The sequence below is a fragment of the Magallana gigas genome, chromosome 5 (genome assembly GCF_963853765.1).
Source record: "Magallana gigas chromosome 5, xbMagGiga1.1, whole genome shotgun sequence".
In the NCBI taxonomy this organism is placed as follows: domain Eukaryota; kingdom Metazoa; phylum Mollusca; class Bivalvia; order Ostreida; family Ostreidae; genus Magallana; species Magallana gigas.
This window is the reverse complement of record NC_088857.1, coordinates 7,435,301-7,495,292: the sequence shown is the minus strand read 5'-3', so window position 1 is coordinate 7,495,292 and position 59,992 is coordinate 7,435,301. Positions and strand designations below refer to the sequence as shown.

Here is a 59,992-nt window from a genome sequence, read left to right as displayed (position 1 = left end):
GGAACTTTTCATTTCTGAGTTGAAGAAAATGTCCTAAATATCATGTTGGAATGATAAAATTTTATCGTCTTCAACGGGATTCGAACCCTTGACCTACTAGTTTGAAGAGACCCCACTAACCCACTGCGCTACGTTGCATAATGTCAATGAAGGGAAAGAAACTATTTAAAAAATTATACTTGATTTTATTGTTTATTTCGATAAATAATACGACACAACGTGAAGATGTCACATACCACATTACATGTAAGTAATGAATTTTCCAATTATGAAATTCAATCTATTCATTTAACAAAATTTTCAAAAGAGCGGTCCCCACACAATTCGCCTTAGTTTAAATCTGCCAGTACCGGAATTTCATGCTTCCAGATTTACTTTTTTGCGTACTGTGTCATCAAAAAGTGGTGTATAGAGCCACCTGAATGGTATGACCTGATGTATAGAATCGGTTTGTAGAAAGAAAAACTTCAGAATATCTAATGCCGTGTGTTCTATGGAATAGGTTTTGATATTTATCACGTTTGATCTGTCAGTATACTAGTTGTTATAAGGCTTCTCCCTGGGCTTACATTTAAATGTACAGATTAGTATTTTTGGTTTGGATATTTTTTGTTCGCCTTTTTTGACAATCTAACACGAGAGGCTAGACTTTGTCTTGAGTCCGTTTTAAAGCTACCATTATCTTGACATGCATCTTAATATTCACAGGACATACACGTATATAGTTTCTAATCATGTGTGTGTCTGTGACGATTCAATCGAATATTAATAGTTGATTTCAAGACATCGACCGCAGAAGAATTTCTAACATGAACAACCCATATAAGAAATGGATGGTAGTTTTGTCCGTTTTGTTTCATTGTACTGGTTTTGGAGAAGCAAGTTGTATAGGGCTCGATTCGTTAATGCAGCGAGCGAAGTCGTCGTGCGTAGTTGCTCACCTTACAGGTGAGTGTATCGACCCAGACGAAAACGACGAATTCGACGAATTTCTGAATCTTCGAAATATCTCGCGAACCTTAAGCGAAGATATTGGGGTTTTTGTCGGATATATTGGAATTTCAGAAAAATGGGCAGATGAGACACCCATTAACAACGGGGAACTAGACGTAGGGGATGTGGTGTTGTTCAAGAAAACGAAGAAAGAAACGGATTTTCTTGATCCGTCACCGCAAGCGACACATCTTGACCCCATAGTTTACAAACGGAAAGAAGGACATAAATCCCTGATAGATTTTGTGAATATTGAATGCGAAATATATATTACAGAAAATGGGTCGTTGTCTGAACAAGGTGTACACCGTGAGGAGATTCTCAGAGAAAGGTTTCATGTGAAAAATATTTCAAATGTTAAATTCAAAGACGCATTCCATTCGAACTGTTTTACGGAGGGTGAGTTTTGTGAAGTTAATAGAAACAATATATACCAAGATGAAGAGAAACTACCGGAATGCGAAAAATTAGAAAGTCTTCCGTCTAAAGACGAATTTTTTCACAAGTTTGTTAAAAAATCAAAGCCTGTTATTTTTAAGAGTATTTTAAGAGATTGGCCAGCTTTTACAAAATGGTCTAATGCATACTTAAGGGAAACATTTGGTCAGAAACATATTCGGTTTCAGATGTCACCAAATGGGGACTATGAAGGAGTAGAACCTCTAAGCCTGTGGGAAAATGCAATTCGGGACGAGTTGGTGAACACAGATAATTTACCGTTTCCTGATTTAGTTTTAGTACGACCAGCTCCAGTAAATGGAACTTTTTCAATATTTCTTGATATTATTGAGGGATTATCAAAGGGGACACTGACCAACTTCTCAGCTTATTTTCAATACTCATCCATACCTGAATATCTGCCAGAACTGGAGAAAGATTTACGGGAGGATTTGCTTTTCCCTGGTCTGTTAATCAACAGACAGGAACTGAATATTTGGTTGAGTGATGGGCACACTCGAGGAAAGCTTCATTTTGATGATTACGAAAATTTTCTGTGCCAGGTAGAAAATTGACGATCGGATTCATTGATTGTTTTAATAAATAAAATTCAGGTGGTATACAAAGATATTTAACTTTGTGTCACAATCATAATATGTTAACAATATATGAATTAGATTCTAAGTTTGGTACAACCCCTTATACTGCGTAAATAAATCACATTTCTTTTATTCTTCAGATAAGTGGCAAAAAAGAAGTAATAATGTTCGACCCAAATAACAACCATCAGTTGTATGAAGGTCACCTCCAGGAGGCTACCTTGAACTTAAATTGGACAACCAAATCATTCCACAGACGACATGTCAATAATGTGACTAATGCAGTAATGTCGCCGGTAAACATGGTCAAACCTGATTTTTCCGTAAGTACATTGAATTGCCATGGAAGTTCAAAAAGTAAACTGGATTTGCTTGTTTTAAACGCTTTGAATTGTATTCACGTCTTAATTACAGCGGTTCCCACTGTTTGGGGAAACCTACCCCCTAAATTGTACCTTGGAAGAGGGTGATGTCCTGTACATGCCATCTTTCTGGTGGCACGAAGTCCAGTCATTTCCAAACGTAACAGCAAGGAGAAATCTGGCTGTCAACTTTTGGTAAACAATGAATTTGTTAAATACAAGTACTTTTTCATAAGTATTATCTCTCACCATACATGTATTTCCTTTGTGATAAATATTGGTTTATCATATAAATTAGGTATGAGCCATTTTTTTCGAAAGATCACCCATGTCCTGAATGCCCACTGGATGTGAATCCTAAATACAGACATCTTTTGTGATAAACAGACGTTGAACTGCTTTTAATTACTGATATCAACGTTCAAAAGAATCCTGTGGCCTGCGTGTTCATCATACATTTGAGGTGATCGTCCGGATATACACGTGTTGACTGTGCCTTGATTACAATGTATCTAATAACATTGTGCAATTATTTACTTTTTCAATGTGAATGGGGGAATAGAAATTAATATTCACTATGCATGGTAGACGATAGATTTATAATATGAACTGTATTTAAGGAGGCCGACTTTAGTTTGCATTGCGCATGTTTTTGCGCATTCTAATATAATACAGTTGATTTATACTTCTTATGATTTTTTTTTCGATATCATTTATAAAATTGAACACAATAAACAAAATACAGGTAAAGATATTTAGATTGTTAAAGGAAATTTTCATTTTTAACACGATTTTTACGTTGTGCGGTAGGGGAACATGACCATTGCGCTTTTATGACGTTATGATAAAATGAAGCTTTGTAGGAGTACGTTATAAGAAATAACATTAAAGAAAAAGTGAAAATTGTACGCTGTTGAAATTTTATATACAGAATGATGCAATCCTCGAGGACATTTTCCTCATTTTTGGAATGAATCCATTATACCAATCATCATTCGTGATGATCCAAATCTACAGCAAAATTTGGTGCATTTTAATATTTTGAGTTGGCCCCCACTAAAAACCAGACGGTAGAATTTTGTGTTTTTTACATATAAGGTAGGAAATTATATTACTAATCATATATAACAATATGAGAAAAAAAGCTAATGAGTATTTTTTAAAACTGCCTTGATGTGCGGAAAATGACAGTTTCAGATATATTCCTATAGTAAATGTACCTCTATTTTGAGATGGTCCCTAAAAAGAACCAGACGGTCGATTTTCATGAACCTTCGCAAATAAACTAGAGCTAGTTTAAATTACATATGGTTAAAAAATAAAAGAGTTTTGCTACTGTAGTAAAACCCAAATCGGCCTCCTTAAGCGCTATTTGCAAGTTATAACAGAGGTTTTACATATTTACTCACATTTTTAGGAAGACAACTATTGTATGGTCCTCGGGTCTGGTAATTTCTCTCGATGCATTCATTTGATATTTGTATTGGCAAAAAGCATTTGTTTGTAATTCTCACCCATTTAAACAGGGGGCATTTACAAAAGACCTTGTGTTGTTTTATTTAACTCCTGATGTAATCAACTATACTATGGGAAGGAATCGATCTCCAGCATATGGTTGCATTTCATTTGAAAGTTTAAAGGTTGTCATTTAATTTTCAATTGCAAACTTAAGAGTCGATTCATTAGGATTTTCGGTCAAGAAATGATTCAAGATTTCAAGATAAAACCATCAAGTACCACTACTATTATATGTAGTCTTGCGTGCGTTTTTTATTTAACTTGTGCTGTTGATGCGCTCTCGGGATGTTTCAAACTGGACTTTCTGCTAAGAAGGGCGAGATCTACATGTGTGGTAGCCTACGTTACCGACGATTGTCAGATTTCAGAGCAAACCATTGGATATATATCATTTCAAAACTTGAGGAATTTATCGTTGAACCACGAACTAGGGATCCTTGTTGGCTTTGTTGATATAAAAGACTCATGGCCGGATAAGACAATGCTCACTGCAACAAATGGCACCGTCAAAAATGGAGATGTCTTGTTGTTTGAAAAAATCCAGAAGGACTATATCGACTTGGAAGCTACTATTCCCGAGAGCCTCGATCCCGATGTTCTTGGAAACACCCAGACATTAGAAGATCTAATTGAGCTGGTAAACAGTGGATGTAACACCTATTTCACTGCTACTGGGTCGCTCTCACGACAAGGTCTCCATCGGGAAGAAATTCTCAGGTCAATGTTTCATGTGAAAAACATTTCCAATGTGCAATCTAAAGACGTATTTCTTCAAAAATGCTTCCAGGATGATCAATTCTGTTATGCAGATGGTAAATCGCAAACACGTGCGAATATTCCTAAACTTCCGGAATGTGAGAAAATAGACCTTCCATCAAAAACTGATTTCTTCAATAATTATTTGAAAAAATCCAAACCTGTAATTTTTAAAAATGTTTTGCAAAACTGGCCAGCGTTTACAAAATGGTCTAATGAATACCTTAGAGAAAAGTATGGAGAAAAGATAGTAAAATTTCAATTAACACCGCACGGAGAATTTGAGAGAATTGAACACAGAAATGAATGGGGAAACCAGAATCAGATTAAATTACCGAAGTTTCTGACTGACAAGATGCCTTTTCCAGATTTAGTAATGGCGAGACCTGCTGCTAAAGTTGGAAATTTTTCGTTCTTCCTGGACATCTTAGAAGGAGTTTCTAACGGGTCTATTTCTAATCTTTCCGTCTACTTTGAATATGCATCCATTCCAGAATTTTTACCGGAACTTGAGGAAGACATTCGCGAAGACACGCTTTTAGGAGATATTTCTAAGAGGGACCAGTTGAATATTTGGCTTGGCGATGGGCAAACTGTTGGGAAAATGCATTTTGATGGGAGCGATAATTTTCTCTGTCAGGTTTGAAAATATTTAATTATCATTGCAAAAAATCCATTAAAAAAACAAGTTTCCTTAGCATAGGAATCAATTATGAGAAAGGTTGATTTTATATATACGAGGTTTTAGATTTGTGGTTAAGACATATTTGTAACGAATATCTTTTAAATAAATGAAAAGTTAAAAACTTTTACTAATATATTGTTTAATATAATATAACTTTGAATGTCAGTGTACAAAATCAAAAACAGCTTACAAACGCGTTTCAACGATATAGTGCAATCTACAAACATTTTAAGCATTGTTTCACGTACTTCGATTTAACGGCCGTAGACCATCCGATAAAATTTCATTAGATATTTCGCATATACGTATACTTGGTGTACTAGATTATACTTATGTTAAAGTTATTGCTCTCTTTTGAATAAATTTTTGTTATGATTTATGAATGAAAAATATGCAGATGCGTGGAAAGAAGCAGGTCATATTGATAGATCCACACAGTAACCATCAGCTCTATGAGGGCCATATCCAAGAGGCTACCATGTCCTACAATTTCTCGTCTCACTCATTTGAAAGAAAACACATATTGGACGAAACGGTATACGTTTGGACACCATTCGACATTTCTAATCCCGATTATTCTGTAAGTCTCTCTCTTCATATTGACAATTCGTTCATGCGTTATTTCAATTTTAAGAATGAGTGAAATGCTTATAAGTTGTCTTGGTTACTCTCAGAGTTGAAAAGATTATTTTACCGTATGTGAATTTAAAGTACAAAAAAAATATGTTTAGTAATCATTCTTTGTACATTAAAGGGGTAATTAAGCAAAATCATGATTAAAATATGCTAAATAATTTCTCTATAATGGATTCAGGTCAATAAACTTGTGTCTGTTTTTTAATTCTTTGAAAGAGATTCCCGCTCTTTGGTGAGACCTATCCTATGAACTGTACAGTAGAAGAGGGGGAAGTTCTTTTTATTCCTTCTTTTTGGTGGCACGAGGTGAAATCTTTTCCCAACGTGACGGAAGGACGAAATCTGGCCATAAACTTCTGGTATGTTTGCATTTTACTGTTTGTTTTATATATACAGATAATTGGGATTGAAGGTTAGATAAAAAGTTGCATAATTTTGTAAAACCTTATGTGTATTGAAGTGAACAACTAAAATTATCTGTTACAAAAACATATATTTTGCTTTAGAATTAAAAATACTTGCTATCATAATATATTATATAAAAAAAACATTTATAAAAGAATCAGTGAAAATATTCATGTAGTGTTTTTCTTACTTTTTCATTTGATGAGGTATGAACCATTCTTTGAACGAAACTACCCTTGCCCAGAGTGTCAGCTAGACATCAATCCAACATACAGAGACATGCTGTGAGGAATGCTTTAAGTTGGAAAAATATGGTGTGGGAAAAAACATACAGCTTCAGAGGTCACAGGTCACATGGCAACATCAATGCAAAAGGATATAATTTGTGCCAGAGCAAATTTCTTTAATTTCAACATAAAAAGATAAATAAATCTTTACCAACACAACTTTGACGTCATTTTGGTTTTATCATTTGCACATGATTTAAAGAAGTATATATTATCATATTCAAAATTCAAAAAATGTACATATCATGATGACATCATAGTTTAAATTATGCATTAAATAGTTTTCAGTTCTGGTAAAAGAAAAAAAATAATAGTTACAAATTTTATTGAAACAAGATGTCAGTTAATGAAACCTCTTTTCCTTAAAGGAAAAATTATCGTCCTTTTTTTCAAATATTTAAAGCTGTTGAGTCTATCGTTCAGAAATATTCTACATTGTATTTAATTCTACGGTCGTACGACAATGAATACTTTAGTGTGACGTTTATATAAGCACTATCTTGATTTGTATCAGAGGACTAGCATGGTTTTGTATACAGGTAAAGTTTGAGATAAAGAATGTTCACGTGAAAGAAAAGCTATTGATAATTCTATTATTAATTTTGATAAAATGTACTTATTATTGGACAAGCAATTTGTATTTGCCTGTGTAGGCGAGTGTATCGTGTATAATTGGCTACATTACAAATGATTCAACAGGTACCTGCATCATCATGATAAATTTAAATGGCATTATGATATACTAGCGGAAAAAAGAAACTGTGCATTATTTAATACACGAAAAAACATTTAAAAATTACAATGAACAAATTTAATTTTTTGTAATACTGTTAACACATGTATTCGTAACAACATCTCATAACACATTAATGTCAACGTCGAATAACGTTAATTTCAGCACACTCGAAATTCACTTTTATTTGAAATTGAATTAACAAAATTAATAACGCGTGTGACCACCATTTGCGTTCACGAATGCTTGACAGTCTCATTGATGCCACTAAAGTGTTCAGAAATGCTTGAGGGATGTTGTTCCAGATGTTGGTTAAAGCCTGGCCTTAATCAGCCAATGTCACTGGCTGATTTGGTAAACGGCGTAAACGTCTTTCCATTTCATCCCAGACGTGCTCAATCGGCGACAAATCGGGGGAAACAGGGAGGGGTCCTTCCACGTGCTGATATATCACCCCACCACATAACGCTACCTCCACAAATTGTCGACGTTGCACAACACAAGCGTCCTGGTAACGCTCTCCAACGCGACGATACACCCTACAACGGCCGTCACTGCTATCCAAATGAAATCTGGATTCATCATTGAACAGAATATTGGCCCAGTCCTGTATTCTGAATCGCAGATTTCGTGTGTCCTACGCTAGTCTGGCGATACGATGACGTTGAAGCAGTACTGGGCGCACCGCTAGACGTCTATGTCTGATGTTTTGCTCGCGCAGACGATTACGCACAGTTCTGGGAATAATTGGCCGAAGCCCTGGAATGCTACGGACAGTCAAACTTGCTGTCTGGAAACGATTTCTCAGATGCACAAGTCTAATGTGGTTGTTCTGTTGACGTGACGTCACACGAGGTCGCACAGAACGCGGTCGATCCTGAGTGTTGTCAGATTGTTGAAAACGTCTCCATAATGACTGGATGGTGTTCCGATGAACTCCAAAGTGTCTTGCTACAGTATTTTGTGCCATTCCAGCTTGCAGCATCCCAACAGCACGATTACGTTGGTTTTCGTTGTGTCGTGGTATGACATAGGAGTAAATTTTGTTGAAACTAAAGTGATTTCCTTAACAAAAAAAGTTTAAACAAATCCTTTACAGTTCTTATTCCAAACAATGTTGGCCAGAAAAACTCGTGTGTACAAATTCTTCAATAAACAACAGGTGCTCACTAACCAGGAAAAAGTCCGTGCACCCGGACAGTTACCATCCGATATTTTCAAAAACATTACCATTATCGATTGTTTAAATTTTATAAATACAAACAATAGATATAGAAAAATTATATTAAATTTTATAATGCACAGTTTCTTTTTTTCGCTAATATATAACGCTAGGCAATCTAGTACCTAAACACTTTTCTACTTTTAAAAAGTGTTACAATATAGATCTTTAAGGCAGTGGGTTTCTATCGTTTATTTGCAATAGCTGTTATAACGTTACAAAAAACCTTGCAACAAACATTTACGGTATAATCAATGGTGCAAAAGTAGAAAAGTGCACTAATGTGAGTACTCTGTCCGTATACTTGGGAAAGGATGCATGTCACAACGCCACATCATCTATCCGTGTTTCCTCGCTGTGCTTCACTCTTCTCTCTTTAGTCTGTATGCTGTTCTTTCTCTAAAACTTTGCAGATATTCATCGCGCTAAGCTTTCCAAAAGGCATCGAAATGTTTCCGTCCTTTCTTTCATGTTCGCAATAACTTAATAGACATTAAATGAAGGAGTACAATGAGGGACATTTAAATTTATGGGCAATTCTGATAACAATTTTATCAATTTGATTTTACACGAGTTCCTCAGGTAGAGATAAAATATTTTTTTTAAAGTTTTTGAGTTTGATAAGATATCGGAAATCCAGTCGTTTAAGTGCAAGTTATCAGGAAGTCCTGTTTTTATTTTCGTGCCAAACTTTTATGCGTTATTTTAGTATTCCCTAAATCATGAAGATCGCAACACAGTTGTTCATATTTTGTAAGTCAGATTTCTCTCTCTCTCTCTCTCTCTCTCTCTCTCTCTCTCTCTCTCTCTCTCTCTCTCTCTCTCTCTCTCTCTCTCACACACACACACACACACACACACAGTTACTTCTCTATGATCCGTTTTCAGATATCCTTATATGTTTCAATGGTTTACCAGTAACTTACCTCAGAAAAATAAGTTCAGGCAATGGGAAAGTGTACGTGTTCGAAGACAATCCAGTCACCTGGTCCATGGCAGATACAAGCTGTAAAAACGCCGGAGGAACTTTAGCGATGATACATTCATATGATGAGCATCTCTTTATCAAGTCTGTTCTAGGTAAATTAACGGTTGTCTCGTTGCATGCAGCATTTAAGCCAGTCTCGTTTAACATGAAATCCTGGGTCCCTTACCTCTGTTTGAGTCTATTGACAGTATTTATATGGTATGTTGTGTCTATCCCATTTCTCCATTTTGAAAAAAAAATACGATACTTTGAATGCATCGAAATGTTTTGAATGATAACACAGTCAAGTAAAATCATTATTTCTCTAAGGTATCACGTATCAAAATAGCGTAAATGGACTTGAACACGATTTGAGCTAAAAATTAGAAATTTTATTTTTCCATTTTTAATGTTTTAAATGGTTAATATGGGTATCATTAATGCTTTGTCTAAATTTGAAAGTCATATATTGAGTTATAAGCAAGATACAGAGTTTTAAATTCTTTGTTTTGTAAACAAAGTCTGTGCCTTGTTATTGTTTACACATGTGTTTTATTGGTATAGGTTTCAACCAAATGTTGCTTCTTTTATTGATAATATATTTCATAAGCACATTGAATCATTTTTCTTGTTTGCCACGAGTCATTTTGTCAAAGAAATGGTAATCCCTTACTATACATAATTTGTAAACAAATACAGTCAAACTTCGTTATCTCGAACTAGATGGGACTGTTTAAAACATCGTGATATCCGAGTATTCGAGATATCGAGGGTACGATACTTAAAGAATAGGTGATTGGGCCTTAAAAATCACTTCGATATACTAACTAGTATCCATTGTATTCGAGATATCAGTGTTTGAGATATCGACGTTCAACTGTATAAGACTCGTGCTTTGTTTACATAACAATGAACTCTTACCTCTCAAACTCTCTTATATAACTTAACTTCTAATATTCAAATGTTGGTCATTCAAAATGCGCATGTAAACCATTTTGAACATTAAAAATTGAAAATAAAATTTTGATTTAAAATCGTGTCCAAGTCCCTTTAAAAACAAAGTGAAAATGTTTGTTACAGTCTTACATTATATTCGGTGTAATAATCCCAAATACATTCAGGAATATGATATGAATTCTCACTTCGAAATACAGGCACGTAGAATCGTTTGTGAAAGGGGGAGGGGGACAGACTCATCCAAAAAATCTTGACAAGCAAAAAAAGAATAAAATAAAAGAGAAAAAAACAGGCAACTTCCGAAATCATGAAAATCCTCATCCGTGTGTGTGGGGGTGGGGGGGGGGGGCGTAGAACACCTTTAATTTTAATTTCATGCATTGATTATCCACTTGGTCTCAAAAAAGTGGGGGAAGGGGGGTGGCAACTCCTTGATGATTCTCTTTTTATATGTAAATTTAAGAAAAATCTTTGCTGCGACAAAAAGTGGAAAGGGGGCAGGCCGACAGCCCCCCCCCCCCCCCCCCGCCTGAAAAATCATATCTATTTCAAGTACATGTATGTGTGAAAGGGACGCTTGTTTGAATGTTTAATTGATGTTTGTGCAAGTGTACGTGTTAAAGCATTTAAAACGGCACATTACGTGAAACTATCATTGATGTATAGAATGAAATTTCTCTAACTTATAGACAATTTTCCGATGAATATCCAGAGTTATAAAATCGGAGGTCGTAAAGATAACAAAGGCCATTGGAAATGGAATGACGGTCGGCCTGTCCGTCACGAATATTGGGGGCCGGGTAAGTAAAAAAAAAACCTGACAGTCATGTACTTATACATTCTGGTCATTATTATGTATGATAGTTAAAACGATGTTTGACAATTGAGCATTTGCAATATTTCTTAATAGTTTTATTATACGTTCATGTTAAATACTGAAATCTGATTAGTTTAGACGCAGCTGATAATCTGTTCTATTACCATCAGCGTTAGCAACACACTTGGCAACGGTTAACATAACAAATTGTTACATGCGTGTAAAAATGCGCGTACGGTTCGCCGTAGAATTCACGTCATTTCTATGTAAAAGCAGTGAAATTTTCTCTAAAATTAAGACATTCAGTATAATAAAATAAATAGTGCATGTTAGGGAGGGTAACGTTGAATTTGACAACCCTCGAAAACCATTGTCAACCTCCGCTTCGCATCGGTTGACAATGGTTTAATTTTCTCGGGGTGACAATTTCGACTGTTACCCTCCCAAACAGGCACTATTTATATAATGTCGACTTTTATAATACATGGAGAAGATAAATTAAATATCGTATTTAAGCATCAGCTGAGTTATACAAAAAAGTATGATTTGTTACTTTTGTGAATAAATATTTGCAATTTAAAATATACCCAGTATTATATCCGTCATTGTTGTAGATGAACCAAATAATGCTGGACAAAAAGAAAACTGTTTAGAGTACCACCTTACGAATTCTGGATATGTATTGAATGATATTACATGTACGAATATTGAAGGATATATTTGTCAGTGTAGGTACCTATTTTTAGTTATATCGTTTTAATTGACATTAGGCAAAAAAAAGTTTCTGGTTATGGTGCATCTAACAATTGTTTTTGAGATATAGCCTATAGTTTGAGTAATTTAACATTACACTGTATACAGCGGGTGAATTTAAGACTGCGCTAATTCACTGCTGTTTTATTATTTTTCAAACACAAATGGTTGGATAAAAATCCAATACCTATATTTTCCTATATATGAAATTAGTTGGTTATTTTAGCTGCAGGTCTGAAGCTCCCGGTCTGAAAAATTTGGATGGACGATCCGAAACTAGTCTAAAACTAGCGCAAATTTTTGTGCACACTATATTGCAGATTTTTACTATGGGAGGCACGGTATAGTTCCCAGGTCGTCTATCCGAATTTTTTCAGACCAGAAGCTACAGACCTGCAGCTAAGTTTTTAAAATGTGTAAATGTTTTAAACAGTCAACAATTGATTAAACAATTTTATTCATTTTTTCATACACAGAAGAGTTCTGCGTTGTTATGAATTTCTTGACTGTTGATATTCTGTTGCATGTTTTGTCAAAATGCAGTTATACATGTACATATGCATGAGAGAACTCAATGGCAAAATGAAGTACCTTATATATTTCTTTGTATTGATAGTTGACGCCTGTATATATGAAAACCCGCAATGTACAAACGATGGAAAGTGTGTGCGCCGGAGACTGATAGAAGATTGCATCTGTACTCTGGAACAACGCAACCAATTCAGATGTAACATGGGTTAGTGACATGTAATTGTAATTTCACGTGTTGTCATTATACATTGTTCAAATCAAATGCTGATATAGATTCGTGGTTGTTTTGCTAGCAAGACCGCATTTTAATGCAAAGTAAAACTAACACAATTTAGCACAATCATTTTCGTAGGTTGTTAAATTCAAATATATATTGGCATTCATAAACCTTAAATTCCTAATACTTCTAGTTTACGTCTAACTTATAATTATCTATGTTAAAATAACATATGAAGCTACCATGGAAAGAATGGAAACAGAAAACTGACTTTCCAGTAACCCTATATGAAACAAGTGCAAATAATAAAATTTTATTACGCAAAATAGCTTTAATCGTAGGATTATTCATCAGTAGCATGTGCTTTACATGTGATTTTGTATACACATCATGCAAAACCGACATGCTCTTAGCCATGAACTCTTCCAAGAATTAACAATAACGTTATTTTTTTTTATATTCCGAAACGGAAATAAATGTCCATAGATAATCGGCGGTGTGATTTTTGATCTCTTTTGTCAGATTGCAGTCCCATCCATCTTCTCTTTGCCATGGACACATCGCTAAGTTTGGACAACAACACTGAGAAACTCGTTGATTACACGAGCAGATCAATAGAGAGATTGCTCCTGAAAGGTGCTGGATTCCGGATTGCGTTCTTGTCATATAACTATGAATCAACCGAACATTTGAGACTTGGACAATATCAAACAGTAGAAACCATCAAAGAGGCTCTCCAAAACATTTCAATCGAAAGTACAATTAGTCCTACATTTACGGGAAAAGCTTTGAAACGGGGAATTCAGGTATATTGTTATGCTGTGCCTAGTGGTATAGTATTTACTAAACAATATTGATTATTTAATACTCTTTTCGACAACTCTATTCACTAAAAACCATATTGAAAGATGTATATCTTGTATTGGCTTATATATTAAACACAAGTGCTTTTATCTATCAGATTTTATCTGACAGCGACACATACAAATTCATTGTTTTGATGTCCGATGGCTTGTCAACTGATCGAAAGGATGCTATTGTTGAGGCGAAATTGTTCACGATGTCTCCGTATCATATCATTATCTGCATTGGAGTCGGCGCGAGAGTTGATCATCTGGAACTGATCCAGATAGCATCCAGGGATGATTCCGGGATATACGGGCCACTGGTGTTTCCCTCCTCTACACAGGACTCGATCAATATGATTGCAAAATTAACTATGCGCAAAGACTGTGCAAGTAAGGTCGTGATACAAATAAATATAAGATACTTTCTTGCAATGAATAATAAACAATACCTTGAAATTTGTTAAATCAGATACACATGTTAATACTAGTACTGCACTATTATAACTGAATTGAAAAGTTTCAATCATCATTTTCAGACTGATATTTGTTCTCTTTCAGATTGCAATATTTTATATGCATCAGATGTAATAATAAGACAATACCGTATCCAAAATTATTTTCCAATATTCCATTAACGTCGCCACAGAAATTTCAAAACGGTATTTACATACACATAAAGACGTACGACTTGGTCGATTGTCGTTTGATCAGAATGAGTTTTCTTATTACAGCCAAGACGTGGGATTTCTCTCCCTTATACAAAAGATCAGTCATGAGATAAATTCGTCGATGGACATAGATATTTTATTGTCACAAGCAAGGTCTCAGTTTTTGTTTACCCCTTCACGGAGAAATAAAGTAGTTGTTCTCATTTCGGAGGGACACTGGTCAAATGTGAGTAGAGTAAGGTATGAAGTTCAGGAGCTAGGAAGACAGAACGTTACCGTAATGATTGTGACAATTTCAGAAAACTACGACTTTACACATATGTATGAAGTGATTCAAGATCCTTTCTATGTTTTTTTAATCAATGATATAGAACGATGGTCGTTGATTGACATTATAGTGTCTCAGACATTCAAAGTGCATTGTGATTACTTATGAAAGTAAAGGCAAGGTATATTATGTTTATTTATAATACTTGAAATATTTAAAATTTAAATGAACTTTCGAGCACTTAATTACAAAAAGTCATTGTACGTAAAATAAAAATACAGTCTGCATGGTTTTATTTTTCTTTCATTGAAAACATGGCTATTGTCTGAGGCGTTTCTTTTCCTGATTCTACAACCTCAACATCTATCTCTTTTTCTTTTTCCGTCTCGTCCGGATCTTTCTGTGAAATAATGAATGCTGGAATTGTAATGAGAAAGGAAATAGCCGCTAGCAATGCGTCCACACTCTTTAAGGTCAGACGCATGTTTTCAATGTCATACAGTTGACACGCTCCTTTGGATCCGCACACAGTTTTCCACGTTAAACACGTGTTATCAAACAATTTTCCATAAACAATAGGCGCTGGTAGAAACACTGTAAGTAAAATCCAATCAATTTAATCTAATTGTCTTTCAAAAACAGATGATAATTCACTTAAATATATGGATTAGGTAGCTTAGACAAATTGATTTTCTCTTAGTAGCCACCGTTTTATTATCCGACCTACCAATTAGAGACAAAAGAAAAGAATGAAGCCCCATTCCAATTGATCTGTCTTGTTCATCCAAAGACCTGCAATAGGTTAACTTTAAAATGAGGATATTAAATGAAATAGAAAAGTCTCTTAAACTCAAGACTTTAAGAGCTAAGTACAAATGAGCTTTTTTTTTACCCCAAAGCACGTTCATCGTGGCCGTCTTTTTAACATTTCAAAAACACTCGTCATTTGCTGTAATATCAATAAGTTTTCACGTATTTGTAATACGGTTGATAGATAATCATAATTAATTATTCCTTTTACATACCTAAGTAGAACTGTGAACATAGGAACAATTCTTAGTGTGGATCCCAGTATGTTGATCGTGGAGACTATCAGGTAGGGAATCAGAAACTGGCACCCGGAATCACAGATACCCGGGGATAGGATCCCCTCGCTGGCACGACAGTCAGAAAAGACCTAGAAAAAAAACCCCATCAAACATCTGTATCTTCTTAATGACAGTAAAGTATGACACCCCCTTAATGGCCCTTAATAATATAACGTAGATAATTAAATTAAAATGCAATACTTTTTTTATTAAACTTAATGGATTGGTTTATATCTACAGGCGCTATTTTCAATTATGTAAAGAGTTCATATTTCTCTTCCTATCGTTAACATAAGTTAGCTAGAGATACGACTTTGAGACAGTAAGATGTCTGAGTATTCTCCTTTATATGTACATGTACGTACGTTGTCTGTAACATTGGTACAGCCCGCATGACAAGGTGAGTAGAAGGTGGATCCGCCTGCGGAACAAACCGTCAGAAAGTCCGACTGGTCACAGTTACAGGCGCCTTGTGTGGCATTCTGGGAGCTAGTAGTAACAAGTAAAGATATAAGAAACTTTAAATGGTTGAGACTAGTATAAAAATACAGCCGACAAGTTTCTATTCTTGATATTATTTTAAACAAATTAAGGGCCAATTTTGATATTTCAATATTTTTACTTTAGCATGGAATTAGGCTCAAACAAAAATAGACTATTAGCCAATCAGAGGAAATTCGGACTAAATTTTGCAGATGTTGTTTTCCTTTTAAACATGTTTACTCAGGGTTTGAGTTCTCAAATTCGGATTGTTATAAAGTTCAATACTTGTACTAAACACAAAAAGTATTTATAAAATGAATTATTATTGACCTAAAATTCGATATTTTTACTTTATCATGGAATTAGGCTCAAACAAAAATAGACTATTAGCCAATCAGAGGAAATTCGGACTAAATTTTGCAGATGTTGTTTTCCTTTTAAACATATTTGGCAATACTCTAATATGAAAAGTTAAGATTTTATATTTTAGTCTACATATTGTGTATAATTTTGCATATTTTCTGTTGGTTTTACCCCACTTAATTATTAATTCAATTGAATAACACGAATTGTAAAAATATTTAAAAATCCTTAAAAACGATAAAGGACACCATATCTCAAAATTTTTATCATTTTATTAATATAAATATTATGCTGATAAATTTTATGCCAACAGAATAAGGTCAATATAAGAAAGTTAATACTATTAATTTTTTTGTATTATCATCATTTAATTTGTTGCAAAATTGGATCAAAAATGGGTAGGAATTTAAAAACTGAAAGGGAAATTCGGACTAGAATAATTTAAAAAAAAATTTCCCTGAAATCTTAATGCTTTGTATCTATCTAGTGTCCCTTCCATTCATAAACTGTATTTCATTCTTTAAAGTGTTTATTTTTTGTAATGTTTTACAATTAAAAAAATCTCAATCGTAGTGTAACATTTTATGGGATTTTTCTTGATTTTTCAAAAAATGTTCAATGGCCAATAACACAAAAAGTAGGTCATTGACCTACTTTTTGAAAGTGAAAAAATAACACAACAATCAAAGGTCTTTTACATACAATAGATGGTTTTTCATTATCATCAGTGGATGTTTTATCATTCTGAGTAAACGTCATCCTTAAGACATGGGAAAAGGATTAAATATAAATAGACTTTCATAATTTTAAACAACGTAGTTTGAAATTTATTTTTTCAACGCCAAAAAATAAAAAAAATTTAATTCAACCTCTAAACTAAGTTAGAATTTTTTTATGATTTCAATTGACATTAAATGTGTCAATATTTAAGTGATGGATAAAATTATAAGTAAGGTGTTGTAACCTTTCAGTAATTGTGTGGTTTTCACATCCCAAGAAGATGGTCACAAACTGGCATACTGTGGATAAACCACACAAAATAAGAATCATCTTCATGCACTTCTTTCTCCCAAGTCGGAGGCGGGACACCAGAAAACCACCTAGAAATGTTCCTAAAGTTCCGGTTACCAAGAGCTGAACACCTAAACAATTTAAGAAATAGTTCCTTAAATGAAAAAAATGTATATGAATATATGAATTGTCATTTATTCTTCATTCTGATAACTACTAGTATAATTTTTTAAGTTGGGTGGGGGGGGGGGCATCAAATACAATTAAAAGTTCATAATGGTTAGATATAAAATTTTAAAATACTTGCCCAGAATTGAATTAGCTTTCCATGGCGGAAGGTTAAAGATAGATTCGATGTACTTTGGTCCAAATGAGCTTAACCCGATGGTCCCAAATAAAGTAAAAGAATTCGCCGCAACTATTATGCAGTATACTTTGCATTTCAACAATCTTTTGAAGACAGTTGGAAACTCTGAAGGAATAAGAAAACTGAATGACAATGAGAATATAATGAGGTAGAGTCGCGGAATATGATGTTAAGGACGGCGGACCCAATTCATTTCTACAATAGATTTTTTCTTCATTTTTTTATATAATGATAATCAGTTAATGGGGAGTGAAAATCTATCAAAATAAATAAATGATCATTAAATTCCTTTTATTTACTGGGGCGTTGCAAAATTTGGGTACGGAAATCCTCAGATATAATAGAAAGTAATGGGACATTTCTGGGGTGTGGTATAAAAACTGATATATTAAAAATTCTGCAATAGATTTTTTACTGTCATTATTTTTTTTATATTAATAAGTCAGTTAGCTAACCGATGAACAGAAAAAAATGAAGGTCATTGACCTTAATTTTTTTAGGGGCTGTGTCAAAATTCATTGCATGGTTTATTTTTCTTCAGAAATATCATTGAAAAAAGGATATGATTAATTATTGCCTGGCGTTACATTAACTGCTTTATATATAATATTGTTAGGTTAAGGTATAAATTCAATATAAACCAGATTATTAGACATTAAACTGCCTTTGGGCGGTTTAGGATTTATAGGCAGTGGAAATATAACTGACTTGTTGCAAACAGAGGAAATTCGGACGAATTATTTTTTCTTAAGTTTTCTCCACTAGAAATATTTTCGCACCACAAATAATGTTTAGTAGAGTGAAAATTTTATTATTTTCTTATATTCATATGACTTTAATTACGACAGTTATAATCATATCATATAGGCAGATTTCTGCGCAGAGGTGCAAAAATTCGAATTGGGTCCGTCGTCCTTACGAGAAAAACAATGTTACTAAGATTTCCAAGTACCATGCATTTGTTCGTTTTTTTAAATAGCCTGTTTAACTATATGATACTGATATTTTGTTTGTGTTTCAAATTGTTTTTGCAGAAAGTTTTCAATCTATATCGTACTAATAGTTAACAAAACGCATATATAAATCGAAAATCTAAGAATGTGCTAAGAAAATGCTAAAGGTAGTCGATCATTAGTATTAAAAATAATTTTTAGTGATATAAAAAAGGTAAAAAAAAAAAAAAGTCAAAACAAAAACAAAAAATCAACCGGAATGTTGTAATAATTAAAATAAACTTTGGCGTATATTTCCTATATTTGTAAGAGAACCGTCCGATATTTGACTGCTTAGTATATTTGTAACATTTGCAGGTGCGATTTTATATTATCTGTCGAAAAAATGATGTTAATTTAGAAATATAAAAAAGAAAATAATTAAAAGACCCGATTTTTGGAGGAACTTTCCTCTTATGCAAAACTCAAAATCATGGCATTTCGGATATTTAAAGACATCAGATTTATTCAGAGCATAATTAAAAGGTTTCATTCACTCGGTTGAGCGTTAAAATATCGACACGTTTTTTTTTCTCAATTTTATGTCTTGAATGAGATGAGCATTAAATAAGCACTCTTCTATACCCTTTAGCAGTTCTAAAACTGTGGTTTCATTGGCAGAACTCGACTGTGCTTCACCAGGAGCATCCCCAGTAGTTTCGGACTCATCATCACTCTTTGAATTGGGTATGGTCCGCGGGAAAAAGAAAACCAACAGAGACACAACCAGAGCCATTGTCCCAAACATGAGAAAGCCAAGCCACCAGGCGCCAATCCAGCGGGGGTCCTTAGGGGTCATTGTGGTTGCTTCAAAATCAAAGAAACACTATACATACGTGTAGAAACTTCTATCAGGTTGCAACATTTGATTGTACATGTTTATCTCAAACAACTGTTGGAATGTCTAATATTTTTTGAACAAGTGCAAAAATGGCATTGTCAAATTACATCTTATGTTTTTGTATTTCTTACGTTTTAAATTAACCGGAATTTTTCCAAATTGTCCTCCAAGAATAAGAGCCATAAATGGTCCAAAAATCCCGAACGAAGTTGAAATTGCTGAAATATTAAATAACTCAAACTGTAGGATAAATATCGAAAAACCAACCATCAAACGCATTAACCATAAGTGTATATGCGCTAAGAATCCTTCAAAATATTTTGATTTGAAAGATCTCTCTCTCTCTCTCTCTCTCTCTCTCTCTCTCTCTCTCTCTCTCTCTCTCTCTCTCTCTCACTCTCTCTCTCTCTCTCTCTGATTTTCAGTGACAGTTTTCTCATATAGTTAAAAAGTACCTAAGTACAAGCCTGTTTTGGATTTGTCAGATGAACTGTCAAGGTACACTGTTCCTAGAGAGGACCTAGGGGACTTAGCGACACCTTGGATGACGTAGCACAATGTAATATACAACACAACCCATTTAGAATGTGATACGTATTGATGAGGCTTTGTTTCGTCACAGCTGGGACCCACTGTGACGTTGTCCTGTTGGCAAAGGTAGTTTTCTTTGCTACTGTTGATGATAGTCTTCGACGTCTCAAATGTTGATCGCCCATCGAATACAAAATGAGGAAGACTGCAGAGAAGCCCCGATAATCCGAACAGTAAGCCACACACCGCCAGCACCCGTGGAATGTGGACTCTACAACAGTCAGAGAATTATCAGAAGAACCATTTACATGGACATGAACAACATCACATCAGGTACACACACAGTTTATATAGAAAATAGGATTACCTATGGCCCAAGTAACTGACAAAGAGAACGGACAGCAGGAAACCGATGTCGTTTCCGGCAAGAATTATACCAGTGTCCGTACTAGATATGTCGAACTGTTTCTCAATGGTTGTGATTTGAGAAGACAGGTAAAATGACAACGAATTTGTTATTAGGGTCTGAGACCCGAAGATAAAGGAAAATGGTAAAAGATGAGCACAACACTGAAGACATTGTGGGCGCCATGGTCCGATTCCACATAACGTCTCCTTCTCCTCTGGTTGGGTTACTGTATCTTTAGTCTCTCCTTCCGTTCCCATCCTTTTTATATCAAAATTTATTCTCCACAAATCAAGTCCTGAAAAAAGAGTTTAAAAATACTAAACTTTATTTACTTTACAGCGATGTTATTACGCACTTTGAAAATTACGCACTTTGAAAAATGTTTTAAGGTGCTTTAACTTTGGGACCAAGGCATTTTTTTCAAAGCGCGTTGATATCGTCAATATTAACGCACTTTAAAAAATAAATTGTTCAAGGTTTAGTCGAAATGATATAAAATTTTAGATCCAATAAATAATTGTTTTAACGTTGTGCAGCTTAATGGAATAGATTTTAAAAAGAACACACTGCATTCTCAGCTAACTTGATAAACATATTATTGATTAGATATTTTTTTCCCTTTTCTCATAAGCTTATGTAGTTTGACAATTTACATAATACATACAGAACAACTCGGGAGATTTGAATTATCCAAATATGACATAAACTGCATCGCTTAGCACACAGCGACAAACAACCTTATATTAAGATCTATCGTTCGCACGGATGTTGGCACACAAGGGTTCATTAATAAGTGAAGAAACTGAAGTACCCGGAAAACAGAAATTGTATACGTAAATACTGTCATTGACCTCCGTGTATTGTATGACGAATGTTTTTGTACATTTCGAGGCTGATGCCTTGAGGCGTGAGAAACACGCCCGTCTTGATTATAATACATCCTAGGCGATATCATGAAATTTTAGACATAATTACAGAGTTATTTAAAATAAACATTTTCTTTATTTTAAAGATCTTTTTTATTTATTTATTACTTTCAACATGCAAATGATGCCAATTGAAATTCGACAGAAGCCAGTTAATAAAAGTTTATGCGCACACTCGTCAAGCTACAATCAAGTTTTTTTCATTACGCGAGCATTTGCTATGCACCTGAGAAAAGTAAAATGTTGCGTAACAAAACACGTGCAACACAATGCCTATAATTTTATATACAAAACAGTATATACATGTATAACAATACAAGTCATGTAATCTAATCAATGGAATTCAGAAATTACTTCATGATGATATAATATTTGGTGTCAGATGTTCAATAATTTCAATTTTTGTAAATAGCGCGGTTACTGTTATGTTATTGTATAATTATAATTCACTGTTTTATTGATCTCGCATACATTTGTCGGATCTAAAATATAAAAGATAAGAAAGTCCTTTCTTTACATCATGTGTTTTAATTCATGTAAAGGAAAATGAAGAAGTCAAAAATAGAGCAGTGGTTAGTTTATGTATCATTGATGCCTTGAGGCACATTTCCTGGGTCAAAAGATAGGCTATCGAAGGAAAAAAATAATTTTATAACAGGTAAATACTGAGATCATAACTATGCCGTGTATGGATTAATAAAAAGCTATATTACCAGAAAAAAGCTATATTACCCAAAAAAAAATAAATAAGAAAGCCTATCTCACCAAGGAATTATATGTCAATTTTGTTTATCAAGCTATGAACTACTCACGTGCATCAAGTTACGTCCAGTACAGCCAAAATATCACAAGCTTCATGTCGCCCTGTCGCAGTGCCATCAAGTAAATGTATCACATGTAATAACTCATGCGTCTCTTCTGCCAAACGAATGTGTAAGGGTCAAAGGTCAACGGCTATGCCCTGGGAATCTACTGTGTTATTGTCGATGAATTGTTTTTAATGAGTATAACTGTTCTTCTTTGTATGTGGTTTGTTTTGTTTGACTGATTTTAATTTTCGAGGAGATGTTCTCTGGGTGTTCCTCTTTTCTTAAAATTCGTTGGTATACCAACAGTATAATAAATCTAAACAGAGTTTAGAATTAATATCAAAAATACACAATAAATCGTATCCTAATAATGGATCTGAAATAGCCTAACACTGCACATCATGAATACAATTGCAGTTCATAACGAAACATGTAAGCATTTTGTTGACAAATCTCTTTTAAATTTAATAGCATTGGTTGAGTAATGTATGCAACTGTCGATTAAAGCTTTTGTATTGTTCATTGATAAGATCTTTCCTATATTTTTAATGCATGTATGTACGTGACTGTGTATTCTCATGATTTTATTTCTAAAGTCTGTCCCAAGATATTTATGCTGCACATTTGGACGATTTTTTTTATAAAAATACACTTACCTGTGAAAGAAGTGCAATTGAAATAGTTGAAAGGGATATTTTCCAAGATAATTTCATTGACACATTATCATCTTTCACTCGGAAAAATTCACAGGAACGAAAACAGATTCCTTACGGAGATTTATAATGGGGAATGTTTACATCTTTTCTCCATTCGGAATACACTTGGAATACATCGCGCAATATTTCAACGTTATCATCCGGGCTTGCTGCAATGCAAAATCTCCGTAGACATCACATTTTTTAGCATTGTATTGAAACCTGATAAGCTAACAGGGGCGTTTTGACTGAGAAATCTTGGAAATTTTTCATACTTTTGAATGAACATCGTTTGAATCCTGAGGTATTTATAAATTTCAAACAATTAAGCCAAACATGAATCCAAAATATCTTGGGACAGAGTATACAAAGTATGCAGAATTATAATTATGGATCATATCAAACTTTATGCAAGACTTGCAATGCATGATGACGTTACTTCATTATTCCATCAAAAATACATTTTATACAAACAATAGTACAATGAATAAAAGGCAAATATCAATTATATTAATCATCAAGATGGTCATTAACAGATTCATTTACTAAAAATAATTTTTCATATCTCATAATCAAAGATGATAACAGCTATTAATATTATTTCAAGGAGGCTGGAAGGTCAACAAATCATCTGATTTAAACATGACGTCATTATTTTGACTATAATTTTTTTTAAGTAACTTTCAGTAAAGAAAAAATTCTAAATGTTTAAACTTTAAAATTTGAGCTTTTTCTCATTTTTTATACAGAGCTCTTCCTCATATGGAGGTAAATTAAGTCAAAAGTTGGTCACGGCCATCCAGCCCTCTTAATTTTCAATAGATGATAATCGAAAGACAGACAAGCGAGAAAAATAATGCAATTCTGGTGCTAAACATCAATGATTCAAGTGTCACTATCCGAATCTTTAATAAATTTTTGTTAAAATGATATACTAGCTGTCTTCTTGTGATGACAATATTATTTCAATAAAATGCATACATATAAAATATTAAGAATCTTAAAATATATCTTTTTAAAAAAATCTTAAATCAATATATCATTATAAAACCGTATCTTATTGTTATAAAAGACCGTAATAACGAGATAATTAACTTGTAAAAACGAGATGTTTTCTCGTAATTACGAGATGAAAATATTTTTTATATGGCCCTATTTGTCTTTCGTATATTATAGTATTTTATAGATAACAATTAAATATTTATTTATGTGTCTGTCACATATAAAAAATGGGAATGGGGCAGTGATGGATTTAAAACGAATTCATCAATATTCATGAAATCGAGCAGAGCATCGATCCAGCAGAAAAATACTTAAAAATAAGAAGACTTCCCAAACCTGTTTTTCAAGACAAATTAAACTATCTTTAAATTTCATCTTAAATAGACCGAGCACAATAGAACATTCAATCTGTCAGTCACTAATATCAAGGTTGGTTTTTCATGAACCTCGCTTTTGCCATTCTGACAATTTTCAATGTATGACGAGAAGCACGAGGAAAATCAAAGGCGACAAGCAAGGCGATGACAATGCCCAGAGTCAGCACCCCCACACTGCTCCCGATGCCCTGGGCTGACGGCCGGGAGTCGGGCACGCTAATCAGACTCCTCTTGTATTTGTTGGTTTGTTTTGCCTCTACTGTTAACTCGGACTTCATCTTCTCTATCTTCTGTTGAAGTTCTTGAGGGGTGTACGTAACATTGTTCACACAGGGACAATAACACACGGAGGTTGACGATGATAATAATGCTGAAAAGTAATCAAGTTCAAGTTCTTTATTCCAAGAGACAAACAAAGGACTATATATGATATGGGCCTAAAATGAACATCATCATTTTAATGTAATTCTTTGTTTTCTTTGTACAGATATATATGTGATGTTTTTACATAAAGTTCATTTTGATTTAACTGCCCACAATTTAGAAATATGACATCGTGAAGATAACCTTTTCCCGCCATTTTTGCATTTTTAGCATAAACAGCTTGTTTTCAGGCAAATTTTCTTTCAGGAAACATAGAGCGCATACTTGCTCAAACAAAATATTTTAACCAGAGATGTATATAGCCAAAGCTAAAAAGTGACCAAAAAATTTTCTTGTTCAAGTATGCGCTCTATATTTCCCATTCATAAAAAGATAAGAAAAATGTCAATTTTTGACTGATTTTGATTGAATTATAGAAATAGCGTCACTTCTGACGTCATATACTGCCAGTGAGTGCAAATAAATCAAATAAATAGATGAAAAATATATTTTATATCAACTCTTCTTAAAGTTAACACATTATTGTACCCGAAGCACTTAAAAAATGGCGAATTATGGGGGCCAAATTTAACTCATATCAAACATAGTTCTTTGTGATTTTTATGTAGACAGGAATTTTATGTACAGATGTAAAAATTCCAACAAAGACCTAAATATCAATAAGGAATCATTTTCTCTGTTAATGATTTGTTTACGTTATATGTATATGTTGTACATTATGTATATCGTTGTTTTTAGTGTCGAGGAACGGCTTTTTGAAATATGTCGTAGGAATAATTGATCGTATCATATCAGATATGAATGATTATTTCTAAGATAGGCATTAATAGGTTTCCTTGAAAAGAATGCTTTTCAATACATTCCATCGAATTCATCGATTATTTTTATTACAATATTTTGACAGCGCACGGTCATGGTGTAATAGGTCCAATTACTGTTTTACTTCCGGTTTGTCAGAGTTACTGCATAAGAGAGATGATTGAAATTAACTCTAAAAACGTAAAATAAAAATTGTTCGGTCATTTCTTAGAGAAAAAATATAATACTTATCGAAGAACAAGTCATAACATCGGAACTATATATATACAACAACGTATACATACACGACATTACAGGCGATGAATGGATGGAGCCGGTCACTGTCTGAAGATGAGGGGTACTGAGTGTGGCGGTGCTAGATGGGGAGGGTGGGGTTGTACTGGGGAATAATGTTGTGAGGGTGGGTTCAGCTGACGTGGTCACCGACTCAGAGGAAGCATAGAGGGCGGTGGGCGTGGTCAGAACTGTACTGTGTGACGTCACACTGCAGGCATCTCTGGGAGGAATCGTTGAGGCAATAGATGTATATTGAATCCAATCGATTACACCTGTAAAAATGTCAGATCCTTGTAAGTATATATAGATCTTTGAATTATTATCAGACGTTTTTACGATCTCTTTTAAACAAATATTAGCTTTAGAGCATATGTAAGTTGATTATTGGCATTTCTAGACATGGAGTAATTAATTGTTCTTAAATTGAACATGACAAAGAGCTGGTCCGATTTCTTTTGTACAATCAAACAAAGATGAATTCGACTTCTGAAGCTATTTTAGTCTCTAGAACTCTTGAAGGTTAATACTTTCTTGGTACATTTGATCATGACAAATATACAACCACTGACAAAACATCAGTATATTCTAGAGAGAAAAGTTTTTTTTTCGAATGTGGTGTTTTTATACGTTTACCGGTATATAACTTTAATTGATTTTCTTACAATGTACATTTACCGGTATACGTGTATCAGTTTAAGAGATTTTCATACATTTTCCGGTATATCAGTTTATGCGATTTTCATACATTTAACCGTATATCAATATAAGTGATTAAAAGGGCATGGTCACGGTTTTGGGTATAATTTATCGTTTACAATGTTTTAGTGAGGCATTTCTAATGATCAACCAAAATTTTAGTGTCAGTCGTGGTGTTAAAAGAGACACAGATCACAATTCTTTGTCCTGTAAACAAAGCTTTGTTTGCGTTTTGAATGTTGAAGTAAAAAGTCCAGCTTTGGGCACGAAATGAATGTGATAAACGTTAGGAACTGTTTATTTATGCTGAAAACGAATTAGAACAGATAGAAATCAGCTTGAAAAAGTATTATTACCGGTATATTGAACTAATGTAAAAAAAAAAATAATAGGGCACAAGCCTCGTTCATCTGACAGAAAATTGTGAGCTCTGTATCTTACTTAAAACTTTACAATTGTCACTCAATTTTTGGCTGATCATTAAAAATGCATTTCTAAAGCATTATAAACACTAAAAATAGAAAAATGAAATTTGACCAAAATCGTGACCATGTCCCTTTAGGAGCTTATATTAGGACCACGCATAAATAAATCTGTTTCTTAAAATATGTACAAGTAATGAGAGAAATTTCTAAGTACTCTGGTCTAGAATTAAACTGATCAATATCACGTGTAATGCTTACTGTCAAGGTATAAATCGTCACGAGCGGCTAGAGCTTGTGGGGGGTTTACACTGACGAGGATTTCACAGCTACCCCCGTGCATTACACCTGCACAGGAACTATCTTCATGACATATTTTAGCACAAGAAAACAGGTCTACAGTATGGTGTAATGAAACTGATACTGAAAATGAACTTTTGACTACATCGTTCGTCTCAGGGAAGAAACACTGGACTGGATCTGAAAATAACAACAAATGATATTGGTTAAGGTGGCATGGGACACCTCCATATTGTGACGTACTTCCTTTTAAAATAACTGTCATAAAATCAACCATAGTCTTATAAATGTTTTCAAAATGAAAACTGTTACCAAACAGCGTAGCGCAATCGGTTAGAGCGTTAAGTACTAATCTGTAAGCCATGAGTTCGCTTCCATTTTGGTGTTTTTACAACTTTAACCTTTCCAACAATTTTTTTATTTTAATTTTCATACATTGTAAAATTTGAAAATTCTTAAAGGTGTTGTTTAGTCAGGGTTTGAGTTCTCAAATTCGGATTCTAAAAAAAAGTTCAATGTCATGAGTAAAGTTTGTTCTTTACACAAAAAGTATTTATGAAATGAATTATCATTGACGAAACGTTCGTATTTACTGTATTATGGAATAAGGCTCAAACAAAAATAGACTAGCTTTAAGCCAATCAGAGGAAATTCGGACTAATTTTGCAGATTTTATTTTCCGCTAAAACATATTTGGCAGTACTCTAATATTAAAAGTTCAGATTTTATATTTTAATCTATATAATTTTGCATATTTTCTGTTGGTTTTACCTCATTTTTCATTAAAATAATCGTATGGCACGAATTACAAAAATATTGAAAAATTCTTCAAAACGATTTAAAACATGTACCATATCTCAAAATTTTGATCATTGACCTCATATAAATTGTATGCCAACAGAAAAAGATCAATAAAAGTTGTTTAATACTATATTTTTTTTTAAACTTTTTTTTTTTTACATCCTTAACCGGTAAAAGTATTCTGATTATAATGTACTTTTATCCACCTAATATCGCAGGTGTCCCATACCATGTCAACTTGGTGATATTTATAATGTCTTAAAAACACAGAAAATCTATAAAATCGTCTGATAACAACCTGCTTCTATGTTTTCGCAAATATAAGGAAGTGAAGAATAGCAATTCACTGCGGAGTAGTAGGTGGATGATGGGTGGAACATGACACACCCTTCTTTCTGATCCTCTGAAGAACTCTGCCAGGGATTAAAGTCTGAGTAGGACGTCAGCTGGCCACAGTCCGGCCAGAAATGATGTAAATCTCCGCCTTGAGAAGTGGCATGAAGTCCGATCCAAACAGGGTCTCTACGAACACAGACTGCCATATTTGTATTTGGTAAGATGTGCAGAAATCCCGTGAGTCGAATAAGGGGAATAAGGAACCATTCTTTGAGTATTATGAGGTGATCAAATATGGTCGGGGTGATCAAATTCAGTATCAATATCATAATAGATTTGATCATGTCTAATTGTATCTGAAATCCTCATAATACTAGTATTCAAAGAATGTACCGGTTATCACAAACAAAGACAACGGAAAATGTAAAATACCTGTATACATAAAATTATAAATGTTATTTCATTTCCAAGACCACTTAAAAATTAGAAGCAAAAAACTACTCACAATGAGGAGCCCAAGACTTTATTAATTTTGGAGTCCACAATAGAATGTATTTTAGTATGTTCTGCCAAATCATCTAATTTCAGCAGGGTTTGATTCTTGCCTTTGCATACGTTGTAAGCCTCGCTCCAAGACAAAGGATGAAAGTGGACGTGGTACCGACAATCCTCGTGTTTGTCTATTCAATGAAATGAGGTCTTTGAGGTTAATAAGGTAGTCACGATTTCAGCAAGGAAATTTTCTTTTTCATCTCTACAGTGCAATACTAAAACATATGATACATACATAGAAACGGACTCGTTTTGTCTTTATGGATTAAATATCGATGACATAGTTTTCAAAAATTATTAGGTAGTTAAAACCAAAGAAAATAATTTAAGTCAATACGTACTTATTTTTTTTAATGCGTCTTCAATATAAAGTACATTTAATGCAACCCTCGTATATTAAAGTTCTCAGAAAGCATAATTGGAAGTCAAAACTTAGTAAAAGCCAATGAGTTTGAAAGGTTGATTAAATCACCTTATTAAAAAACATTGCTATATTTTCATTTTAAAATGCCGTCTCTAATTTAGTGTGTTTACTCACAGTCAACAATGGCTACTCCCCCAGCATGGCAGACATGGATCGTTATCACTATCAGCGCAGTGACGGCAGGCATACACAGCAGTCTCATCTACATGATAGTTATACAGCATTAGGTCTATATCATCTACACGAAAGTCATACAGCATTAGGTCTAATCATCTACGCGACAGTTATATATACAGCATTAGGTCTACATCATCTACACGACAGTTATACAGCATTAGGTCTATATCGTCTACACGACAGTTATACAGCATTAGGTCTACATCATCTACACGACAGTCATACAGCATTAGGTCTATATCATCTACACGACAGTCATACAGCATTAGGTCTACACCATCTACACGACAGTCATACAGCATTAGGTGTATATCATCTACACGAAAGTCATACAGCATTAGGTCTATATCATCTACACGAAAGTCATACAGCATTAGGTCTATATCATCTACACGACAGTTATACAGCATTAGGTCTGCATCATCTACACGACAGTTATACAGCATTAGGTCTACATCATCTACACGACAGTTATACAGCATTAGGTCTGCATCATCTATACGACAATTATACAGCATTAGGTCTACATCATCTACACGACAGTTATACAGCATAAGGTCTACATCATCTACACGACAGTTATACAGCGTTAGGTCTGTATCATCTTCACGACAGTTATACAGCATCAGGTCTACATCATCTACACGACAATTATACAGCATTAGGTCTACATCATCTACACGACAATTATACAGCATTAGGTCTACATCATCTACACGACTGTTATACAGCATTAGGTCTACATCTCCCTTTGAGGCGTTAAAATTATGTTTCTTTATTTATATAAATGTAATATAATTGTGCTTGAAACAGGTTTTTATAAACAAACAATCCGGTGGTACATAATAAAGTTTTAACGGCATGACAGACCATTTGGTCTGATATTATCCTCAGTAATATAATTATATTGAATTAGTATACTTCTGTTACAATGTTTCTTATATTAAGTTCAGAAGGTAAAATGTCTAATTTAACATATATGCTTAAAGTTTGTTCCTAGAAACAACGTTCAACTTTTTTAACATGATAGTTTCTTTGATGTCACGGATGAAAGCCCCCAACTCACCAAATTTACAGTTATCAAAGCGTGAAAATTACAGAAAAAATTATATTTAAAAGATGACAATATAAAACTCGATTCTCATCTCTACGTCAAGCTGTCTAACTGCCACCCTCCCCATACCTTTAGAGGTGTTCCTTAAGGATAAACTACCAATTGACGAATCTGAGCTTGAAGAACAGATCATGTGCAAAATATTGAAATCTCAGCTGAGTGCTCGAGGCTTTAAAGCCCATACAGTGCAATTTGCAAAATTGATGAGATACAAAAAAAGACATGCCAACTTGCACGTGGGCTGATCGGACTGACCTCCAAGAAGTTATAGTTACCGTGGTAACCGTCACATATATGGGGAATCAGCTGTTCCTTCTGTGTGTCACTCTGGTCAACAATGAAGATAATTTAGTATTTTTAAAAATCTTTTTCTTGGATATTTCAACACATGATTTAAAGATAGATGTAAATATTCAAAGTAAAATGCGTTCTGTGATGTTTCATGCGAGCTATGCAGTTAGCTAACTTTGCAGAAAAAAAAACAATTTTAGCTGTTCACACTAACATGAAACCCTATCTTTAGATATTTTTTCAATTTTTTTATTTTTTTAATCATTTTCATCCTCGTGTTTATTCAGTTTCTTAATTTTCTCTAGTACTATTCTCTCTCATTGCTCTTGTTTGAAACGATAATTGTAGTCTTATAGTGCGAAGCATACATGTACATTTTGCCTCAACTGCAAAAGAGGTCATGTGGTCATGTTCAGCAAAACTCTATCCCCGGAGTATAAATTGTGCTATCCAGCCCTCAGAATGCTGACACTGAAATTTTGATGCCCATTTGTGACTGGCTGACTTTTACTTTACTGTAGAGTTCCACGTCAATGGCGTTAACAATTGAAATTGAGCCCCATACTGGGATCATCAATTAATTTTTTATAAAACTTAACATTGAACATATTGATTTTCCCCGTGTAATACAAATCAGCAATGTATTTATCATAACAAGACAGGTATAGTTTATCATCCCAGATTACTGTTTTCATCATCAAATGTATGTTGATTTTCTTAATAAATACACAGAAACTGTTAGAGGAGAAGAACTTCAATCTACATATGGCAAAAAGATTTCCTCTTTCCGCGTTCATTCTTTATACCGAAACGAAAATACTAATGGTCTTTTCTCCCGAAGATTAATAGTGGGAAAATCTGAAATCTTTTTTTTTATTTAGAAATTCCCAGGGCTCCTCGCACAATTTTTTTTTTCACTATCTTCCGGGTACCTTTCATGTCGTTTGCAAGGCAAAACCCCCTTTATGTTTTTATTTTTGGTTATGTTTTGACACCTAAAGCGATATAGAGGGCCTTATAAATCAGAAAAACGAAACGTTTTCATTCTAATAGTTGTAGCTAGGGCACGAATGCATTTATAATTATCGAAATTTTAAAAAAAAAGTGGCGGAAGCAGAAACTTGAGACAAAGTACACCCAGTAATTTCTAATGAGAGTATTTACTGACTTTATGAAGTTGATATAAAAGTTATTGACAAACTGAATACCTGTTTGTTACATCATTATTAATAATAAACACTTTTCCAATAGCTTTAAGTAGGATATGTCTTTCATCAAACCCTTGGCAGGAACAATAGAAGATGTCATAGGGTATAGGAGATATCACATTGGATAAATGTTATTTTATTTTTTGTCCTCAGAATAACACAAAAAAAGACTTCCGGTAAATGTTATTAAAAATTCTAGTTTATCGTTAGTTTGCATGCTGTTAACCAATTATGAATATTATTTCAGCATACTGTTAACCAATTATAATTTCAGCATACTGTTAACCAATTATATTTATTATTTCAGCATACTGTTATCCAATAATAAATATTATTTCAGTTTACGAGGACCAATGTATTCGTAAAAAGGATACACAGTACCGATCAGATCCAATCTAACACCAGAGTAAATCACAACTAAACCCCGGGTTTACTTTCTGGGTTTACTTTAGATTTACTCTGGGTTTATCTTTTGAAAATTTGAGTCCACTCGGGGTTTACTTTGGGTTTACTTGTGGTTTACTTTCGGTTTACTCGAGAATTGCTTTTTGTGTCACCTGTACGCACTGACGTTTGAAGAAGACCTGTGTTTTACATACCAACTTACTGCATTAATTTATCATAGGTACTAGAACACATGTTATATGTTTTGGTTTTATATATTTAAACCTGTAGACATTGGCTACTATTTATAGCGTATAACCTGTAGAACAGGTATTCAAGTTAAGCACCATTTTCACTCATTCGTAGGCTTTTCTTTGCCGCATTTACACAATCCCCACCCACCCACCCACTTATTTAGTGACATTTAAAAATCGAAGGACTGTGCACAATAAAATGTAAATTTCTTTATTTCAGGAAGAAGTTTGAAGAATCTTTATATGTATTTGTACGTGTAAATAAACGCAGCAAATAAGGGCTTCCTTCACTAATCATGTGTTTTGTTATTATTGTAAATAATTTATGTTCGGTTGAGTGGAACGAATAAGAACATAACTGTAATTTCTGTCCCTTGTATATTGCGAATACACACGTGGCATCTGCTTTCAGGGGCATACTTCTGATCGGGGTTTAATCTCTGTGTCCACTCTGGGTTTACTTTGGGTTTACTCTGTGTCCACTCTAGTAAACCCGGAGTAAACCTACAGTACACCCAGAAAGTAAACTCAGGGTTTACTTTCTGTTAGGTTGGGTCTGATCGGTACTGTAACAATTAAGTCAATTACAAGCATTCTGTGATAATCACAGGTTTGAAATGCTCTTAAAATACCCTTGTGACTTTTGTATGCGGTAAACAACAAGATGGCAATTCCATAATCTTTTCGATATTGTTCAAATTTAATCTATAAAAAACATTTAATTTATCTGATTCTTTCAGAAAAAAAGTTGAACACTTCTAAATCAATATGATATAAATTTACCTTATCATTCGTTACTATCCATAATTTTTATATAAAGCAGGAAACTCCCCAAAAAATAAAAATATTTGTAAATCTGTTGGAGGAGCTGATGGTCCTTCAATCTTCCCTTCAGACTCTACGGGGTGACGTCACATGTGTTTCAGGGTCCCCCAGCGGGTTGTCTACAGATATGCTTTTGGTCCACTGAAATACACAATGTTAACAGCGAGAGTCCATCAAAGCGGTAATGCCGGTGTATTGTTTCCCGTCTACCACTCAATAACACGCTGATTCAGTGATCCCGGTGCAGGTCAATACACATATGTTTATTAAATGTTTATTCTCCTCGACGGTTTATTCTCAATGGAGTGTTCGGCTTAATTGCGTGTCTGTAAAACAAGTGTTATCTGCTTTTCCAAAAAAACGATCTGTTTGCTTATATTACAATGTATAACATTTTAATTTTGGATACCACCACGTCAAACAAGGATTTTTTTGCGCTGGTATAGAGAGAAATATCAAGTATAGGCCTATTTATTTTTTATTATTTGCAACTTTTTTGCGACAAATCCATTTGGCAAACAAGAGTAACGTCCTTTGGTAATCTGATTCAACTGAGTCTAATTCCAAACTTATGTAGCAATACCGGTATACCTTCATCAGCGGCATATGGAGTTTTTGCCTCTCGGTTAATTCGATACGCAAGGACATGCTCTACGTATGAACAGTTTTTAAGGCGAAGCGAGCTACTGAGAAACGAGTTGATAAAACGACTTTCAACAGTCTCGACTGATGTCATCTTGTCGTAAGTTCAATGGTCAATACAACAACCTTGTCAGCAAATACAATCTTCCACTGGGTTGCATGCTGACTGACGTTTTTCATACTTATTGTTAGACCATAGTTAATAACCTAATTGTCTAAGAATTTTTCCGTTTTGCCCGATTTCGACACAGTGTAAGCGGTGTCGTATAATTTAAGGTCCGCCCCGTAAAATGATCCGGAGTAAAATGACCGGGGGTCATTTATCAACGTAATAAAACATACACACTGCCAAAATAAAGGGATCGTTGTACTTACATACAGCGTTTTAATCAACACTTAGATTGTATCGAAAAAATTATTTTAATTCTAAAATTAGTGAAATGTTAAGTAAGAGAAGTAGTAAAACATATTTAAATTGAGTTCTCTCCGAGGACATTTTAAAAATGTCACAAATGCATGGAATCCATTGCAAACGATTGTCCGTTTTGGTGGAATAATCTTAAAATATTAACGCAGGTTTGTCCATTTTGTTTGACGGTATCGATTTAATCTAATGGCAAAAAGCAATAAATGTCGTATAAAAAAATAATAATGTCATAAATAATCAAAGTACTGAGGGTACTGAAAGACGGTGTCTTGAAAGTTTGAATTTGTAATTGTCCGGGATTTCCTCGAATATGCTTCCAAAATTTATGAGTTTAAATTAATTGTTACAATCTATGTTAATTCGGATTTTTTGCAATTTTCTGATACTTTGTCTAAATTTTACTCAATCCCGGCCTTCATAATTGTAGAAAATTGACACAGCGGTATATTATGTAAAATAAGACACCAAGGAAAAATTCTAAAAATTACTACTAACCGGGAAAATCAAACAACTATATCAAAGAAAATAATTTTAATCTTTAGATTTATTTAATTTTGTGATCCAAGGAAAAATCCACAAGTCGGACGGTATCCGTAATAAAAGTTTTATGAAAACCCCGAAAACTCTAAAGCTGCTGAATTAACAAACAAAGTGAACATTTGTATACCGATAACAAACACAGGCACCTGACTTTAGAAATATTTTTTTACAATAAGATTCCAAGAACTTTGACAATAAAAAGATTTTCACGGTCGCCATTTTGATTTTTAAGACCGACTTATCTGACACGATTTTCTTCATTTGCGGTTCATGCAAAATTTATAGGTAAAAATTAATCCGTTCGCAACTTACTACTTTTTTGTGTAAACTCGTGCATCACCTACACGAATTACATGTACGATACAACCGTTCCTTTCATTAAAAATCATACTCCGAAAATCAGAGACATAAATAACAGAGATTGTCAACTCCGCCATTAGCGTGTAAATGTTACGGGACCAACCTTACTTTGAGAACTTTAAGTGCAACAGCAATCTTGTATAAGTCATTAAATTTGAACCTGATAGTGAACATGAACATGAACCTGTAAATATTTTAAGCATGTTTTATTTATGAAATATTTACAAAAACTCTTTATTTAGCTTTTAAATTACTTTTTTAAAACTTATTGACTTTTCACAAAGTAATGGTAATGCATTACTTTACTCTTGTAATGGTAATGTAATGTATTACTTCAAGAAAATCAAGTAATGGTAATGGTAATTAATTTAATGCCCTAATTCATGAAGTAATGGTAATGTAATGCATTATTTTACAATGTAATTCACCTTAAGCCTGATTCCAACTAAGCCGGAAAACATGAACATTTATTTTAACATTAAACTTGGTTCTTCAATCGATAAGATTGTAATACATATATTATATGATGTATAAGTCTTCCAAAATGTATAATCTTTTATAGATTTTGCTTACAATGTACTGTTTAAAATTCAAATTCAGTTTAATCAACTAAAGAGCCAACGAACGAGAATGCAAATTCAAACTTCTTTTTATTTTCTTTGTACAAAATTCCTTTAGAGACGAACAGCAGTTATACCGCAAGAAGACTGGAAGCCAATGAGACACCTATTTAATTTGTAAAACATCTGTGTATAACCCGTTCTGATTAACTTCGGCTTGCGCATGAAGTTTGGTAGTATTAAGGTGAAAGATTGTCAAAATAAAATTCACAACTTTTTATAAATGGCACATTGCGTTTGGGAACTTTGATTTCGATTCCACCATCAACCTTTTCTATTCATTAATGAGCTCGTACACCAACTGAATCGTCAAAACGGCGCTGTGCATTCAGTTACGTAACTCATTCCACATTTGAACCCGAGCAAGAATATTTTGATCAATAAAACTATTTGTTTATTTTCTAAATATAATTTTTTTTTATACACAGCTAGAGGACTCAAAAAGATTTAATGCGTGTTTTTATAATACATATTTACTGAAATGCATGAAAACTTTCTGCACTATTTTCTTACGCGTAAACTCAATACATGTGTTCTACGCGTGCCTTCCGGTTTGAGACTTCGGCTGACAGTAAACCATTAGACGGGGTCACGTGACCCCGTCTAAAAATCATCAATCCTCTATAGGTATGATTCCCTCTTTTTTACGAAAATTGATCACAGCTGTGTAGAAACATGCAGGACTGAAATCTACACGATTTAGTTTTAACCAGATCAGTCGAAATCTTCAGCAAACCTAGAATAATCAAGGACTGCTCCAAAAAATCATTCTGTTGTCGGACATAAATTCCCATATAAGATAATTAAAAATGTTGCTATTTCTTTTATCAAACGTACTGATTTATTTACTGTTTACAGGGAAATATTCGTTGAAGTTAAATTTTCTCGCCCCTTTTGTCCTCGTTATCAGAAAGCCAAAAAACCGTTTGCAATTAGAGACGGGCGAAAATAAGACATGGCGAATAGATAATTTTATATATATATATATATATATATATATATATATATATATTAGTACCTTTGATTAACTTTCATTATCAATTTATCAGAAGAAAGACTAAAATAATAATACAAAACGAAATGCTGTCTTTGGCAGGCACGTAACATCAGGGGGGGGGGGGGGGGGGCAGGGGGGCCCCCCCCCCCCACTTTTTCTCGCAGCAACAAATTTTTTAAAATTTACATATAAAAAATGGAATTATCATTGAGTTGCCCCCCCCCCCCCCCACTTTTTTGGGAGTATGTAAAAAATTGATATGAAAATAAGGAATTTTGGGAAACATAACATTTTCCTTTTTTTTTTTTTTTTCAAGATTTTTTGGATGAGTCTGCCCCCCCCCCCCCCCCCACTTTCAAAAACGATGCTACGTGCCTGTTTGGTGATTTATGTGGGATATGAAGGTAGCGACATTGCAAAAAAAAAAATACATAACCCGCGTTAGCAAAATAAATGAAACAAATGACTCCGTCTACGTTCAACTAAAAGCATTGAAACCAAGAAGTTCTGGTGTATTAAGCAATATTGAAGTAAGTAACGGAAACAATTTTTGTAAAGTCGATCAGAAAAATCGAATTCAAATGCAAAAATTTGTAGCTTGCCTTCACTGGAATTTTTATGGAAAAAATGAATATTCCTTGATAAAACAGCGAATGCACCTATAGAGTTTCTAATATAATAGTGAACTCTATTTGAACTCAGTATTAACCTCGGTAAAAATTAACAATGTTAATGAGAAAACATTTTTTTAAAGAAAAATTACGACTATGAAATTATAAATAGATCTATTTCGTTACTGTAAAATTTGCACCTGAATAACGCGATTAATGTTTATTTAGCTCTATCAAACATCTTCAAATTATCCTTGTAAATATTGTCATATACTTTTCACTACAAATTGAATTTCTCGACAAAGAAATTGGAAGTGTCAAAGATCGATTGCCTTTGCAGAAGAAATAATCAAAGATTTGACGATCAACAACGTAAAATAAATCCAGAACCTGTTTGAAATAGCCATCAAATTTCTCTATGTAAGCAGTAGCTACTGGCCCTGAGGGTGATCCCATTGGCCAGTGTGAAATTGTAGACAGAGTATGTTTGATTAGGGTAAGCTGGACGTCTGACCGGTTCTCATCAAGTGCTTGGATTACTAATTTGGAATAAACACATTGTGAACATTTTATCGATACCCGATTCTTTTTAATGGAAATGCTTCTGAGCGTAAATGTTCACTGTAATCAATTCAGTCGGGAGGTATTGAATTAAACACGTGCCATTGCGCGGCTTTGTTGGCGATTATAAAAAAATTTCAATCTAGGAGAGATCAATTCAGTCATCAAAGAAAACCGGAAAATTAACATGAAATGAAATATTTCTTCTTGTTCTGATGAGTTTTTAATGACTCCCTGGTACATTTGTATTTGAAATCTTTTCATTAAGAAACGAAATTATAGTATACTGCGACAATTTCGAAGAAGACATGTATATGATTTCCGTTTTTTGTAGCGTTAAAAAAGATAATCCGATAAGTAAAATGAGTATTTAGTTTAAAAATCGATGATATAATCTAAACTTTGTTTGCAATTGCTGATCAAAGACATGTGGTTTGGATGTGATATACAAATATTGTTTTAGTTTATAGCTTTATTTATTTTAATAATAACTGTGAAATTCTAGAATCTATCAATAAAAAAATACCATTTCAGAAGTCAAAATTATTAAATCAATAAATATTTTAAAAACTAACTCCAAGAAGGTATGTATTTTGAAACTGTTCTAAGGTTGAGAAATTATTTTGGTTGCTGTGGTTCATGCAAAGCTCCATCAGTGCTATATAAACCTGGGTGTGTGCTATTTCTTCTTTTTTTATATATATATAGAGGCCATAGCTTATTGTGTATGATGTGCAAGAAATAGTACTGTAGGTTAAATTTATATCAATATTTGTAAATCAATTTCATATCCACGTATTGTTTTACTGTTCTCGTGATTTGGACGACATTGAAAATCGTCTTATTCTTTACATGGCCAAATTATTTATTCTATTAATCAAACAATTAAATTAGTATCTTTGGAGAATTAGATTTCCAATGTTGCCATAGATTAAGAAATAAACTTAATATATTTAGTTTATATAACTTTTGCCATGAACTAAGAACTAAAGAAACTAAAATACATGTATGATATATAAATAAATGTATTTCTATTTATAGTCGACGTCGATCTGATCTTTAAATCCAATTTACCACATTGTACGTTAGCTGCTAATTGTTTGTATGTGTAGACATCCGATTGTATTGTTGGTGTTATTCAATAAGTACTTGTTTTATAATAGTGACAATGTGTATCATGACATTATTTTAATGCACCCCTGCCTTCATGGTAATATGGTTCTTTTTTAAACAGAAAGTAGCACATTTTGTTACACGTGGAGAAGATATCTATTGAATGCTTGGTAGTTTATGAAATAATCTTTTTTTTTTATTTGTGGTTTTTTTTCTGACGTTGCATATTTCAATGTCTCCCTAGCGTAACCGGAATTGACAACAAAGCATGCGCAACGTCTGAAATATTTTCTGCGATATTTTTCTAAATATCAGCATATACTTAAACTTTACCAACGTTTCCAAATCTTCATTTCATATTTCATATACATGTATTATAAGAAGTATGTTTGATAACGAGAAGACCCCTTCCTTACGTGGTTTTTCACTAAGATACACAAAACCGAGAAAGACTGTATAATGATAGACTTTTAAGTACAACGTCACAGTTTCATGAGTCTGAGTTATTAGCTTACGTTATTCTTACCTCTAGAGTAAGGTCTCTGTTGGATGACGAAACCAATGATCTCTTTCGATCAAAACAGTCATACTAATGGGCAGAAGTATCGCAATCGATGACTAGACTAGACCGATTTATTTATTAAACGGTTACATGTGATCAATCGCAGGTAACGTATATCCTGATCCATATCTGAAAGTTTTATTTGAAAATCATTACAAATACAACACCCCTGTCGGTATTAAAATAATGGATATCGCACAGTTAATGAAATACTAATGACATTACACAGTGGGGATTACAATGACTGGGCAGTCTGTGTGGTGTTAATAATTGTTCCTGAGTTGTGCTTAAAATATAACTTAAAGAATAAATTTGGAGACAGGGTTGGAGGCAAGATGACTGTCCCAACTTGAAGAATAAAATCGCAACAACAAAAACTCAAAACGGGGCTTAACCCCTTTGCCCCCTCAAGTTCTGACGCAATAAAGGATAGCATTTCGCTTAAGTTTGTGTTTACACAATAAAACATACTTTATAATTAATAACGTAGAATTTCAAAGAACAATTTCTATTATTCTCCAAGATATCAACTTATATTAAACATGGAGTTAAAATTTTGCTGCATATTAGAGTAGTGGATTGGAATTTTGTAATGTGCTGGTAGTTTGATCGAGGGGTCTATAAAACGATATAATTGAAAAATAAAATTAATTTAAAATAAATAGAACAAGCGGCCCATGGGCCACATCGCTCACCTGAGGAACAATAGGTATGATAAAATCATATGATAAAATCAGCTTAATGGAGTCATAATACAAACTATCTGGACAATGTACAGTAATACATGTAAATCCTGTATAAATAAAACCCATTTCCCCCTGGATATTCTTATGTTTTTAATCATTAGTCCCTTTTCTAACAGGATGATTTTATAGTCATATCACATGTTGAGTATTGCAGTTCTCAAAAAGATCCTCAACAATTGTTTATATATGGGATATAAACCTACATCAAACATGAACCTTCTTGTGAGGCCGAGGAATTGTCCTGGGGCCAAAGTCTTAACAATTATAAAGAATCATCTGGCTGATAAGTTTCTGAGAAGAAGACTTTTAAGATTTACTATACATATTCCTATGTAAAACTTTGACCCCCCTTTGTGGCCCAACCCTACTCCAGGGGGTGTCATAATTTTCACAACTTTGAATCTACACTACCTGAGGATGCTTTCAAACAAGTTTCAGCTTTCCTGGATTAGTTTCTGAGAAGTAGATTTTTAAAAGATTTACTCTATATGTTCCTATGTGTAACTTTGACCCCCCCCCCAATTGTGGCCCCACCCTACCCCTGGGGATCATGATTTTCATAATTTTGAATCTACACTACCTGAGGGTGCTTCCAAACAAGTTTCAGCTTTCTTGGCTGATTAGTTTCTGAGAAGAAGATTTTTAAAGATTTCCTCTCTATATTCCTATGACCCCCATTGTGGTCCCACCCTACCCCTGGGGATCATGATTTTCACAACTTTGAATCTACACTACCTGAGGGTGCTTCAACACTAGTTTCAGCTTTCGTGGCTGATTAGTTTCTGATAAGAAGATTTTTAAAGATTTACTCTATATATTCCTATATAAAACTTTAACATCCCCCCAATGTGGCCCAACCCTACCCCCGGGGTCATGATTTTCACAACTTTAAATCTACACTACCTGAGGGTGTTTCAATACAAGTTTCAGCTTTCCTGGCTGATTAGTTTCTGAGAAGAAGATTTTGAAAGATTTACTCTATATTCCTATGTTAAACTTTGACCCCCCACCCCCCCCCCCCATTATGGCCCCACCCTACCCTCGGGGGTCATGATTTTCACAACTTTGAATTTACACTACCTGAGGATGCTTTCACAAGAGTTTCCGCTTTCCTGGCTGATTAGTTTCTGAGAAGAAGATTTTTAAAGATTTAATCTATATATTCCTATCTAAAACTTCGACCCCCCCCCATTGTTGCCCCACCCTACCCGGGTGTCATGATTTTCACAACTTTGAATCTACACTACCTGAGGATGCTTCAACACGAGTTTCAGCTTTCCTGGCTGATTAGTTTCTGAGAAAAAGATTTTTAAACATTTACTCTATATATTTCTATGTAAAACTTTGACCCCCCCCCCCCCCCCCATTGTGGCCCAGTAGTTCTTGAGAAGATGTTGAAAATGTGAAAAGTTTACAAGCAGGCAGACGGACAGACGGACAGACAAACGGACGACAGACAAAATGTGATCAGAAAAGCTTTCAGCTCAGGTGAGCTTAAAATTACCAAAAAAAACAGAAAAGTGCGTTAAAATTTATTCATGGCATTACACTTTGAATCAAATTAAAGTACGCTTATATTGACCATATTTATGCACATTGGGATAATATCATTGTTTACATCTATATATTATTAGTTCAGTTAATTACTGGATTGTTAAGCCAATTTATATCAAGACGCAGATATTCCTATTAGACATAAATTACAAATACCATTTAAAATCAGTTAATTACTAGACTTTAAAAAAATTCAAAGCAGTTTTCTTTACAGCTAATGTCATATCTTACAATCTTCTCTGGCGTTTTATTGGCTTTTCTATGTCACTTGAGTGGGAAGGGTCGGATTCAATCTTCAATGATGAGAGTTTACTCGCATCAAATACCATACTTTTGTTGAGTCAATACCATAGGGTGCATATTTTAAAGCAAACCTAATATCTCCTTTTTTCATCTATAATGCGTATAAGTTCAAAACTATTGAAAGAGGATATTTGAATATGCCATGCGATATGATAGTACAGAAAACGTAATTGTCAAGGAGAGGTGAGGGTTGGGAGTGGGGATGGGGGAGACATTCTACATCATGTGATCAGTTTAATTGATATACTGGTTAGTTGTTTTATATGGCCTTATTTTTTGTTTTCTTACTTTGATTTTGGTACTAATACATATTCATTTATAAATATCATTTTCAATACCTCTGCTGATGTTCTCTACTGAATAACACAAAAACACATCACCTCTATTTTCGCAAGCCCGGCTTTTTCTTTTGTTTTTGAAATAAAAATACTCGCATTTGAGGAGTGCGAAGATGAGAAAATAATAAATTGTAATACTTTAATGGTCATCTAATTAGAGTGATGTTTTTTGCTAATTCAGCCGATTTCAACGGGTCGACAAGCATGTGTGTATATCATATACCCTATGTCTATCTTTAATTGTGCCCCTACTCCACAACTGGCTTTACTCTACTTTTAACTGACAATTGGCCATTATATGGAGTCCTCCTGCTTCGGTGTGTAGATTTCGGTCTTCGTTGACAATTTCCGTACAACAATTATCGGTTTATCGGTTCATCGGACGACTAATGAAGACTCGGCAAATCTATATACGTTGGATACCTTTTGATAATGTCCACAGATTCTACTTCCACGGAGCTTTCTCCTCTAATCACACGCTGTCTCATATGGTCTTAGCGGGAGTGTTAACCCCAAACGAGGGGAACGTTCTTCAATATCTTCTCCACGGCATTTGTAAATTGATGTTTCTTTGTTTGATCCATAGAACTATTTAATTTTAATAAGCACCTTGTTTCTTCTTTAGCAACTCATGCATTATCAAAATAGATCGAACACTTGCCGAGCAAGAAGAAAATAGCGTGAACAACATTGCGGCATCGAAAAAAAATCTACTTTTCACTTCTAATTCTCTGCAAGAATTTTATTTTGACAATAAAATTTAAACCTTATTTCAGGCACCTAGCTGCAATAATGTAGCCCTCTCCGATTTTTATATCTGATGCTTACCTCCCCCCCCCCCCCCCAAAAAAAAAAAAAATCGGGAGAGGGCTACATTATTGCAGCTATTCACTCAGGCACCGTGCAATGGCTTCACAAAATCTGTATTTTATATTGAAGCTATGTCGAGCTTCAAGAAGAGATTTATAAAAATGTAATACACGACATGCTATTTGCATCGATGAGTAAATTAATAAAAACACGACTTAATTAATTCATCTATTTGTGTAGACTGAAAACTTTTAAGATATAGGCTGAGAATTAATTAAATAAACTTGACTTCGACTGTTATACAGGGTTGTTGGAAAAGACCGCGGACAAAGAAATTTACGGAAAAATCACTGTGTTTTTTATAGGATGACGTATATTTTATTAAATGACTATCAAATATATAAAAAAAAAATTTAAAAAAGCTGACATGATAAGTAAAGCATATCTAATAATTAATCTGTATATATTTATGGTGCATTTAAAAAAATGAATCTTTACACATTTTTAAAAAAATATGTCAAGTTTAAATCTGAAAAGTTTCGCTTCTATCATGCGAATTGTCCGCCCACAATCGAACTTGACGGCGAACTTTTCTAACAAGCCCCGTAGGCCTGATATTAAAAAAGCAAATGCTATTTTCATACGGCGCAGTATTTTCCTAAGTAGGTTTTATGTGTTGTCAAATGAAATAATTTGTAATATTGTAACAATAAAACATACGAAAGCCTAGTGAGGTCAAATATGAATGTTAAAAAAAAATAATAAAATGTCGTTATAACGAGATAAAAGTCGTTATAACGAGATAAAAAGTCGTTATAACGAGATAAAAAGTCGTTATTACGACTTCTTTAAGTCGTTATTACGAGATAAAAAGTCGTTATAACGAGATAAAATGTCGTTATAACGAGATAAAAAGTCGTTATTACGACTTTTAAAAGTCGTTATAACGAGTTTAAAAGTCGTTATAACGAGATAAAAAGTCGTTATTACGACCTTTTTAAGTCGTTATAACGAGATAAAATGTCGTTATAACGAGATAAAAAGTCATTATTACGAGATAAAAAGTCGTTATAACGAGATAAAATGTCGTTATAACGAGATAAAAAGTCGTTATTACGACTTTTAAAAGTCGTTATAACGAGTTTAAAAGTCGTTATAACGAGATAAAAAGTCGTTATTACGACTTTTTTAAGTCGTTATAACGAGATAAAAAGTCATTATTACGAGATAAAAAGTCGTTATAACGAGATAAAAAGTCGTTATTACGAGATAAAAAGTCGTTATAACGAGATAAAAAGTCGTTATTACGACTTTTAAAAGTCGTTTTAACGAGATAAAAGTCGTTATTACGACTTTTAAAAGTCGTATTAACGAGATAAAAAGTCGTTATTACGAGAAATTGCTATATATATACCGTTATACATCTTTAAGGTAAAGGAAATACCAATGGAATATTAAAGGTGTGATAATGGAAACTTAAGAACTAGTAAAACGGTATTTTTACCTTGGTTTGTCAAATGCGGAAATTCTAGCCTTTCTTGCCTTAACTCATCATATTGTCATTAGCGTTTCAACCTTAAAGCGCATCCTACGGCGTTTAAATATGAGAAGAAGAAAAGATTATAGTGATCTATTGGATGTTGCGATATTCATTGCCCAGCAGCAGCAGACTGCTGGAAAACTACATGGTTACCGTTGGATGCATCTCAAATGCTTGCAAAATAATCTACGTGTTCCAAGAGACAGTGTATATGAAATAATGAAGTTACTAGACCCGGGCGGGATGGCAGCTCGAAGAAGGCAACGTTTAAAAAGACGCCAATACGTTAGTAAGGGACCAGACTTTGTATGGCACATTGATTCATATGACAAATTAAAGCCATATGGCATAGCTATTAACGGATGCATCGACGGATTTTCGCGAAATATAATGTGGCTAGAAGCTAGTACAACAAACAGTGATCCTAAAGTAATCGCTTACTACTTTATTCAAGCAGTTCGACGGAAGAAAGGTGTTCCAAAACGAATTCGAACAGACATGGGAACAGAAAACACCCATGTTGAACAGATGCAAGTTTTTCTTAGACGTAACCATCAGGATGAATTATCAGGACAAAAAAGCTTTCTTTATGGAAAAAGCACACATAATCAGAGAATAGAGTGGTTTTGGGGATGTTTGAGAAAAAAAGTAGGACAATTTTGGATGGATCTTTTCCAAAACCTATCCAGTGATAATGAAAGTACGTCATTTTGTGGTACCTTTCTCGACAAAAGCTTAATACAGTTCTGTTTCATCAAGCTAATTCAGGTAAAATTTAAATATCTCTCTTTTCCCTCTCTCTCTCTCTCTCTCTCTCTCTCTCTCTCTCTCTCTCTCTCTCTCTCTCTCTCTCTGAGTGTTTGTTGAATTATTAAGTTATACAACTAAAAGGGATCAAACTCGTAAGTGGGCGGTTAGTTTCTGAGTTTTGTAGGCCTAGGCTAGCACTTCTTAATTTTTTTTTGACAGAAAGACCTGGACGAGTTGGCAGCAATGTGGAATACCCACACTATTTCGTCGAGTGTTAACAGGCTTCGCGAAGGAAATCGTCCACTGATGATGTATACTTTGCCTGAGCTGTTCGGTTGTGAGAACCAACTTTGCCCTGTTAATACACACGAAGTTAACTTGTGTGAAGAAGAAACAACCCCAAAACCAGAACACCCATGTGATGACACTGTTAAAGAACTCTGTTTCGATATAATGGAGGAAACTGGAGATGTCATGCCAGACAATGCATTTAGTGCCAAAGAGTTGTACTTAAGTCTTAGAGATGCGATTCTTGAACAGCTATGAACTATTGTGACTTAATGATTGTCTATTACAATGACAAACGGAATTTACTTTACTGGCTCGATAGAACTATTTAGAATGACATAATTGCAGAATATGAGGAGTTTATATAAAACATTTAAATAAAATGGCTGACAATTCACATATTTCAATTGCCTAATGAATTTCATATTAACGTAAAACTTTTTTGTCTGTAAAGGTTTGGGTATTGTTAACATATAATTTTTCTTTAATATATTAAATTCATATAGTATGGCGTTTTAAAGCTAATTAAGAAATGAACTCAATTTCTACCCAAGTTATACGAGTATTTACGCTTTATAATCCGCGAAGCGGATAATAAAAAAGCGTAAATTGCTCCAACCCAGGTAAACTCGTATAACTTGGGTAGATAATGAGTTCATTCCTTATAATTTAATTTTCTGTAATTAATTATACGAATTGAGTGCGTTTTACTTTTTAAAATGATAATTACCTCTTCAAAATTCAAACGTAACGTCAAGCGGATTAGTACGTTTTTGACGTTGGTACATTGTGACGTGTCTTGTGACAAGCAAACCAGGTTATACAAATTTAACAAAAATTTTCTATCCAATCAAATGCTTCGTTACAACCAGAATTTATATATATATTAATTCTAGTTGTAACGCGCTTTCTGATTGGCTAAACACACAGAAAAAAAATAATTTATTTTGTATAACCTGGTTAGCTATGTAGCCACCCCTCTTGACAACCCCATTTTCACGCGCGTGTTACAGTTTTTATTTAAATTCAAATTTTAAATAATTTCTATCTTTTACAATTAATATTTTTTTAATCTATTCGCGGATTATAAAAAAGCGTGCACTGCCTCAAACCAGGTTATATCGGATAATCTGGGCAAAAATTAAAATTATTCCTTAAATAATTGTTACTTTGACTGTTGCTGTAATAATAACTGGTATATAGCACCCCCCCCCCCCCCCCGCCCCATTTTCTATAACGATTATCACGTTGTTCTATACTTTTGATTTTTTTTCCTTTTTCAGCATTGTCAAAATGATATATTCACTCCTTTTTGCACATTGATATTTAGTTGATATTATGCATGCCCTCTCTGTAAGGAGGAACAAAATATTGAATGAGAAATTCGAAAACTGGTCATACACATTTTGTTCTGTAATTTACATACATGTATAATATATGAATTATAAAATAAGCACACAAGAACAATCTTTTACATTTTGCTTTAATGAACAAACCAATACAAAATATCATCAGCTTCCCGACAAAGATATTTGAATGTTAAAGAACATCAAACAACACATAATCAATGTGAAAGGTTCTGATGTACACTTATTATGAAATGACATCATAATCTACGTACTAGTAGTTTTTAAGTGTGTCTTATAATTTGCAAACTTTAGATCTATTAATAATTATTGGCTGTATTTCTTATATCAATACACAATTCCCCTGTTCCCTACTTATATACATGTACACATGTACAAGAAAAATATAGAATTACATTTTTATGAAATTAATGCTGATATCATAAAAAATCTAAACAAAAACTTTGTTACAAAAAGAATTTAAAAAGAAACAAAACTGAAATTAAGGCTTCTTAAAACTGAGCATACAAGTATTTCCTTTCATGCTTCTTTTCATAAAACACATAAAAAATTAAAGATCAAAGTTAAAAGATTTACGATCTGTTTCGCTTTTAGCAACACATATTCGCCAGTGTAAATATGTACTGCGCATGTATTGAGGCATTTCAAATAATGTCCATTACCCATACATTTGCATTTAGAACTGCCAAAAATTCCGTCCTAAAACCTGGAAAATTTTCGTATGTTTTCGGAATTTCAAGCAAACACGAGCAAGTATGAGCAACAGGGCGGCGCGCCAAACCTTGAACGTTCACAAATGACACTTCAATTTTGTCTTTAAGCAGCAAGTCAGACCCGGTGCAGAATCTCATGAATTTTTTCAAGGTAAAAATGTCAAGCTCTCTGACAAATCGACGTACATGATTTGACACAATTATTTCCTCCTGAGACATGGTTTCGGGGAACTTCAACAACGCTAAAACTTTCCTGGTTGTTGGAAAAAGACTTTCGTACATTGATTTCAGCTTATCTTCTGGAATGCCAAGTTTCTTAAGATAAGGACTGATACAGTCTATGACAAACATAGAAGATTGAATCAGTTCTTTATGTGCAATTTCTTCCAAAATCTTGAGAATGGTATCTTGTTTAGGAACTCTTTTTATTTCGTGTTGATCTAAAATTTCAAGAAACTCATCCATATCAACTGATTCAATGTCTTCTAAGGCAGATTTAAGACACTGCGCATCACTTTCCGGAATAAACTTTAAAAATTCATCATGTATGTTGCTTTTAACTGTGTTATATAGACATTGCTCTAAAAAAGCAATCGAAAGCTGTATAGGGAAGTGTCCAACACTCTTCCATCCAAAAACAATAATTTTCCCTACGGAATGCCACTCAGACTCTCCAAAATCATGTCTCAGGCATGGTACTTTGAATGCGCTTCCTAAAGTACACTCTTCAAAAAATGAGTTCCAGAACTCGCAAAGGATGTCCCTAGTAACACCCCCTCCATCTTCGGCAGTTTCGGACATCCCATTAGGAAGTATCACGTCCAGAGTACAGAGATCTTTAAAAGGGTCAACATCCTTAAACTCCTGGATCATTTCTTTCAGAACATGTCCTCTATGTACTGTTATTTTCCGTTCCGTAAGCGTTTTCGGAGGAGGGGTTTCATCTAAAACATTGTCATCTATTTCCTCATCTATTCCCGCCAGCTGTATTGCTTGCTTCAAAATGTCATGTTCCGGAGATGCTGTTCTCCTGTGACGTAAGGTTACGTGTAGATCAGGAAGTTCGTCTTCGTCGTCTGACTTATTATCATCTTGCGATATTTCATTTGCGTCCATCTCATTGTTTTCATCCTTTTCAGCATTTTTGAGTTCATTTTTTTCCTTTGTTGTAAAATAGAAACGCAATAGGGAAAGTTTTGTTTCATCATATATTTCTTTAACAGTCATCTCATTTCGAACACTCCTACCACTGAAATCTCTCAGGTCAGTCACAAAGTCTGTAATTGGTCCTTTTGGTGATTCTCCATTAGGAAAAAACAATCTTATTCCTTCTTTTATTAAGTCATCTTTTGTTGCATTTTTTTTAATACTAACTTTTCTGGTACCTCCCCCCTTTTTGAGTCTTACTTGGACTCCTCCATGCATCCACCCTAACTCAATTTTTCTGGTTTGTTTTTCTGCGTTTTTGTTTCCTATCTGCCTAGGTCGCATATCTTCAAGTTGCTGCTCTTCTTCTTCTTCAGACAAATCATTAAATTTGCGCTTTTGTCGCGGGTCTTCAATTTTTTTTCTTAACACCGCAAGAAGATTCTCTCTTTTCGAATTCTGTTTTTGTTTCTTTTGTCTTTGTTCTAAAAAGCGCTTGACTCTTATTCTATCTCCATGCAAAGGGATGTATACTGAGAGCTCCTGATCGCTCATTGACGTTATAAGTTCAGGGTCTATCTAAATAACAAAGAGATCGAACATTATACTTAAGAGGACCTCAAATTATTGATTGTTTCTTAAATTCAACATAAGTACACTTTTACCAATATGCACTAACAGGTATTATTATAGTTTTAAAAAAGAAGAAACCAGAAGAGAGCAATTTAAAATAATCCAAATATTAGTACACTTAAAGGAAAAATCCGAAATTTTAATAAGTAAAAACGTAACTTTGCAAATATTAGTACACTTAAAGGAAAAATCCGAAATTTTAGTAAGTACAAACGTAACTTTGCAAGGACTTTTATAATTCTTGACACATTGCAATTGGGTAAATGCAATTTTATATAAAAATGTGAGGTATAATATTTAAATATATTTTCTGATTCTTTTAATAGCTTTTCTATATGTCAAAAATGGCAAAAGCATTTGTACTGATTTTCATTTTGCTGTGATGTTATTTTATTGTTAACCTTTTGCATAACAAGTAAAGAAGTTGAAATCAGGCAAGCTAAGGCGGAGGGGGGGGGGGGGGGGGGGGGGTGTGTGCCAAAAAATTAAATTTTAATTAACCATTCGATTTTCATGTACCTGAATATTTTTAGAAATGATTATTGAAGCTATCTACAATTATTTGGTAAAGAAAAAAATCATATATTTTGACTTAAATTTTTATCATTTTTTATATCTTTATATGGAGTTTTTCTTTTCAAGGAGGCCAAACTGATATAAAAGGACATCGACCCAAGCCCTCTTAACACACACACACACACACACACACACACACACACACACACACACACACAGAGAGAGAGAGAGAGAGAGAGAGAGAGAGAGAGAGAGAGAGAGAGAGAGAGAGAGAGCACGTTAAATAATGAATGCAGATCACTTTTTCTTGAAATTGAATGGTTTACATTACCACTAAATTTGCATAGCCCTGACTTTTTACCTCAGAATTTAAAGGGTTCATACTTCTAAAATATTTATGATCTATATTAATGAAGATTGCATGTATAGTATCAGGCATTTGGCGAAATCTACTTTTTGCGCACACATTAAGCCTCGCACTATTAACTATGTAAACTATGCAGTGACAGCTTCGTGAAAATTAATTTCATATTTTGATGCATTTTACTTGATATTTAAACTTTTATACAGTGACATAATTATTCAATCATCTATTTATATACGGTCACATACTTATTCAATCATACTTAAATGCTTAAAAAAATTTTAATCGGGAAGTACTCTAGCCTCGCCTACTATAAAAGTAAAGTTAATTAAGCTACATGTGTATTCGGAAAACAACAAAACATCGCGATTTATGTTATTTGATGCATGTTGTAGTTTCGGCATAACATTAACTTATTCCATGATACTGACAGTTCATATCACATGCCGATCATTTTTTTTTTAAAGGAATACTTTGTTTCTGTACTGTTTACCGACAACTTTACAATTACTTATGTGTACATATGGCATGGAATCCCGATCCCGATTCAGATTAACGTGTGCTACCCTGGTTCCCTGAGCTACCCATTACGCACAAGAACCATGCTAGCTCATGCGCAAACTGAATTTTCCCCATAGCATCCGGTTTAACCTCGCTTATATATTTTCTGCGTGGACCTCAGGGTCCACGCAATTAGCAGATCAGATACGAATGGGAATCAAGTGAATTGTTCAAACATGTATTAACAATGTTTGTTTTATAAACATGAATGAAATAGGTGTTAAAAATGTCCGCGGCGAGGCAAGAGAAAATTGCTGAATTTAATAATATGATTTTGAGTTCAGATACGGTCGGTTAAAAAATAAACTGTTGATTTGTATTAAAAGTGTTTGTTTTCTAAATATACGGTATTCATGTAAATAGTTAGTGTTATTATTGTGAAAATGTCAGCGATAAGGTTTTACCACGTAATGACGTTTTCCAACAATTTTAAAAAAATTATAAACAATTGCATGCACAATGCATTGTTATGTGTTCGTACTTATTTGTAAATATAATAGATACTATAAAAACACCAAATCAATTACTTTATCTATCATTTTGAAACATTATGCTAAATATCAAGTATATAATTAAAATAAAATCCAATAATTGTTTTAATAAGGTATTTGATGTTGGCAAATTCATAAGTCTCTATTCAAAGGTCACCTCTGTTAAGAGGTCACTTTGGGTGCCTCCCGCAGGTGACTGCTTAATACAAGTTTGACTGTATATACCTTTTCATCTTTCATTTTTCTCACACATTCTACCGGAATGCAATCCCAAATATCTTCCATCGCGATCGATACTTTATAAAGAGGATAAAATACACAAATTGTCATATTATATACAAAAAAAGTCGTTATTACGACTTTTTAACTCGTTATTACGACTTTTCAAAGTCGTAATAACGACTTTTAATCTTGTTATAACGACATTTTATCTCGTTATAACGACTTTTTATCTCGTTATAACGACTTAAAAAAGTCGTAATAACGACTTTTTATCTCGTTATAACGACATTTTATCTCGTTATAACGACTTTTTATCTCGTTATAACGACTTAAAAAAAGTCGTAATAACGACTTTTTATCTCGTTAATACGACTTTTTATCTCGTTATAACGATTTTAAAAAGTCGTAATAACGACTTTTTATCTCGTTATAACGACTTTTTATCTCGTTAATACGACTTTTTATCTCGTTATAACGATTTTAAAAAGTCGTAATAACGACTTTTTATCTCGTTATAACGACTTTTTATCTCGTAATAACGACTTTTTAACTCGTTATAACGACTTAAAAAAAGTCGTAATAACGACTTTTTATCTCGTTAATACGACTTTTTATCTCGTTATAACGATTTTAAAAAGTCGTAATAACGACTTTTTATCTCGTTATAACGACTTTTTATCTCGTAATAACGACTTTTTAACTCGTTATAACGACTTTTAAAAGTCGTAATAACGACTTTTTATCTCGTTAATACGACTTTTTATCTCGTTATAACGACTTAAAAAAGTCGTAATAACGACTTTTTATCTCGTTATAACGACTTTTTATCTCGTTATAACGACATTTTATCTCGTAATAACGACTTTTTATCTCGTTATAACGACTTTTTATCTCGTTATAACGACATTTTATTATTTTTTTTAACATTCATATTTGACCTCACTAGGCTTTCGTAAAAACATACGGAAGCCCATTTAGGACCTATCAAAAAATATTTTTGAAATTGATATAACGAATTCTTGAATTTGTTAAAACGAATTTAAATCGTTATAACGAATTGTTGAATCCGTTATCACGAATTAAATTTGTTATAACAAATTTTAGGAATTCGTTATAACGAATTTAATCTGTTTTAACAAATTCACTGAATTCGTTATTTCAAATTTCAAAATCTGTTTTAACAAATTAAATTTGAAATAACGAATTCTTAAATTCGTTATAACAAATTACATTTGAAACTAGAGCAGAGCTCGTGGCAAAGCCACGAGTAGGTCTTCCGTTGTTGCTGCGAGTTGAAAATATATGTGATATGGTGTCAAACGATTATAATTACTAAACTTTACTAAACAGTTTATGTAATCGTAACAAACATTATTTAAAAAATGAGATATTTAATGGCGAGTTAAATTTTCAGAGGGTAGCAAGCATTGTAATAAACAGTATGTACTCATGTGTCATGTCAGGAATTGTGGTTTTTTTTTTTAAACCGAACCCGTTTACAAAACACGTAACCTTTTCTCTAAGATAACTTCTTTATTTAAATATTTGTAAATTTTTGAAGACAATGTGCAATTTAGAATTGTTGCGTGCTGACAAAATTTACAGACCCTGAAACGTACTACTATACAACAACAAAAAAGCGTGCGACTTACGTGCGAAAAACGTTTCGTAATAACCGTTTAGCGTTTCGTATGAATCGTGAAGCGTTTCGTGTAAACCGTTTAGCGTTTCTGACAAAGCGTGCAGAATTTCGGACAATGCGTTTAAATCATTTCGAGCAAAGCGTGCGAGAACCATGTGAAACGTTTATCAGATTTCATTTGGAACTCTCTGACAATTTGTTTCAAAATGGAGCCTATGTTTTACATTACATGTACTTTAAACTGTTTGTGATTGGCAAAACTCTCTTGTAGGTATTTTCATGAAAAAAGAAATGATATACTTATCTTTTAACAAAATTGAATTTATTTTTAACAAACAAAAGAAAGGTATATGTATTAAAAGACGACTAGTTACAGAGTACATGTATATATAACGTTTTTATACGATGTTTCAGTACTGGTACAGTTTTACCGGTAACGAATATTTGCCAGTATCGAATAATTTTTAGAAAAATTATTGGTGGAAGACAAAGTTGAGGTTTTAAAAAATTCTAGCTAGGTGATTATAACACAGAAATAAATATCATGTCAGTACGTGAAGTTGTTTGCCATTTGCACGATTATTTACCGAATTGTTTACAAATTAAAAATGTGCCCCAGATATGAGCTACCGGATGTTCAAAGCAGAAAAAACGAAAGTGTGAAAACAATTAAGCCTAACTATGAAAATAAGTTTGTTATTGATCCCTATTTAGTGAATAATTAGTAAATATAATTCATTTAAAAAGATAATACATCATATCAAATAGTAATGGAGCTTTGAATGAAATTACGACTTCAAATAGAACCACGTGTAGTTTTCATAGTTACGGTTCATTGCGACAGCAGTATTATTTGGCTGCAAAAATTGATAGATATACGGGAAAAACAAAGGAAAATGGCAACTACTTATCATCAATTACTATTATAAAGTGTTTTTATGAAAATTCAATATTATAAAGTAACGGAAATAAAAACTGTTCAAGTCCAGTTTCAATTTGACCGGAAAACGGTATGATAAAAATAACGATCATATAATTTGTTTAAATGACATATTCCCACAATCGTTTTTCCTTGTTCATTTATAAGTCCATTAACATGTACCTCTAGAATATTTTTGAAATTAATTCGCCTCAAAATATTCGGCCAGAAGTGATAAAGGGCGCTTAATTTGATACTGGGAAACGAATTCGAAACTAGGAAACTGGAGGGGGTGTTGAAATTACTGTCTCCGTAATTCATCCTTTATATTTTCGGAAGTTTGATACAGTTTAGAAGGACAAAGAAACGCGATTTAAACAAAAAATAAAAACATTTGGAATTTTGATAATAATAGTTGCATGCACGAGAAACCGCATACTGATTCGTTACCGGTAAAATGACTGTACAATATTAAAATTCGCTATACATAAAAAATATTAAATACAGTTAGCAAAACATGATTTCTGTTGGAACAAGCCTTAATCAACTTTAACTTACACGAGCATGTTTTGATAAGCATGTATCTTTTTTTAATTTATTTACATCGATAACTCTTATTGAGACCACTCGCGGAACACATAACCTCGGACATCGGGTGAGACCTGCACCTGGCTGAACCTGTCAATCAAACTCTGTGTATTTGTTTTCATTGGATGGTCAAGCGTCTCTTTTTTTGTCAATAGCCAATGGAAGATTTAATGACTTCAAGGTAATTGGAATCAGTATCTGATGAAGCACACAATTTAAATGATAGAAAATTTATTAATTATTTGAACAAAATTAAATGTAAACATAGAAAGAAAACATACTGATCATTTCTATGAATTGCGGGAAGTAAGTTCTTTGGAATCCCGATTATAGATATTTTTACAAGTAATTATTTTAATTACTTAAACCACTGTTAACGGAAAACAAGACGTAATTAACGCACAGGGATTTGCCTACAATGTACACAGTCATGCAATAAATTATTAAGGGAATCTTTACGAATGGAACTTAATTCAAATAGATCATGATAATCTATATACACTGAACGCCGTTATACATGTAAGGAGCGCTGGTAATATATACGAAGATTGAGTCAAAAATTTAAATCATTTTTATTTCTTGTTCTTTTCAATACAATGTTAAATTACTTTGAAAAAAAATCCGAAATAGTAATTACAACTTTCTTTTTTGTTTAATCATTTGAATTTTTTCTGAGGTACATGGATATGTACAGAACATATTTATTTACGCGAATGATACGACATAGGAAAAAAATTATCGGATGTTTGTATAACATTGTTTTCTAACGAATGTGACTAATTTAATTTTAAATATTTTTCAACATTATCAATGTAAATAATATCAGATTTATTTCCTGTTTGTATTTTTACATCGTATTCTCTGAAACCAATAAAAATACTAATGTTAGAAGAAAAAATCAAATCCCGCCGAATACTGAAAAACCGATTTCAGTTTGTAATCATACGGATTTTTATTTTTGGTATTGACTATTGAGTTACGGTAACATTTTTTCTGGATGATTTTTTTATTTATATTTTATGTAGTAAAAGTACCATTCCAACTGTTACTCAGTTACATAACAATTGATGACCCGGGGCTATATATGTTCTGAGCTGTGTGCGCTGAAGCGACACAAGATTCTCGGTCGCACGTGGCGATTGAATTAACACAGACTGACCGAATAAACAAACGGTTGGGAAAGTGAAACAAAATGTTACACATAAGAAGAAGCCACCAAAAATGATTTTCGACAGATCTTGATATCGTTTCGCCCCCCCCCCCAAAAAAAAATACAGCGCGAGCTCCTGTCAGCGGGGCGGGAGGAGGGGGGCGGGGGGGGGGGGGGGCAGCAATGAGTTCGCTTCCATAATGAAACGAACATGTAGAAAAACTACAGAAGTGATTAATATGTGACCGACAGAATCTAATCTAAAGTTGTTTAAAACTCATGTGAATATTCTTTTAAATAATCATCGAATGTCTCAACTCAGGACATTCTTTTATCGTGCTAGCACCTACCGCAAACATGTAACATGGAACTTTGATTATAATTTGATTTGATTTCTAAACTACCTTGTACGCTATCGTATACACCAATGCTTAATCAACTGTACAAGTAAAATAAATTTATCTTTTCATCTTAAACCAAAATAATAGTTGAACACATAATAAAATATAGTTGTGTCCGTGCAAAATGCCAAAATATGAAACATGAACGCGTGATAAGGTACAAGATCACGAACCGACCGCGGATCACTTGTCCAATCGTGCCGGATCTCCTCAGCCATGGGCGATGGATGATCATCATTTAAATGTTTAATATTTAGGGGGGGTTGTTGTTGTTGATTTAAAGCATTATTTGTACAGTTTATAAAATATTTTATATAAACAAACCAACCATTAATTTATGTCTGACGATGTTTCCGATTTGGGTTAATATCGTTCATTAATATTCATTTACACTCAAATTTAATTAAATAAATACAAAATGGACAAACTTTTATAACATAAAATTAAAACAGTTCTTGTATTTACGACTATATTAACTCAAACTCGTTCATATGCATGGAAGTGTGCGTCTCGGTGTGCGAATCTTGTGTATAAATAACCGCTATGTAGTGCAGCCGTGGCTGAGATCCTCGGCCGTGGGCGAACGATAGATTACGTAAAGGTACAACGCACAGACCCACACAGCTCAGAACCCAGTAAGCCTTGAAAATTGCAGTATAATGACCTTACTCTATCAAATAGAAGTTATTTATTTTAAACTTAAAACCCACAATTTATCTATATCTATTATTGCTTTAGATTGAGAATGACATTGCTTTTATTAATTAACCGAACGATTTCTTAATTGACGCCCAATCGTTTAATCCATAAAAAAACATGTGTAATCAAAACGAAAACAATTCTTGGGTTTGCGGATAAATAAAATCATATATGAGAGACGCAACTCTCGTGTATTAGATAACCCCTGACCGCTAGGTAGTCCAGCCGCGACCATGGTGACCGATTTTCTCGGCCGCGGGCGAGGGAGAGCTTACGTAATGGCACACACCAGCTCTGATTCAAGGTAGATTTTAAATGTATGGAGTTAATAACTAAAATGTAATGCATAGATTTTTTTTAATTCCATATTTTGTGGTTTAGCAGAAAAGAAAAACAATGATTTGTTTTCAAAATCCCGTTTTTAAGGGTTGAGTATTATAAGAACTTAACAACAATGACTTAAACTCCTAAAAAAAGCACGTATATTATTAAAAAACAATTCTTATGAATTAATGCCGTTTGTATAAACCAGCATACTTTCTGCGGTGACTTTATGCCAGTTGTACGCGCAAAGACTTTTCTTTAACTTGTCAAATGAAAACAGGTACATGTTAACATGTAAAGCTTTTTACACTCATACTACACAAATCACATACAAAATAACATTGTAGCGACCTTTATGAGATCCCAACAAACAACTTTTCCAGCCACAGCCATATCAAAATCCTAACCGTTTTTGAGTTATTAAGCAAACTTTTTTAGGGGCCATTGGCCCTTAATTTAAGGGGCCAGCCCTTTTTTATTGGTGTCAAATGAAAGCCCTCTATATTTTGCACAACTTTTATTCTACATGTCTTAACAAAATATTTTTCGTTTAAAAGATATAAAGGAAAATATGTCTAAATTTTCGCACTTTTTTGAATCCTGTTTTTTGACCCCCTACCTTTTCCTAAATAAAAAACGTAATCTAAAAACAAAAACAGATGTGCACAACTACAATGTCTCTGTTATTCAAATTCGTTGGATTCCCATTCCCTGCTATCATAGTCTCGGAGCCTTTGTCTGGAAACAAAAGGCCCTAAAAAATTTTAAAAGGGGAATAACTCTTTAACGGAAAGGGAATTCTAAATTTTATGAATTGCTTAAGATAGTGTTTTGTAAAGTACATTAGCCCTGAAAATTTGAGCAAAAACCGTTCAGAAATAAGCAAGATATGAAGCCTCAAAGTTCGCGTCTAGGAAGAAAAAAAAAAAAAAGAAAAATAATCTTTCCCGCACAATAATAGAAAGGTCTTCCGTTGGAAACGGAAGACCTTAATAACGAATTCTTGAATACGTTATTTCAAAGTTTTAATTCGTAATTTCGGTTTTTTAAACTCGGTTATAACATATTTTCACCATATTTGTGGTAACAAATTTCATGTTTTGGGGAACAAATTAAACGGGGCGGACTTCATTTGTCCCATATCGGCGTACGACAAAATGCGCCGATCAATTGATCGGCGTTAAAACGGCGAAGTGGTATTAAATGAAGTAAATGTAACCATGATAACAGATGTAACAATTCCAAAAGACACCTTACTTTATCAGCTTTGCTAGAATTCCTACATAGATAGAAACAAAATATTTAAGAACTATATGTAACAATGCAGTTTCACCAAAAATACAATATATACAGATTTGTTTCGACGGGTTTCTGAGTGTGCAAAATTCAATAAAATTGTTTAATTATCGACGGGTTTCTGAGTGTGCAAAATTCCAAAAAATTGTTTAATTAATGCTATCAATCAATGATCATGCTGATTTATTAACATATCTGCATTTTTTTTTATCTCATTACATTACCAAACCGTGAGATTACGCCTTACTTAAAATAAAATACTGGTCTGGAATAAAATTGATTTAAGAATAAGGAATCATTCTTTGAGTATTACTAGTCTCAGGTGATTTTGGCCGGGACGTGTTCAAATCAAATAAAGCTCGACGGGATTTATGATAGATA

The 59,992-nt window shown here is 33.6% G+C and overlaps 4 protein-coding genes across 6 annotated transcripts; 2 read left to right on the top strand and 2 right to left on the bottom strand.

Annotated features, from left to right (window-relative positions):
* The first annotated feature begins 718 nt into the window (after nucleotides 1-718).
* Nucleotides 719-6,838, top strand: LOC105317558 (jmjC domain-containing protein E). Of its 2 annotated transcripts, XR_010713959.1 has the most exons (7): nucleotides 719-1,994; nucleotides 2,171-2,353; nucleotides 2,445-2,587; nucleotides 2,691-5,306; nucleotides 5,749-5,931; nucleotides 6,204-6,346; nucleotides 6,599-6,838. XR_010713959.1 is itself a non-coding variant. In XM_011414231.4 (4 exons), the coding sequence occupies exons 1-4, from the start codon at nucleotides 4,095-4,097 to the stop codon at nucleotides 6,678-6,680; spliced, it is 1,620 nt and encodes a 539-aa protein (XP_011412533.2). In that variant the 5' UTR covers nucleotides 2,771-4,094; the 3' UTR covers nucleotides 6,681-6,838. The 2 variants fall into 2 exon arrangements, 1 of the variants encoding a protein (XP_011412533.2); XM_011414231.4 differs by lacking the exons at nucleotides 719-1,994; nucleotides 2,171-2,353; nucleotides 2,445-2,587 and having other exon boundaries at nucleotides 2,771-5,306.
* A 2,418-nt stretch (nucleotides 6,839-9,256) lies between these two features.
* On the top strand, nucleotides 9,257-14,893 carry LOC109617286 (uncharacterized). The gene is made up of 8 exons (XM_066084805.1): nucleotides 9,257-9,387; nucleotides 9,523-9,714; nucleotides 11,248-11,358; nucleotides 11,990-12,103; nucleotides 12,745-12,864; nucleotides 13,399-13,682; nucleotides 13,838-14,114; nucleotides 14,283-14,893. Exons 1-8 carry the CDS (start codon nucleotides 9,357-9,359, stop codon nucleotides 14,357-14,359), a joined length of 1,206 nt encoding a protein of 401 aa, XP_065940877.1. The 5' UTR covers nucleotides 9,257-9,356; the 3' UTR covers nucleotides 14,360-14,893.
* Nucleotides 14,894-14,936: 43 nt separating this feature from the next.
* LOC105339388 (solute carrier organic anion transporter family member 1A1) lies at nucleotides 14,937-22,631 on the bottom strand. 2 transcript variants are annotated; one of them, XM_066084803.1, is made up of 11 exons: nucleotides 22,484-22,631; nucleotides 20,704-21,040; nucleotides 20,261-20,607; nucleotides 19,937-20,023; nucleotides 19,550-19,771; nucleotides 17,913-18,077; nucleotides 17,559-17,736; nucleotides 16,114-16,237; nucleotides 15,686-15,837; nucleotides 15,388-15,452; nucleotides 14,937-15,254 (listed from the first exon to the last, which is right to left on the bottom strand). In XM_066084803.1, the coding sequence occupies exons 2-11, from the start codon at nucleotides 21,000-21,002 to the stop codon at nucleotides 14,953-14,955; spliced, it is 1,941 nt and encodes a 646-aa protein (XP_065940875.1). In that variant the 5' UTR covers nucleotides 21,003-21,040; nucleotides 22,484-22,631; the 3' UTR covers nucleotides 14,937-14,952. The 2 variants fall into 2 exon arrangements, with proteins under 2 accessions (XP_065940875.1, XP_065940876.1); XM_066084804.1 differs by lacking the exon at nucleotides 22,484-22,631 and adding an exon at nucleotides 21,410-21,738.
* A 1,967-nt stretch (nucleotides 22,632-24,598) lies between these two features.
* Nucleotides 24,599-40,361, bottom strand: LOC105339389 (uncharacterized). Its single transcript, XM_034443894.2, has 8 exons — nucleotides 40,215-40,361; nucleotides 33,776-33,958; nucleotides 29,679-29,766; nucleotides 29,094-29,268; nucleotides 28,551-28,774; nucleotides 27,413-27,631; nucleotides 26,042-26,305; nucleotides 24,599-24,924 (listed from the first exon to the last, which is right to left on the bottom strand). Exons 3-8 carry the CDS (start codon nucleotides 29,764-29,766, stop codon nucleotides 24,602-24,604), a joined length of 1,293 nt encoding a protein of 430 aa, XP_034299785.2. The 5' UTR covers nucleotides 33,776-33,958; nucleotides 40,215-40,361; the 3' UTR covers nucleotides 24,599-24,601.
* Between the last annotated feature and the right edge of the window lie 19,631 nt (nucleotides 40,362-59,992).

Bases quoted from the DNA above. Each gene is read 5' to 3' on its own strand.
- LOC109617286 (XM_066084805.1), top strand. From the start codon at position 9,357: ATGAAGATCGCAACACAGTTGTTCATATTTT. The intron at 12,865-13,398 runs GTTAGTGACATG...CTCTTTTGTCAG, and splicing joins CCAATTCAGATGTAACATGG to ATTGCAGTCCCATCCATCTT. The intron at 13,683-13,837 runs GTATATTGTTAT...TTTATCTATCAG, and splicing joins CTTTGAAACGGGGAATTCAG to ATTTTATCTGACAGCGACAC.
- LOC105317558 (XM_011414231.4), top strand. From the start codon at position 4,095: ATGATTCAAGATTTCAAGATAAAACCATCAAGTACCACTACTATTATA. The intron at 5,307-5,748 runs GTTTGAAAATAT...AAAAATATGCAG, and splicing joins GCGATAATTTTCTCTGTCAG to ATGCGTGGAAAGAAGCAGGT. The intron at 5,932-6,203 runs GTAAGTCTCTCT...ATTCTTTGAAAG, and splicing joins TTTCTAATCCCGATTATTCT to AGATTCCCGCTCTTTGGTGA.
- LOC105339388 (XM_066084803.1), bottom strand. From the start codon at position 21,002: ATGGGAACGGAAGGAGAGACTAAAGATACAGTAACCCAACCAGAGGAG. The intron at 17,737-17,912 runs GCAAGTATTTTA...TAAATTGTTTAG, and splicing joins GAAAGCTAATTCAATTCTGG to GTGTTCAGCTCTTGGTAACC. The intron at 15,453-15,685 runs GTATGTAAAAGG...AACCTATTGCAG, and splicing joins ATGTTCACAGTTCTACTTAG to GTCTTTGGATGAACAAGACA.
- LOC105339389 (XM_034443894.2), bottom strand. From the start codon at position 29,766: ATGAGACTGCTGTGTATGCCTGCCGTCACTGCGCTGATAGTGATAACG. The intron at 27,632-28,550 runs GTTGTTATCAGA...TGTTATTTTCAG, and splicing joins TTGCGAAAACATAGAAGCAG to ATCCAGTCCAGTGTTTCTTC. The intron at 26,306-27,412 runs GTAAGCATTACA...ACATTTTTACAG, and splicing joins TGACGATTTATACCTTGACA to GTGTAATCGATTGGATTCAA.